Source organism: Monodon monoceros, unplaced genomic scaffold (genome assembly GCF_005190385.1).
Source record: "Monodon monoceros isolate NGI ecotype Baffin Bay Population unplaced genomic scaffold, NGI_Narwhal_1 Super_Scaffold_11, whole genome shotgun sequence".
Taxonomy (NCBI): Eukaryota; Metazoa; Chordata; class Mammalia; order Artiodactyla; family Monodontidae; genus Monodon; species Monodon monoceros.
The window spans coordinates 54,914,875-54,986,963 of record NW_021703767.1 but is presented as its reverse complement, the minus strand read 5'-3'; the positions used below and the strand labels follow the sequence as shown (position 1 = coordinate 54,986,963).

Below are 72,089 nucleotides of genomic sequence, written 5' to 3'. Positions count from 1 at the left end.
TCAGAGGTTACCCTAACAGAAGGCAAGTGAAGGAATTAAGTAGTTGAGGAAAGAGGGCGTGTGGTATGGATATGTAAGGCCAAAAGACCCACCAGAAGATCGAGCTCCGTAGGAGGGCACAAAGAGCACACCATTTACCAACACCATCAGGAATGCACTGGTTAGAGGGGCACCAGTACCACTATGAAATTCTGTGATGGCTTTCCTCTACAAGCCAGGGATGTTGATACTAGAGGCAGTTGCATAGCTAGGCTGGTTACCATCCATGGAGATGAAGGGGCTTTAAGTAATAGAGGACAGATGGCAGCACTTGTCTGTCAGGAGCCAGGAGGCTGTAATTATCATAATGACTGGCAAGGCCAGAGGGTAGCCCAGGCTGCTTGACCTGCAGGGAGTTGTAAAAATGGTTAACAGAGCATGGTGTCTCTAGAGGCAAAACATATGGGCAGCTAACAAGGGTGTTGCTTAATATTACAACCAAATAAAGAACAGAGGAGCAGGATGCTGAAAGTGGCTGACCAACAAAGTCACAATCGCTTACTCAGTTCCCAGACCAGATGTTCACATCTGTAACCCTCTGACTAAAGAAGGGGCTGGGGGTCCAGGAGGAAGGACTCTGTTACACCATGGCAAGCATGTACCATGACAATAGAGTGCCTGTACGTGTGATTCAAGTTGATACAATTGGCGGGTGGAGTAATCTCCACATTGTCTCTGGCCTCTGGAGTGAGAGCTGTCATAGTGGGGACAGTCATATGGAAACCTCTGAAACTGCCTCCCAAAATAATTTTAAAAAAGCATTATCATATCCCATGGAGGGGTGTGGCAAAGATGAGTATCAGCATTAAATAAATATCGGAAGGATGCAGGAATGGTGGGTTCTATCATATCTCAATTTAATTTGATAATCTGGCCCCTCCAAAAAGCCAGATAGTTCTTGGAGAATGACTGTAGACTGTCACAACGTCAACCAAGGTGTATCCTAGATTGTAGCTATCGTACCAGGCATGGTATGCTTGATAGAGCAAATTAATATGGCATCAGGTACACATACACAGCCATTAGTCTAGTGAATGTATTCTAATTAATCCCAGTCAGGAAAGAGAACCAGGAAGTTTGCATTTGCGTGGATGGACGACAATATTCATTTAAAATTTTCCCTCAGGGCTATGTTAACTCTCCTGTCCTCTGTCACAGTCCAAAGAGATCTAGACCTTCAGGACATGCCACAGAACATCACACCTATCCATTATATCCATGATATAATACTGATTGAGCAGGAACAACAGGTGGTAGGCTGGAGGCCACGGTAAAATGCATGCACTCTAGAGGGTGAGAGTTCAAATTTTCAGGTGCCAGTCCCTTCAGTGAAGTTTTAAGAATCCAGTGATCATAGGTATGCTGGGACATGCTCCAAAGTAGAAGACAAATCACTGTATCTTGAATTCCCTGCACAAAGAAGGAAGCAATACACGTGGAAGGTCTCTTCAGCTTCTGGAAGAAACCTAGGAATATTCATCCTGCCCATATACAGGGTGATACTGCCAGCTTTGACTGAGGTCCTTGGACTGCATGGCAGTGAGGAGCGAACACTTCCATACACAGTTTCTTCCCTTTATTCTTCACTTGGGTCTCTCTTGCGCCAAGATCTGACTGTTGACCCAGCCTTTGCCAGCTCCCTTCCCATTTTCCATCCCAGGTATATAGCTTAATAAATGAGATTGCATGTCTAATCACATTTTGGCCTCTGATTCTTGGAAGACTCAAACTAACACAAGTGCTTTAGAGAAAAGTCACCTAAAAAATAAGAAATCACTGCCATCTTTAAAAAGAGGCTCTAGAGGAAAGAAAAGGGAGGAACCAAATTTACTGAGTGAAGAGAGGATGGTCACATGGGGTAGGAAACAATGAAAGTATGTGTAGCCGTTCTCATCATTCCACCATCTCAGTTTCAACTGAAAAGAAACCAGAACCATCATCTGGTGTGAGGAAGAGTTAATCAGAGCACGACTTTGGTGGTGTTGACTACAAAGCCAGACAAAGGCAGAAGAGATATAGGATCCAATCAGCCATTGTTAAAACATCATTAAGACTGGTGGCTCAGTCAGACAAGAAGACTGTTAAAATAGATATTTCAACCATGTAGCTAAGGATTAGCGAAGGAAGTTAGTTACTACCGTGTAGAGAGTTGCAATCTCAAATCAGAGGGAAGTAATTTAACTAACTTTAATTTAGTAATTTAAGGGTTGAACTGGAACCTATTTGAAATAAACCTAGTATGAAAACTATGGGCTTAATATTTTCCTTATTGTGGTGACTCTAAAAAGGCTCAAAATATGTCTCATTTTAGGAAGAACCATCCTGGCCATATGCCGCCACTGGGTCTTGAGTTCTAGTCAGATCTCAAGTCTGTAGGGGATCAGAATATGACACACAAAAATATGCCACTTCAGCATAAGGATTATTTTGAGCTGAAGACAGTTGAGAAATAGCAGACGCCAAAAAAAAAAAAAATGTGCTCTGCCCTCCCCCACATTTGCCTGAAACAAACTTAGATTCGTAAATCACTGGAGACTCTTACCAGCCCAGAGACAGCGCTAAGAGGAATCTACATAACATGCTTTACCAAAACAACCCTTATCTTCCATTGGTTCCCCCATATATTTACCTTGGAAGCTTAAAACCCTTTTCCTTTGTCTTGTCTCTTCTCTACACATTTACTGTTCTTTGTTAAAATGCTACATAAGACCAAGTTCTAACCACCCGTATGAGTTACTCATCACTGAGTTTCTCTCCTGCATGTGAGCTCACTGCACGTTAATAAACTGTTTATTCTCCTCTCATTAATCTGTCTTTTCAGTCTAATTCACAGAGCCTCAGCCAAAGAGTCTAGAAGGGCAGAGGAAAAAGTTTTCAACTTTAGCTTATTGGACACTTTACCTTAGTCATGATTTATTAACCTGGTAACTGCAACTCATTTGAGATAATAAAACAATTCCCTTAGTAGAGGCAGATACCCTAGGAAATTAGTAAAATTTATGTTTCAAGGAGCATTGCCCCTTGTATTACCCCTTCGAAGACCCTGAGGCTCATTTTGAATTCAAAATTTTATATTTCTTTATATTAGGAAGGATCCCCACCCCCGAATTGCATAAGCTTCAAGCCCCACAAAGCCAGGATATGCCCCTAGAGGCTTCTATAGCAGGCTAAAAAATGCGGACATTGTCCCAAATGCAGGATCATGTACGGATGTCAGGCAGGACAGTGATGTGTCCATATTTGCATTTTAGAAAGATTACTTTGGGAACAACGTAGACAAAGTGTGAAAGAGGACTAGGTCTGCTGGGAAAACAGAAGGAAGCTGTCATTGTATTTCAAGCAAGAATAAAGACCTTTTTCCTTTTTATTTTGTGAAAGGACTTCATGTTCCTTTTGAAAGAGCAAGATCCTCTGGGGCATTTCTAATTTTACATATAAAAGCTCTGGCTTCCCATTTCAGAAGTATTATTCTTCCTCCAAGAAGCTGAGGAGATTCAAACCTTCTGCAGTATAACAATCTTTCCTTGCCTTCAGAAAGTAAAATATGGAGTTTCCATACTCAACAGTGTTAACCTACTATCATAAGTAAGTAACATAACAGCAACAGTTTGTTTTAAAATTACCTGTCAGTTTTAAAATTGAAAATATAACAGATTTTCAGAGACCTTTTTTAACCCAATAAGAGATTCAAATAGAGTATATGCTATATCCCTGGATGATAAACTTAATATTACAAAAAATATCCTAAGAGTACATATTTTCACATTGAATAAATTTTAGAGTTCATCTGGAAGAAGAAGAATATATCATAGTCAAGAAGACTGAGAGAATTAGAGGTGGGTTGTTCTACCTGAGGGAAAATCTTATTTTAAAGCCACAAAAACAAAAACAGTTTTTCTTCACAGGCATGAGAATAAGCAAGGAGAAGTCTGTTCAAAGTTTGAAGTCTGAAAATGGACCAAGTATAAATCTTTCACATTAATAGGGTAAGAATGGGCTGGTAGATGGCTAGCCATTTTTTTCACAGCTCTCTGGGAAACCAGCAACTCCTGCTCTATGTGGGAGCTGTGGGGAAGGTCTCCCCTCCCTCCTGAGGGCTTAGACAATCACACAGTCTATGTACCATAACAACTGTCTACTCTTTCCCAGAAGGTTACTGTGACCAATCCATACTCTGTCTTGGGGTACTGCAGAGAAGGAAGAAAAGCTTTATACAGAGTTTATGAGTATTCCTCTGAACTCGGTAGCTACAAGTTTTCGAAATGTATATTGGGTGTGCAGATCAAGCACAAAGACATACTGAAAATAAGCTGTTAGAAAGTCAAAAGCATTTTTAGTTTATGCTCTTGATTCAGGACTACATTGGGGTGAGTTCTTAGGAATGCACTTAAACACTTTCCAATTTGAATTCTTAGTGAATGGGACATAGGTGCATGTTCTTCTCCAGATTCTGGAAATACCTGACTCTAAATGGCAGACCCCTTGCTAAATTTCCTAGGTAAAGAGAGTCAGCTCATACACCCCTGCACCCTTAAGCAAAAGGCTAAAGGGCATTGTCCCCCATACTAGACACAAAGGAGAGGACCCATCACCTTTATTCTGAAGTTTGGCTCTCCAAGCAAGAGATCTACCTCAATCATATGAATTCTCTTACCAATTTCCCCTAAAACTTCGCAACCCTTCAGAGCATAGGAGAAAAATGGGACTCCAGAAAGTATCACAGGCCATGGGGGTACAGAGGAGGCACAACCAACTGTCTTGTGGAGGGGTACGAGAAAAGAATACACTCTACTCTTCTATATCCTAGGTTGCACTTGCCAATTTACACATGTATGCCGTGCTAGAGTATGAGCTATTTGAGCACAGAGAGGAGGCTCATAAGTCTTTGTATCACCATGCCCAAGCATAGTGCCTAACGCATTGTATGTACTCAAATATTTGCTGCGAAAAAAATTTTAGAAAATACTCTGTGGCTGTCAAAAGCAAAATACTGATCTCTGGACCTATTAGTCTGGGCTTTCTCCTTCACACCTCCAGAAAGAAAGAAAAAAATTCTCTCGTCAAAATCTCACTAGATGCAAAGGCAGAATGGATTACCTGTTCTATTCATGAAGCAAAATATGTAGGTATGGAGTAGAAAATCATCTCCACTAAATAGCTAGGAATAAAAATAAGGTGTTTGGATTTAATGTTTGATTACCATGTAATGCTTTGAGCAATGGGTTCCAAAACCTCAAGACAAGGTGCCAATAACCATTTGAAAAACAGGCCATCAGAGAGCCTGGTGTACTGTGTGTTGCAATGCAAAGTGTGGCATCTAGCAGATTTTGCTTTTATTAGGTTCTAGGGACCCCCATTAAGAAAGATTTTATGACATTCATTATTTACTCTCCGTCTTGAATTTAATTTTTCCTTGAGGGAAAAAATGCTGTCCCATAAATAAACTGAATCTTCTCAATCTAGACCTTAAAGAATAAACCTATTTCTATTTAACCTTTAAAACTCTGAAAAATCAGATCAATCTTTCTTGTTAGTACCCAATATGTGTCAAATTAAGTGTTACTAACGTATATGATGGAATAGAACTCTTTATCAAGAAACTAGAATGTTTCAATATTTGCAGAGTTACCTATTTTGCCATCTGACAGTATATACTACAGCTGATCAATCTTTAGCAGACTCTTTAAAAACAAAAGCTTAAGACCGTCTTCACTACTTCAGAACCACATAAGAAATTCAGAAGTGTTGCATTTTAATGTCAACTGTTGTAGTAAAAGTTGCCAGTGCCTGCCCAGATCCCTTTTCACCAGGCTGATATATGTATTCCCCAGTTGCTATGAATATTGGGGGCTCAGTGTTCACAGCTGCATCCTTTTCCAGAAAATTACCCTTGACAATAGAGGCCACCTCACCCAGAGGTGTCTGGGACAGCCCACAGCCAATGACCCAGGGAGACAAGGGTATAAAGACCAGCCATTTTGCCCCACAGTAGGGCATCTTATGGTGCCATTCATGTCCCAGAGAACATATCATGGTGCCCATTACTATGTTCTGTTGAATCTCCTTCCGAATATCTATCATTTTCTCACCATTCTAATTGTTTCTCATCCCAGTTCAGGAGCACCTCTCACCTGACTATTTGAATTGCCTTCTGAATCAATGTTCATCTTTCCATAGTCCCTTCTCTACAATATTGTCAGAACACTCTAAGATGCAAATTTAATCATCTTCCACTTCCCCTCCCACAACACACGTGCCTCTACTTGAAATCCTTCAATAACCATCCCCATCACCTACACAGAGGCATTAAATGGAACTCAGTTCACCCATGCACTTTGTTTCTCCTCCAAGAAAATGAGACCATGGAGCAAAGAAAAGCCTTGATATACATATAATACAATGCAACTTGATGGCATTTATCTACCTTGAGAGCCAAAGTTAGCTGAAACAGTTAACTATAATCTTGGAGGCGTTAGAAGACTTCCATTTAGTAGAGGAGAACTAAAAGACTAAGTAAATCCAGGGGAATGAGTTACAAAACCACTCACTTCCCTTTCTAAGTTAGGGAGTTTATTACAGCAAGTTAGGACTGAGTGTGTCCTACTGGTGTTTTGGGCAATAACCTCCTGGACCTCTGGCCCAGGAATCTCTTGGAACATTGGATGTGAAATTTCACAGGTTAAGGTTGGGATAATGATTAGTTCTTAAGTGGGTAACTAATGATGAAAGTCAAACCTACAGTAGTATAATTATGTTAAAGAATAATGTGTGCCTATAGATACTTAAGTATCTAACGTTTGAAAGTTTTGCCTGTTAGAGAAACAGACTGACTTGTGATTCCCATTTATAATACACAGTTGAGTAACTGATTTAGACTTTTGGTTTTACATTAAAATCTACCTTTACAACCAGTAATGGAATATTTCATAGAACTTATTTCCCTCCTCTCTCACTTTTTACTTTTAGAGTCAGGAGATTTTATAGTATCTGGAATAGTTTGTCAGATAATATTAAAACAATATAATAAACTTATGAATAGTTTAAAACCTCTATAGGAATTTAAGTTGTAAATCCCCTCATTAAACTCCACTGTAACAAATTTACTATATTTACAAATTGAATAAGATTTGAATATCAAAATAAAAGAATAAGGTTTCTCATTTTGAACTTCAATGCATTAATAAATTAAATACATTTAACAACTAAAGTAGCCCCTGAAATAGTATTTTCTGGGTTAGAAAGGTCACCCTCAAAGTCATTAGGATCTCACAGTGACATACAAATCCAAGCTCAGATCCTTGCAAAATCATAAAACATCACAAGATTGAGCTGAATTCCTGCATGACAAAAATGTCCCCTCCTTGAGATGGTTCATGAGTTTTCTAGGTCACCACAGTCCCTCCCCATACCACATACACGCATCGCTCAGTCACTCATTTACCTTTACATTCCTGGTTTTTACATAGGCATTAGCTACTTCAACCCATGTCTCTAGAGCAGTGGTTCTCAACCAGAGGGGATATTGTCACCCAGGGGCCAGCTGGCAATGTCTATTTTGGCTGTTACAAGTATGGGTGGGTGCTACTGGCATCTAGTGGGTAGAGGCCAGGGATGTTGTTAAAATCCTACAGTGCACAGCATAGCCCCCAACAACAAAGAATTATCTAGCCTAAAATGTCAATAGTGCTAAGGCCAAGAAATCCTGACCTAGAAGAATGCATCTAAAACCCTCCAACACAGCACAGAGGCCTTACAGTGATCTATCATCTTTGTGTATCCTGGAAATGGATTATTACATTAAATAGGTCACAAGTATCTCCTTTCTTCATGGTTTATGGAGTCCTCATTTGTATTTAATTTCTTAAATTTTGATGAGTTTCTCTTTTCTTTAAAATTTGTTCTTTATTTCCTTCAAGAAATCCTTCCTTACACTGAGATTAAAGATACTCTATTTTGCTTCCTTCTAACCATCCTACAAGTATTTCACATTTATGTCTTCAATCCATATGGAATTTATGTGCTGGAATTCAGAGATGTAATTTTGTTTCCATATGGATAACCCATAGCATCAACAGCATTTATTGAACAGTTCATCTTTCTCCACTAGTTGGTAACACCAACTTTGTCATATACTGAGTTTCCATGTAAACTCTCACCTGTTTCCAGGCTATTTTCTATTTATTCCTGTGATGCTATTATTTTAAGTTATACTTTTATTAGGGAAATTACTACCTGATATGATTCCTTTCTCTTGCTTCTTTAAATTTACTCTTACATGAATTTCAGTGTAGGCCCTCTTGGAATTATACTTGAAATTGTTTATGGATTAGGTAAAGATAACTGACTTTTCTCATTGATGAATATTGTATCCCTACTTGGATTTTCCATGACTTTAACAATTTCTCTGTAATCATAATGATAGACTTATTCCTGGGTGCTATATATGGTTTGTTTTTGAGGTTTTTGGTTTTTACATAATTTTTCTTTAGTTTGGATCTTATATACGGCTAACTTGCTGAACTGTCTTAGTAGCTTGTCTGTAGATTCTCTTGGATTTTTCACTTAATCATATTACCTGCAACAGTTTTTTCTTCTGCAATACTTACTAATTTTTTGTCTCATTGTACTGGCTCTGATCTCTAGCACAGTTTTGAAGAGTGGATGTCTTCACTTTGTTCTTGACTTTAAAAGGCTTTGCCTCTAATGCTTCACATTTAAACATTTTTTTCTTTCTAGATTTGTGGCCAATACTTTCTATCAGGTAAAGGAAATTTTATTCAGTTAGCGGTTTTCTAAGTTTTTAACATCCCAAATGCGTGGTACTAGACCATTTATAACACAAAGCAGCTTTGTTCTTTAAGTCTGCCCAGTCTTCCTGGATGACTTCTTATATTAGGAGATACAGCTGGAAAGCCTTCCTCCATCTTTGAACCTGCCTCCTTTTCACCCCTAGCCTTGCTCAGCATCTCCCAGGAAAACCTATTTAGCTTAAATCACTTTTGATTGGGATGCTCTTTAGTTTTCAGAGATTAACACATTCACAGAAATATCTTAAGGGCCTTAAAAACTACCTCCTATCATTTCACAGATAGTTTGCAAGAGATAAAAGAGTTAGAAGCCCAGCTATCAATTGTGGTCAACACATAGAGCCAGGGATAAATCTTTAAGATTCTTGAAAGTATACACATGCCTCAACATTCCAATCTCTTCAAGCTCTTATTTAACTCCTTAGTCAACCAGTGAGCAAGTCCTGCCAAAATACTAACACAACTGTACCCCAAACTCCTGGGTGGCTGAGGAAGCTGGAAGAGGATTTGAGTGTGTACTCTCACACACGTGAAGGAAACTACCTCCATCAGGCAAAAGACCTCTTGAAGTGTTAAACTGTTATGGGTAAACAAAACTTCAGCAAAAATGATCCCTAGGTCTTATAAAAATAAAATGACATTTCAGTGTTCTTTCCCATCTTTTCTTTCTGTGAGAAAATATGCAGTGTTGAACAGTTGGTTTTTCCTTTGTTTCTTTCCTTTTTTTCTGTGCCAGTTACTGGGGGACAGTTTATATTTTAATTTCATCTTTTCTTCTTCACACAGTTAAAGGGGAAAATAATTATTCATACTGGTTTCAAGCCAGGCTGCATCAGTATTGTACCTGGGAAGGAAATGGGTAGGTTCTGGGAAAGGTTTTTTCTCCCCCCAATCAAAATACATATGTTGTTGGAGGATTTCTCATCAGCCAAAAAACAATGTTTGACTATTTCATTCTGAGTGTTATATATAACTTTCTGAAAATGTCAGAATATCTTATGTAGGCAGCCTGATTTCGAGTGAACATCTCCTTGGTTATAATCAATTTGCCTGTAAAGCCTGACATTGTTCTGAGAGTCATCTAAAAAGCCACAGGTTACTTGTGGATTAATCAAGGACCTCAAAGCATATAACTGAGCTTATACTTTTTTTTTTCCAGTCCTAAAAAGCTATGCATCTCTCTTGTTCTCTGAAAGTTATACAGACATACCACAGTACCCTTTACCCACAGGTATGGTGGTTGCTGTTGGTATGTATGGGGGAGAAACACTGTTCTGCGGATCAAAGAAAAACAACAATTCGGCAGTGGTGCAGAATCAAATCCAAATTTCCCACTCGTTTTTATTAAAAGCAGCTGTTAATGACCTGCAGTAGGCAAACGATGTCATTTATCTAAAAAAATTTTCAGTGGTCTTCCCCTTTGGGTTATTTTCTACATAAATCAGTCACTTTACATATTCCTTTTCTTTGGTAAATAGAAAAAGGTATTTGCCTTTCTGGTTTTTCACTTTGATCCTTTATTGGTATCAAAAGCAAGTTAGGTCTAGACTGATATTAAAATGAGAAGTGTTCTTCTGCCCATTTTTCTAACAAAAAGATACTACAAATAAATTTTAAACTTCAGTTCTGTCAAAAAATGGGCCTCTTCTATGTTCTCTAGTAGCAGATACAGGAGATCAGAGACCAAAAATCACATAAATTACAAACATACATTCAACCTCTTGCCATACATTTTCTTCTCCCAGGAAACCTCCAGCATCCACCACTTACCTCATTTTTTATGTAGCTGGTAGGAAATCTGCTTGACACACACACTCTTTTTGACAACTGTAAAGCTGTGGTCAATTATGCCCTTTCTTGTATTTTCCAGGTCAACAGCTGCGCAGTACGGTAGTTAACACTGTCTTTAGCCACACTTAAGAGTTATAGCGCGGGGAAATTCCTTTCAAGATTATCTCCTTTATTTTGTTGACTTTTAACAAGGAACCCCCAAACTTTACACTACGTGTAATGGGCTTGCAACAGATTAAGCAGCAGGATGTGAGTTTAGAGTTCTTATTTCTGAGGTAGAACAAATCATTCCTCATGCCTCCTTTCTGCTTATCCTCAGCCTTTCTTCTTCCCCACCCCCTCTCAACCAACAACTTTTCCCAGCCCTGGAGCAACAGCGGAGAATTATATTTCAAATCTTACAATATATTGTTAAACACAGCATTCCCGAATGAGAGAAAGATTAATGAAAACTCTCGTTGGAAAGCTCCTCAGGTAAGGGGAAACCTATGATATCGACTATCTTTACAACTGTGAAAAACTTTCAGTTTTGAAAAGAAAAGTAAAAAAGATACCAGCAGGTTAGCGTAGCCTTCAATACTGCAGCATGTCTTCCTTTACCCTTTTTAACTGCTACCAGCTGACTCACACTCCGACTCAGGGGCCCTTGGCAACCAACGGCCCAAGCCCCCTAAAGACTGCTAAGGACCACCAAGAGAGCACAGCGGAAACGCCCGCAGACCCTCCCTCCTCGGTGTTTAAATTTCAGCGGGAGGAAGCGTGGCCTAACGTGAGTAGGAGAACGCCACGCCCCCACGGGGCGGGGCTGTCTCACAGCCACCGTCTCCCTAGAGGCGGGGAAGGGGCGGGGCCACACGTGACGTCATCCAGGGAGCCCTCCCTGGTTGGAGGGAATTTAGAAGAGACTAGGTGGGAAGGAGGCGGAGTCTAGTTTCCCTGGTGATGGGTTGCCCGGCGGTCGCCTGGTAACCGGCCGCGGAGGTCCTGACTGAGCCAGCGCAGGCCGCGGAGGTCTGTGGGCCGGAGGTGACGCTGGACTCTTTCTGTCTGTTCCGCGATGGCAGCGGCAGTGGTCACGCCGTCGGGTTTGGAGGATGGGGTTTCTCGGTCCCGCGGCGAAGGGGCAGGGGAGGTGGTCGTGGAACGGGGCCCCGGCGCGGCCTACCACATGTTCGTGGTGATGGAGGACCTGGTGGAGAAGCTGAAGTTGCTCCGCTATGAGGAGGATCTCCTCCGGAAAAACAACCTGAAGCCCCCGTCCAGGTGGGTGCCCTCGTTCCCCGAGCGCCTGGATACGGGCTGGGCTCTGGGGAGATGCCTTCCTCCGGCCTTCGGGGGAACGCCAAGCGCGAGTTAGCGAACACTTGCGTCTGTCTTCCTACGCAGGAAAGGGCACTTCACCCCAGACTCGGCGACGGAGGGCCGGACTACTCACGGAGCTTAGACTTCGTATTTTCGTAGGGAGAGTAAAGTTTTGGAACTACAGATAGGATTGGAAGACAGCTTGCCTAGAGCACACACGCAGCTCCATAAAACACAATTTTTTTTTTTCGGATTATAAACGTAATAAAACAACCTCATAGAAAACTCAGAAAACACAAGAAAATGTGTAAGAATAGTACTGCAGTCACTCATAATCTCATCCCGAAAGATGAATGCCATTATCAATTTAGATCTATCTCTAGTTTTTGTTTTCCTCTTTGAGAGCCTGTCCCTACAACTTGTAACTGTGGGTACCTAGACCTTGCTGAGCACTTTGTATGCAGTTAGTAAACTTGTTCACTAATTGCTATGGTTTAAAAGACTTCTGCCTTTGCAGTAACAGTATTCTCGGAAACTGAGAAGTGAAAAAGACAAATGAAATGACAATTATTGGAATTGTCTCTCTCTCATAGAACCCAAAGGCCTGCCCTGTTCTGGTGGGGAATAAGTCCATCATCCTGAAGCCACTGGCATTAGTTACTGAGAGTAGTGGACAGCCAGCACTTTCTCTTCCAGTCAGTGTAGCTTAGTGATAGCCTCATAAATAAGTTTTATAGCTTTCCTTCACATTAGTACTTACTTAATTTTTTGTGTTTATTTTAGATCAAGAATTTGTAGTACTTTCTCTTAAAGGCTAGAGCTAGTCTCAAATAATTTCCCTTGACAGTTTGGATCTCATTTCTTGTTCTCTTCCAATAACTCACATTAGAAGATATGTAGGCTTCATGTAAACTGCCCATATTGCTAAGCCAGTCCCATAATAGGAGAAAAGTTAGAGGAAGAATCATTGTTTCTTGATTCATGATAGAAATTGTAGGATTGGAAGTTTTTACTTAAATGAATAGGATAATATAAGCAACCAACATCTTCTATGTTAATAAAAATGTGGTTTTTTTATCCAAGTATATTTTCAAACTAAAAGAAAGGCCTTAAGGTTCTATTGACATAATCTGTATACTATTTCCTCAGCAGGTTAGCAGGGTACTTTGAGTCATGAATTTGCATGGAAATATCCTAGTTTAATGGTTCTCAAAGTGCAGTCAACAGACCAGCAGAATCAGTATCACCTGGGAACTTACTAGAAGTGCAGTCCCGCAGGCCCTTTCCCTGGTCTAGTGTATCAGAAATCCTAGGGGTGGGGCCGGGGCCCAGAAGTCTGTTTTAACAAGCCTTCCAGGTGATTCTGATGCCTGCTAAAGTTTGAGAGCCACTGTCCTAGGTCTACAGTATTTAACAGTATCCATTCCTCTGTCTTGGAGTTGTTATCAGCTGATACGGAAAAGATGGGTTGTTAGTAGTGGGTGACCATACATTGATACCTACCTGGAAGGACTTCATGGCCTTTTTTTCTTCCCAGCTTTCTGTTATCTTTCAGAACATTTACACTTACCCTGCAGGAAAAAGTTTTGGAAACAGGAAGGAGTAGACTGCTGATTCTTATGAAAAATAGTTATAATATCTGTAAATCCAAATGTAAACACAATAGTGATGGCTACACATAAAAGCAAAATAAGATCTTTGATCAAACTGACGAATGCTGTTGCTAGCAGGTTTTATTCCTGATATGTTTAGGCACAAATCATGTTGACCCTCATAGGGCTATTTTTAGTAGGCTGGGGATTTAACCTAAAGTCAACAAATGTTTGTTAGACTGGGGATGTGATAAAACGCAGTGGTTCTTACTCCTGGCTGCACCTTAGAACCACCTAGGAAGCTTTCGAAACATGCCCATACTGGAGCTTCACTCCCAGAAGTTCTGATTTAATCTGCGAGGGAAGAAGCAATGTTTAGTAAGGTAGCAATAGTTTGACAAGATCCTCAAGTGATTCAATATGCAGCCAAGGTGAGAACAACTGTTTAACCTAGAGGATAGGTTAGAATCAGTAAGCAAAGATAACAGTGACATTGTAAAAAATGTAAAAATGCATAGTGAATAATCATTAAGGTCTTTTTTTAACCTCTGAGCATCTCTTAATTCCAAATGACCATTTTCTGGAAGTACTCTCTTATTAATTATTCCTGACACATAAATGATTTTGGCCAAAGTTCTACATGCTCGGTTTTTTAACATGACCTGCACTTTCTGGATGTAAAGTCTTTGATCTAATATTTTGTGTCCAGTAGTAATTGCCCTTATCCTGTTGATTAAAAACTTTAATGTGAGTGTTGTGGTTTACTAGAAACTTCAAAGAGTGAATTATCAATGTGTTTTGTTGTTAAAGCCATTTGGAAAAAAAATCCTTTGGCAATTTTGGATTTAGCTCCTTTAGCTACTATGGACTTGTTTGAAATATTTCATATTCTACCCTCTCCCCTTCTTTTGAAACAGACACTATTTTGCACTGCCTACCAATCCTGGGGAACAGTTCTACATGTTTTTCACTCTTGCTGCTTGGTTGATTAATAAAGCAGGACGCCCCTTTGAGCAGCCTCAAGAATATGATGACCCTAATGCAACAATCTCTAACATATTATCTGAACTTCGATCATTCGTAAGTGTAAACAACTCTCTTCTTTCTGCATGTTCTCAAGTTAGGACATTTTTAATATTGGTAATACAGCCACATAAATGCTAGCCTTTTAGAAGAATTCTCTTTGAATAACTATATATATACACATGCATATATATGTGTATATATGTATATATATAATTATATCTAGATTTATTTTTCAGGTAAAATCGTCTCAGAATGGTTGATATTATAACATTAATGCCACTTCTAAACATGTTTACTGTGCACACATTATAGCCCAAAGTAATAATATTTTTCTTAATCTTGATATGTCTCTGAGATAAATTTATGGATACTTAGTTCTCCTTCTAAAAAATGACTAAAAACTAGGAAGCTGGAACACTGTATTTTGAAAGGGAACTTTGATTTAATAGACCATGATAGCAGTTGTACTTTTCTGACTTTTCCTGGGGACAAGCAGTAAGAATTTTTGGCACACATGTTATTGATTTTTGACAAGTGAATCACTTCATCCTTCGCATGGTTGTTTAATGATATGATACCAACCTAGTGGTTATACTGAATTTTCACCCTAACAAGATCGATGATTTTTTCTGCTGTCATGAGGTTATTGCCTTTTAATTTGATACTTTTGACAGTAAAACATATTCATTTTCCTTTAGTATTTCTGTACCAATGGATTAAAAAAAAAGACTAAAGAGATGGATTTCTAAGAAGCAATGTAATTAGTTATTTTAAATCATATTTGAAGAATAGAGAAGTGATACATTTATTCAGCAGTACTTTGCTTAAAATATTTTGACATTTGCAATATAAATAACAAGTTATACCCTGTTTATCTTTTGTATTTCAGGGGAGAACTGCAGATTTTCCTCCTTCAAAATTAAAATCGGGTTATGGAGCACATGTATGCTATGTTCTTGACTGTTTAGCCGAAGAAGCATTAAAATATACTGGTTTCACTTGGAAAAGGTAAAAATTACCCCACCTGGCAACAGTAATTTTATGTGCGGAGCTTTTTGTTCTAAGGGTTCAGAGCTATTTAGTTGAACTGATAGGAAGTATTTCTTCTTGACTGTTCTAAACTGAAAATGCCACACTTAATTAGAAAACTTAGTATAGACAAAATTGGAATATCTGGTATCTTCAAAACTAGTTTTGATATTGTGCCCCTTCCCAGTTGAGATATGTAATTATTAAGGATTTAACTGTAACTGTATATCCTGGTCAATTTAGGAAATTTTTTAAAAGTTTCTTTGCATATATTTATTTATACAACCAAAGATAGTATATACATGGGGGTAAATGATAGCTACAGATTTAAGGAAAAAAATGGAAATTAATATAGTATTTTAAGTGGGATTTTCTCCTTTGTTTATAGTGACTGGGCAAGAATAATACTGAAGAAGCCACCTGACACTCTGTTAGATATTGTTCATTGCTTCTCTCTCTGACCTGTGATTTGTTTATATTTCTATTGTTGTATCTATACCATGGTATTAAAGTCATTTGTTTACAAGTCTGGCTTTCTTGCTAGAAATTATGAAATCTTTGTATGTACTCTATGGCAGTTAACATAGCATTTGATATATCATAGATGCTCAATAAATGTTGACCACATGGATAAGGGAATAAAATATTAAGAAACTATCAATTTGTATAGGTTATAATTAGAAAATATATAAATTTGGTCCTTTGGAGATAGGGATTATTGATAGGTTAGAGACTGTGGAAGGCATTATTCAGGTAAAAACATGATCAAGCAGTGAATTTGGATTAGAACTACCTTCTTGGAAAGGTGTATATATTGTTTGTATATTTTAATGTATATTCAGTTACATTCTCTCAGGAAAGTAACCTACTCTCTATTAATGAATACTTTTAAAAACGTACTTGGCTTAGGTTATCATCAGGTTGAACCATATGAAATTACCGATATTCATCTATTTTTGAACTAAAAAAATGGTAATTTCATACGCTCCAACCCAAACAGTACCACTTAGTGCAGTGTGAAGAATGAGTACATAATCTACATTACTTCTTTATTAGATTCCATGAAATGTTATGAGATATCCTGCATTTGGCATTTTTTAAAAATTATTAAATCAATTGCCTAATGAATTTTAAATTCACCAGAAATTATTGGTATCTTAACCACTAAGATAACCAATTGGTATCTTTCCCCCCATGTATATATGGTTCCTATAAATTATACAAATCACAATGCGTGACCAAGAATAAGATATGCTAAGAAACAAAGTACCAAATTAAATAGATAATTTGGTACTTCCTTTGTTTCTTAGCATATCTTATTCTTGGCCACGGATTGTGATTTGTATAATTTATAGGGACCATATATACATGGGGGGAAAGCAGGGGGAAACATTGAAAATAGGGATTAGAGAATATATCAACTATGTGATATGTAAGTGACGTAGAAGTTACGTGTTTATAGATGCTTATTTTATATATCTAAATATGCTAAAACAAACCCTAGAAAATGTAGAAGTCCTAGGAAAGCATTGCCTTTAAGATATTATCTAGTTCTAACTAGTAAAAAAAAAAAAAAAGGAAATTATTCTTTAAGAAGATTGATTTGGTTTGTAGTACTTTACTTCCTTAATATTAAATGTCGATTTTTGTATTTTGTTAACCTGAGGTATGAATTTTTAAAATAACTTTCCAGAAATAAATGCAAATACTTTTTTTTTAAGATTTATTTATTTTTTTAATTTTATTTATTTTTGCTTCATTGGGTCTTAGTTGCGGCACACGGGATCTTCATTGAGGCATGCAGGATCTTTCTTTGTGGCATGCAGGCTTCTCTTTAGTTGTGGTGTGCGGGTTTTTTCTCTTCACTAGTTGTGGCGCACAGGTTCCAGGGTGTGTGGGCTCTGTAGTTGTGGCACACAGGGTCCAGAGCGCGTGAGCTCTGTAGTTTCCGGCCCACGGGCTCTAGTTAAGGCACGCGAGCTCAGCAGTGGTGGCACGCGGGCTTAGTTGCCCTGTGGCATTTAGGATCTTAGTTCCCGACCAGGAATAGAACCCCCATCCCCTGCATTGGAAGGCAGATTCTTTAGCACTGGACCACCAGGGAAGTCCCCAAATACTTTTGAGTATTTTCAGTATGGGAAATGTGTGTCATTAATCTTGATGGAGAAAAGAGTGCTCAATACTTAGTGTTAGGACCACTGTTTAGATTTTGGAAATAAGAACAAAGCTAGAGTCCTTCTTATTACCTCTATCAGAATAAATTTCAGGACTTGCCTGGTGGCACAGTGGTTAAGAATCTACCTGCCAGTGCAGGGGACACAGGTTTGAGCCCTGGTCCAGGAAGATCCCACATGCCACAGAACAACTAAGCCCGTGTGCCACAACTACTGAGCCTGCACTCTACAGCCCGCAAGCCACAACTACTGAAGCCCACACGCCTAGAGCCTGTGCTCTAGAAACCACTGCAAGAGAAACCACTGCAAGAGAAACCACTGCAATGAGAAGTCTGCGCACTGCAACAAAGAGTACCCCTGCTCACCACAACTAGAGAAAGCCTGCACGCAACAACGAAGGCCCAATGCAGCCTAAAATAAATGAATAAATAGATACATTAAAATTTTTTTTAATAAATTTCAGATTGATCAAAGACGTAAATGTGAAAAATGAAACTATAGGAGTGCTGAAACACCAAAGGGTTGTGGAATGTCTCATGTGATGGAAAAGCCTTATGTATATGATGTTAAAGCTAGGACCCATGCAAGAAAATGTTGCTAAGTCTATGTAATAAGAATTGTAACAGTCCTGAATAGCTAAGAGTATAAGAAATAAATAGGAAAAATATTCTTAACACAGTTAGGCAAAGCATTAATTTTCTTAATATACATACACAAGGGCAGGGGGCATAAATATGCATTTCACTGAAAAACACATAACCAATTGAAATATGAAGAGGTATTCAACCGCTCTCATGTGAAAGAAATGCAGTTAAAACAAGAGTGAGGTTTTTTCACTTAGATGATTGGAAAGGATTAAAGTTTGTTTACCATATTGGCAGATGTTTACCATATTGGCGAATGTATGGAAACAGAGTCCCTGTTGTGCGAGTGTAAATTAGGGTAACGTTTTGGAAGCTGGTTTTAGCAATATCGAGCAAAACAATAAAATGTACAAAGTTGTCGACCCAGCCCTTATACTTGTACAAATTTATTTTAAATGATATACATAAATGATAAATGTATAAGGATCATCTTTTCAGTATTGTCTAGTAAAGAAACTAGAAACAACGTCAATTTTCAGCCAGAGATTGCTAGTCATATGACTTATGGTTCAGTGGAATACAGTGCAGGTATGTTGGGGGCGGTGAGGGGAAGTTGTACACTTGACCTTTGAACGATGCAGAGCTTAAGGCTGTGGAAAATCCGTATATAACTTGCAGTAGGCCTTCCTTATAAGTCATCCCTCCAAATCCGCAGTTCTGCATCTGCAGATTCAATCTACCACAAAACGTGTAGCAGTGTAGTATTTACTATTGAAAAAAATCTCTGTGTAAATAGACCCACGCAATTCAAACCCATGTTGTTCAGGAGTCAACTGTATGTGTACTTAAGTGTGGTATATTAGTAAGTAAAGAAAGTAGGTTGGCTAACAGTATGCGTGGTATCATCCCATTTATGTACTTGATTCTTCAAATTTGGAGGTAAACATTTTTGCTTCTTTACATAGAAGGTTTCAGGAAGGATACGTGAAACATTTAACAGTGATTCTGGAAAAGGGGGCAGGTGAAAAAGGACCAGAACTGGTGTAGCGGGGGGATCCTTAATATTCACATTATGCCTTTTTGCTCTGCTGAAATGTTTTGTTTTTTACTCTCATCTCATGTTAAGCTTTATTATTTTAGACCAACATACCCAGTGGAAGAATTAGAAGAAGAAACTGTTGCAGAAGATGATGCAGAATTAACATTAAATAAAGTGGATGAAGAATTTGCGGTATGTGTGTTGCGGAACTTTTTGTTCATTTTCACCATTGGATTCATTTCCCTTAATCAGTATCAGTTGTTTAGACCTTTAGTTAAGTTAATACTCATGTTCTGTAATGATTGAGGTCTGAATTTTAGCAGAGGTTCTTCAAATGTAGACAGGAAGTAGTAGACCACTAGTTATATGGGTTAACATTTTATTAACAACCATTCATGATCTTAAATAGGCCATAAATAATAAAGAATTTAGAGGAGAGCAATAGAATTTAGGATTAATACATTCCGCTTCATAAGAACACCATTCATTTCTCAGGAACTCCTTTATGCTTCTAAAATTAGGATGAAGACCACCCTGCAGGAACTTAAAAAATACTTATACATACCAACATTATTTAAATTGTTTGGCAGCATCTGGGCCTATCCGCATACTTAACATTCTATCTATAGTGTGAAATTAAATGTTCACGTCTCTACAACAGACTAGACTAGGAAAATGGTGGAGAAAAAGAGCTTTTCCTCAGAACCAGATATGGATTGACCCTGGTGTTTTAGGAAGTGTACATATGATTTGAAATTAAAATGGCAGGGAAAAAAACTTTGTAGTGTATTTTACTGTCATAAACCAATTAAATTTTTCAGGTGATTTTTTTGAATCCACAGAAAGTATATTCTGTATTTCAGCTTAAAGTAATTTATTAAGGTACTATATGCTGCAAGGATATTAATCACTGCATTATTTTATAGTGAATGATGAAAATAACCATTAAATAAATTAGACTATATCAGATAGTAGAATATCATATAGCCATTAAAAATTGTTTACAAAGAAGGGCTTCCCTGGTGGCGCAGTGGTTGAGAGTCCACCTGCCGATGCAGGGGACACGGGTTCGTGCCCTGGTCCGGGAAGATCCCTCATGCCGTGGAGCGGCTAGGCCTGTGAGCCATGGCCGCTGAGCCTGCGCATCCGGAGTCTGTGCTCCACAACGGGAGAGGCCACAGCAGTGAGAGGCCCGCGTACCGAAAAAAAAAAAAAAAAAAAAGAAATGTTAGTGACATGAGGATGACAACTTATACTATATGCATAAACTCAACTATATAAAATATGCAGAAAAAAATATTAATATATTAACTTTAGTTATATATGGGTAGAGGGATTATGGATGATTATTTTCTCTTCTATACATCTTTATATCTTCAAAGTTTTTAACATGTATTTTATTAGCAGTAGAAATATTTTAAACCATATGTATTAAAAAGATGACTGCTATTTATAGAAGGAAAAAGACCACTATAAAACAAATCAATTTAAAAGGTATCTTTCTTAATGTAATAAATTTTTAAAGTTAAGGTAAAAATGTAGTCATTCACGTGTTCATTGAGCATCTGTTATGTAGCAGGCACTGGGCAAGAACCTGATGGTGCTGGATGTACAAAAACTCTGAGGCAGGAAGGAGCTTAGCATGACCAAGGAACTGAGAGAAAACCACAGTGGCCGTATCTCCTAAGTGAGCGGGAGGGTGGCTTAAGATTAACTGGGAAGGTAGACCAGGTCCAGATCATTTTGGGCGTTTTAAGTTTAGACTTTATACTTTGTGTAATAGATCTTTCCATTCAGGCTCAGAAAATTTTAAGTCCTCACATAGTCCCAGTTGTTCATCTCACTTATTTTACTTGGGTATCTTCCTCATCTTGCCTTCTTAGTTACTGTTTATTAGTTATTAGTTAATAGCTTATCTACAGATACCTGGTCCTAGTGCATCAATACTTAGCTTCAGGGCTTCCCTGGTGGCGCAATGGTTGAGAGTCCGCCTGCCGATGCAGGGGACACGGGTTTGTGCCCCGATCCGGGAAGATCCCACATGCCGCGGAGCGGCTGGGCCCGTGAGCCATGGCTGCTGAGCCTGCGCATCCGGACCCTGTGCTCCGCAACGGGAGAGGCCACAACAGTGAGAGGCCCGCGTACCGGAAAAAAAAAAAAAAAAAAAAAAATGTAGCTTCAAAGACCTATAACTCAAAACTGCTAGTCAGGGGGAAAAAAGGAAGAAAACCTACTAATCAGAAGGAAAACTCTATGAGGGCAGAAACCAATTTTGCACATTTTTTGTATCTCCAGTTTATTATGCAGTGCCTGGTGCATTAGTAAGTGTTCATTAAATATTTGACCAAAAATCACCTGTCAGCATATTGCTTGTAACTTTTAGAAATTATAGCTTTTTTTTTTTTTCTGAGAACCATTTAAAGTTCAAAGCAGCATTACTGTTTGTGTAAATTAGAGAAACAAACTAGAAAGCAGCCTCTTCACACATTTCTTGCCAACTGTGAAGTAGAGACCTTCTGCTGTCATAAGATCAAGCTGAAAGCCTTCCTCAGGGGGTTGCCTCTGAGGCTGTCATGTCTGTTGAATTTTTTTCTTTCCTTTCTTCCTTATTGTCATTATATTATCCTAAGGAACCCTCTCTTACCTCTCCCATTCCTCTTGCTAAGGAGAGCTGGATCAGTGCCAAAAAGCCTTTGGCTGGTGGGATAGTACTTCATTTTGTTGCCAGTTTGTGGGGTAGTTCAAGGATGGTAAAGATCATTTCTGACAGAGTAAAGTTAGTCTATAATCAACAAGGAACTCAAAACCTTCAGTTTTAGACTGGCCAAATAAAGATAGGACACATTGGAAAGAATGAAAGTGAGGAGGGAGAGGGGAGGAGGGAGAGAGAGAGGCTGAGAGGAAGGGAGGGAGGATTGGGATCATGACACAGAATATTTTCAAAGAATATTCTCACAGAATGTTCTTACAGTATATAATCATATCCTTAGTAATTGGCAATAAAAGAATTAAGAGGATACATATTAGGCAAAGAAATGCCAGGAAATTGTTGAGTGCCTTCTAAATTACTGAGATTAAAATCCTCTTAATTTATTTTAAAACTATTTTTGAGTCTGTTTATATTCAAATTCCTTTCGAATGCTTTCTTAATAATATTTAGTAACTTAAATCCTTTTTCTAGTACCTACTCTTAAAGCTTTTTGCCTATGAGTGTTCAGGCCACCACAATTCAACAAGTATTTATTGATCACCTATATTAATAGTACTGATTAGGTTATTATAAAAACATTATAAACTTGTCTCTTCTCCCATGGGTACTAAGTCACTGGCATTTCAATCATTTGCTCTGGTTAAGTAGACCATCACTAGTGCAAACACAGGATAGACTGAGCTGTTTCTCAAAGGTGTGGCTCTGCATGTATGCTTAAGATTTAACATGTAAACAGATCAGTTTTGTCTACACCTCTATGCCCCACTGCCCCATCCCCAAAAATATGAACGTTAGTTGAGTGTACGGAATCTGCATTTATATTGTTTCATGTTTTACTAAAATCTTTCCAGTTCCCCAGAGATTAGCAGAGTTCCCCTATCTTATTTTAGTGACCCTACTCCCAGAGATTCTACTTTCTGAGTAGCTCTGGGATGGAGCCTTACATTTTCACAAGCTCCCAGGTGATGCTGATGCTGATGCTGCCTGTCTAAGAACCACATTTTGAGAACCACTGTCTTACATACTTCTTTTTTTAAATTTCTTTTATTAATTTTTACTGGAGTATAGTTGCTTTACAATGTTGTGTTAGTTTCTTGCTGTACAGCAAAGTGAATCAGTCATACATATACATATATCCACTCTTCTTTAGATTTCCTTCCCATTTAGGTCACCACAGAGCACTGAGTAGAGTTCCCTGTGCTATACAGTAGGTTCTCATTAGTTATCCATTTTATATATAGCAGTGTATATATGTCAGTCCCAATCTCCCAATTCATCCCACCCCTCCTAACCCCCTTGGTAACCATACGTTTGTTCTCTACGTCTGTGACTCTATTTCTGCTTTGTAAATAAGTTCATCTCTACCATTTTTCTAGATTCCACATATAAGCGATATTATATGATATTTGTTTTTCTCTTTCTGACTCACTTCACTCTGTCTGCCACTCTCTAGGTCCATCCATGCCTCTACAAATGACCCAATTTTGTTCCTTTTTATGGCTGAGTAATGTTCCATTGTATATGTGTACCACATCTTCTTTATCCATTCCTCTGATGACTGACATTTAGGTTGCTTCCATGTCTTGGCTATTGTAAATAATGCTGCAATGAACACTGGGGTGTGTGCACCCTTTCGAATTAAGGTTTTCTCCAGATATATGCCTAGGAGTGGGATTCTGGGTCATACGGAAGCTCTAGTTTTAGCTTTTTAAGGAACCACCATACTGTTCTCCATAGTAGCTGTACCAATTTACATTCCAGCCAACAGTATAGGAGGGTTCCCTTCTCTCCACACTCTCTCCAGAATTTATTGTTTGTAGATTTTTTGATGATGTCCATTCTGACTGGTGTGAGGTAATACCTCACTGTAGTTTTGATTTGCACTTCTCTAATAATTAGTGATGTTGAGCATCTTTTCATGTGTTTGTTGGCCATCTGTATGTCTTCTTTGGAGAAACGTCTATTTAGGTCTTCTGCCCATTTTTTGATTGGGTTGTTTGTTTTTTTGATATTGAGCTACATGAGCTGTTTGTATATTTTGGAGATTAATCCCTTGTCAGTTGCTTCATTTGCAAATATTTTCTCCTATTCTGAGGGTTGTCTTTTCGTTTTGTTTATGGTTTCCTTTGCTGTGCAAAAGCTTGTAAGTTTCATTAGGTCCCATTTGTTTATTTTTGTTTTTATTTTCTTACTCTAGGAGGTAGGTCAAAAAAGATCTTGCTGTGATTTATGTCATAGAGTGTTCTGCCTATATTTTCCTCTTAGAGTTTTACAGTATCCAGCCTTACATTTAGGTCTGTAATCCATTTTGAGTTTATTTTTGTGTATGGTGTTAAGAAGTGTTCTAATTTCATTTTTTACATGTAGCTGTCCAGTTTTCCCAGCACCATTTATTGAAGAGACTGTCTTTTCTCCACTGTATATTCTTGCCTCCTTTGTCATAGATTAGGTGGCCATAGGTGTGTGGGTTTAATCTCTAGACTTTCTATCCTGTTCCATTGATCTATATTCCTGTTTTTTGTGCCAGTACCATACTGTCTTGATTACTGTAGCTTTGTAGTATTGTCTGAAGTCATGGAGCCTGATTCCTCCACCTCTATTTTTCTTTCTAAGATTGCTTTTGCTCTTCGGGGTGTTTTGTGTTTCCATACAAAGTGTAAAAATTTTTTTGTTCTAGTTCTGTGAAAAATGCCCTTGATAATTTGAAAGGGACTGCGTTGAATCTGTAGATTGCTTTGGGTAGTATAGTCATTTTCACAATACTGATTCTTCCAATCCAAAAACATGGTATATCTCTCCATATGTTTGTATCATCTTTGATTTCTTTCATCAGTGTTTTATAGTTTTATGAGTACAGGTCTTTTGCCTCCTTAGGTAGGTTTATTCCTAGGTATTCTATTCTTTTTGATGCAGTGGTAAATGAGATTGTTTGCTTAATCTCTCTTTCTGATCTTTCACCGTTAGTGTATAGGAATGCAAGAGATTTCTGTGTATTAATTTTGTATCCTGCAGCTTTACCCAATTCATTGATGAGCTCTAATAGTTTTATGGTAGCATCTTTAGGATTTTCTATGTATAGTATCATGTCATCTACAAACAGTGACAGTTTTACTTCTTCTTTTTCAATTTGGATTCCTTTTATTTCTTTTTCTTCTCTGATTGCCATGGCTAGGACTTTCAAAACTACATTGAATAATAGTGGCGAGAGTGGACATCCTTGTCTTATTCCTGATCTTAGAGGAAATGCTTTCAGTTTTTTTCACCATTGAGTATGATGTTCACTGTGGGTTTGTTGTATATGGCTTTTATTATGTTGAGGTAGGTTCCCTTTAAGCCCACTTTGTGGAGAGTTTTTATCATAAATGGGGTTGAACTTTGTCAAAAGCTTTTTCTGCATCTATTGAGATGATCATATGGTTTTTATTCTTCAATTTCTTAATGTGATGTATCATGTTGATTGATTTGTATATGTTGAAGAATCCTTGCATCCCTGGAATAAACACCACTTGATCAGGGTGTATGATCCTTTTAATGTGTTATTGGATTTGGTTTGCTAGTGTTTTGTTGGGGATTTTTGTGTCTATGTTCATCAGTGATATTGGCCTGTAGTTTTCTCTTTTTGTGGTATCTTTGTCTGGTTTTGGTATTAGGGTGATGGTGGTCAAATGAGCTTGGGAGTGTTCTTCCGTCTGTAATTTTTTGGAAGAGTTTCAGAAAGGTAGGTGTTAACTTTTCTCTAAATGTTTGATAGAATTCGCCTGTGAAGCCATCTGGTTCTGGACTTTTGTTTGTTGGAAGATTTTTAATCACAGTTTCAATTTCAGTACCTGTGATTGGTCTGTTCATATTTTTTCCTGGTTCAGTCTTGGAAGGTTTTAGCTTTCTAAGAATTTGTCAGTTTCTTCTGGGTTGTCCATTTTATTGGCGTATAGTTGCTTGTAGTCGTCTCTTATGATCCTTTGTATTTCTGTTGTTACTTCTCCTTTTTCATTTCTGATTTTGTTGATTTGAATCCTCTCCCTCTTTTCCTTGATGAGTCTGGCTAAAGGTTTACCAATTTTGTTTACCCTCTCAAAGAACCAGCTTTTAGTTTCATTGATCTTTGCTATTGTTTTCTTTGTCTCTATTTCATTTATTTCTGCTCTGATCTTTATGATTTCTTTCCTTCTACTAACTTTGGGTTTTGTTTTGTCTTCTTTCTCTAGTTGCTTTAGATGTAATGAGAGGTTATTTGAGATTTTTCTTATTTCTTAAGGTAGAATTGTATTGCTCTAAACTTTCCTCTTAGAATTGCTTTGGCTGCATCCCATAAGTTTTGGATTGTCGTGTTTTCATTGTCATTTGTCTCTAGGTATTTTTTGATTTCCACATTGATTTCTTCAGTGATCCATTGATTATTTAGTAACATATTTTTTAGCCTCCATATGTTTGTGTTTTATACAGTTTTTTTCCTGTAATTGGTTTCTAATCTCATAGTGTTGTGGTCAGAAAAGAAGCTTGATACTTCTAAGTGCTTAAAGATAAGGGTTATCTTTGAAATCTGCCACTGCAGCTTTTGTACAACTCTACATGTGTAAGTGTCCACCAAACAACACCCACTTATTTTTTTTGTTTTTCTGTACAAGACTTCAGGGCCAAGTTCCATTTGCTTTATTACCATGTCTTTAAGCTTTGGATATTCTTGTTAAATTTGTTTCACCCACTATGTCACTTGTCACCACAAAGACATTTGAAGAGAAAGGGGAACTAAAGTTTTGTTGTATATGCTTAGAGAGCCTGCTCAGACTCTGTATTTACTGTATATTGGAGAGGGAATTGATTCTCAAAGGGTCTCTCCTGACCCCATTCCCCATATCAGTTGGGCTAGGAATCAGGACCAGCTTGGAATCTACCTGAACTTTTCTTTTAGATAGTTAATATCTAAGATACAAGTTTAGTATCTTACATGTATATATTTTACATCCTTATATACATTTAATATTTAGTATCTTTAAACTTGAGCATATAAAAGATGAGATGTCAAAAATATATGTTAATGTGATTGGTCCCTGGAGTAGGTGAGAGTATTCTATATCTGTCAGCCTCTTATTTTTGTCCATTTTAGTCATGTTACTCAAAATTTCCATTAACTCCTTCCAGTGTCTCTTTATTTCAGATATGCCACTTGGGACTGTTTCTTGTTATGTTTTTATGTTTATTTATCCCCAGGTTCACAGCAGTGGCATCTTTCTCTCTTTTTTTCTTTTCTTCAGTGACTCTAAAAGAGGTCCTATTTTTAAATGGCATCATCAAAAAACAGATAACATTATGCCCTACTTTATGCACACTACTAGGCTTTTAAATACCCTTTCCTGTGTTAGTCTTTCTATAGAGCTTAGCATATTAAGTATGTGAAATCTGAAAATACCTTTTTTAATTACAACTTTTATAATTATTAACTTTTAAACTCTTTTATTTTTCTAAGGAAGAGGAGACAGACAATGAAGAAAACTTTATTGATCTCAGCGTTTTGAAGGCCCAGACCTATCGCTTGGTAAGTTACATGGGATACACACAGGACCAACAAGCAGTCAGTACACATATTCTGCTAGAAATTGAAACAAGTAGAAATCATTCTTGGCCATTGCTTTGTGTGTCATTTGAAAAGTAGCTCTCGAAGCTGTTTTTCTATATATACAATATTATAATTATAGCAAATATACAAATCAGAGGGGCAAGTGGGAAAGCCTTCTGTCCATACCATGGAATATCAACTCAGGGCTTCTCATGTAAACTGGAAATAATTGATTTGCCTTATGTTATTTTTTTATTATGGAAAAACATATATAATTCAAGTTATTTTCCATTATAATGGGCAGTATTGAATGGTCTTGATTATAGGAAACACTCAAATGGTAATTCTTTGAAATAAAATGGTTTATATTAAGACTGGTATATGGATAGGTAGTCATATGTTGCTTCAAGTCAGTTTTTGCTCTGTTTTAATTAGGAAATAAATCCAGTCTATAAAAGAGAACCCACTCAATGAGATATTTCAAAAGTACATTTGGGATTTTTCTGTTTTCCTATATGTATGTTATATTTCAATAAAGTGATACTTATTGCATGCTCAAAAAAGTACGTATGAAGCACAATCTTATTTGTTCTTTATTTAATTATTCTTATCTCAATTCTACCAACAAGTTTGGATCTAGTTTTGGGTTCCTGTCATGAAGACTTCCTTGGCCACCTCACCCCACGCTGATCTCTTCACTTATCATTCACTGCCTTAGTATTGTTAGTCAGCATTAGTCAGTATTATTAATGATATGTGTGTGTTTTCTGCCCAACTTGAGATGTAATATAACATAACGTTGTGGCTAATTTTACTGAGTGTGTGAGTTGACTTTGAGACTTTCAGTACTTAACCAGCTGTCTGACCTTTGGCAGGTTTCCAACCTTCTTGTGCCTTATCTTCCTCATCTGTAAAATGAGGATAAAAATATTAGCTTTTATGTAGAGTTTTTAAAGATTAAAAGAGTTACTGCATCTAAAGCATTTATAACGATGTCTGGCACATAGAAAGTACTTAAAAGGTGTTGGCAAAAACCAAAACCACACCTTCCCCCCACATTCCTTCTCTCAAACCTGACTTGTACAAGCTCCTTGCTAACACAGATAACTATCATTTTTTATATTCTCCATAGTATAACACAGAAGATTCTGAATAAATGCTTCTTAAATGAAAGAATGTATTTTTTGTTGCTCAATTGAAAATTATTTCAGAATAATGTGTTAACATTTAAATCCAAACAGATAAACTCCAGTTGTAACAATACATTTGCACATCACTTTGTAGTTTTCAAAGTACTTTAAAACACGTTTTTTAGTGACCTTGTAAGGCATTTGAGAAGATGTTATTTTCATTTTACAGATACAAAAAGTGAAATTTATCACCTTGGGACAGTTTGATCTTTTAAAAGGCTAATAAATTACAGTGGCTTAATTTGAACTCAGTTTCTCCAAACTCCCAATTCTATTGCTTTTTCTCCTTTACCTTAAAACAAGAGTTCAACAGGGTAGATTCCTATCTTAAGCAAGGACACTATGGTGCTTGGTGTTCCTGTATGTGTTGAAGATGTGATGACAGAGTTCTAAAGTATGAAGAAAAAAGCATAAGTAGAGATGCATACACCGTTATTCTTAGAAAGAAGCTGATATTTGTACTCTTCATTCTTATGTTGATGGTATAAATAGAGGCCGGTAAAGGCCACCTGTAATTCCCTCTGGGCTAAGTAGTTTGAGTATTAGGAAGGAGCAAAGTGATTTAACTTGCCTTTACCATTACTCTAAGTCCCTATTGGTCCTGATTTCAATTTTTCACTTCAATTAAGCTGTGTAAGGATGGGTTTTCCCCCTACCTATGACTTTATAATTATCTAGGTATTAGATCCTTTGGACAATGATTATATAACATATACCTTTTTGAACTAAGACTATGTATGGTTTCATTTTCACAAGAGGAACAAGTCTGAACACCAGGTGTTTGTGGATGGTCAGCCATGAAGTACTAATGAGGCAGAAAACCCTTTCATATTTTAAAAAATCTGGCAAGTTTATGATGTTGCCCACGAAAGCCACCTGCCTGAGACAGCTGTATCTGACTACAGCTTGCGATGGCTCAGGCTGCTCTTTCCCCAAGACAGAATTGCGCTATAGGTTAGTAACACAGATTTAAGATTTTGTGTTTCATGCAGCATGTGGGCTCACAATGCAGAAGAAATATTATTTTACTAAAGTTGATGTGATGAATTCTGCACTAGAGCAAGAATGATGGATACTATCTAGGAAATTGATGTACTAAATGTATACGTGACTGCCAGCCCAGCAATGTGCGGATTACAACAGTCCCCCTCTACCTGTGGTTTTGAAACAATAGATGTTTCTCCAGTCATTCTCTAATCCTCCCCATTTTATTGTTCTTCACAGACTTTGGCATTGTGTTCATCTGATTTGTTTATTGTCTATCTCAACCAGTAGGATGCAAACTCATCTAGAGCAGAAGCTTTTTTAACTGCTTTTGTACCTGTGCCTGGTGTGTAGAAAGTGCTCAGTACTGAATAATGTTGAATGAATACACACGTGAATGAATGCTATTTTATATTTATAGTTTTATGAGAAAGTATAGTTTAATCTTCATAGAGAAAAGAACTCAGCAATAATTGGGTCCTCTTCTATGTACTGTGTAGGATAATACAGGGAGAAATCTACTTATATTCCTTTCTTTCATTAAATAAAGCAAAGTCTAGGCCCTGAAAAGTGTGCCCTTAAGTATCATGGTGACTCGAAGCTGGGTGTACATGAGCATTTTCCTGAGATTTCTGGTAAATGGAGCACGAGAAAAGGTAAATGAAAGAGACATATGTTGCAGATTGTGTTCTCTGGAAGTGGACACTGAGACCGAGTTTGGGATGCAAGATGTTCATGGTGAAAGGCCGGGGTGAGAAGTGTTGCCTGCTGGGCTGGTCGCTGGAGGCGGTCTGCCCTGGGAAGGACGTGGCCCCAGGTAAGGTGGCTCTGCAGGTGGGACAGAGCCTGAGGGAGCTGACAGCTGGAAGCCGGCTGCTGGCCACCTTGCCCGCAACTGAGCGCAAGTCCTTCCTTGAAGGAAGACCCTAGAGGTCTAGCTTCCTGACTCCCACTGCATAATTGAAGCCTGTATCCGCTAATTTGAAGAATTTGTGAAGAGATGCTGTGTGCCCATTGACTAAACTTTAAGATGTCTGCCTAATCAGACTGTAACGCAGCAACAGTATTTCATGAGCACTGAAACCGGTGTTATAAGAAAATGGCTCTACCTATCAATCACGAATGCTTATAGTGATGGCACTGGTTTGTTGGGAAGCAGGTGTTTTTCAGAATAGTTATTTACTTTGAGGTTTAAAAATATTTTAAAGCCATTTTTGCTGTGATTTCTTCCTCCAATTCTGTTACCCCATTGTGGTTTTACCAATAATACAGGCATACCTCATCTTGTGGCGCTTCACTTTATTGTGCTTTGCAGATACTGCATTTTTTACAAATTGAAGGTTTGTGGCAACCCTGCATCAAGCAAGTCTACTGGTGCCATTTTTCCAACAGTATTTGCTCACTGTGTCTCTGTGTCACATTTTGATAATTCTCAAAATGTTTCAAATTGTTTTCAAATGTTTCAAAATGTTTTTCATTGTCATTATATTTTTACAGCAATTTGTGATCAGTGATCTTTAATGTTACTGCTGCAGCTTGCTAAGGGCTCATGATGGTTAACATTTTCAGTGATAAAATATTTTAAATTAAAGCACATACCTTATGTTTTTAGACATAATGCTATTGCACACTTAATAGACTACAGTGTATTGTAAATACATCTTTTATATGCACTGGGAAACCAAAAAATTTGCATGACTTGCTTCTTTATTGTGGTATTTACTTTATTGAGGTGGTCTGGAACCAAACCTGCAATATCTCTGAGGTATGCCTGTACTTTGCAAGATAATAACTTCTGCAATTAGTGAAGGATTGCTTTATTTTTCCAGAGTTTGATTTGCAGGTTAGTTATTGAAATTTTGAATTTTTTCTTAGAAAGAAAAAAATATGGATGGATATTAGTCTTTGAAGCTAGCCCACAAAGTTCTACACTCTTTCTGTCCCTCTGATTTCTGAATGTTCTTGAACTCTGAAATTGAGCGGAAGCGTCCCTGAGAGTGGCCGTGGTGGGAGGGACACTGGTGTGGAATTAAAGCTCTGACAGTTGGGCAGAGCCTGTGAGGGTTAGGGGTGCGGTAGAATGTTCAGAGATGTGAGGAGTGGGAGCAGGGAAGGAAGGCTCTGGTGGCAAGGTGTTCGGCAGGTGTTCTGGGTCATTTCTGTTTCAAACTTGAGTATGCTGATTGGAAAGTACCTGTGTGTTCATAGTAACTATGCTGTAATTATGAGTGGTCTCTGTAGCTCCCCTCCATTCTGAAGATCAGTAGAATCACAGCAGTAGTGTTCTGGCAGCATGATGCAGATGTGTCATTCTTCTCCCCCAGTGGAAAAAAAAAAAGATGGGAGGGAAGCTGTGTGCTCTCTGAATTCTATTTTTAAATGCCCATCACTTCATTTCAAAACATTTTTTTCAAACATGCCATAGACACCATTCTTCCTTGAGATGCTAAATTTGAGGTTTTAGAAACCAAATCCTGAGTTATACAGCATAAAACCAACTATCTCAAAAGGTTTAAACACAATTGGTTTCTAATTACTTAGCAAAAAATTCATTGTACCAAGAATGAGAGAATTTTTAGCTTAAAAAGCAGAAGCTGTAAGGAAGTAAAAATCTGGGCGTAGAATAAAAATCATCATTTCAGTTTTAGTTTAGGATGTCATTGTGGCAAGGCTGCAATATTGTGATCAAAAGGGGGAGAAGATGGATCTACTTCGATTAATATCTTAAATACTTTACATTTTCCTCATTTTACATATGATTTACACTTTACTCTTCAACAAAATGTCCTTTCTTAATACAGGAAAAAAATACCATTCTACAACACAGCGTGCCCCATAGGAGGCCCCTGGTTCTGATTCCTGTCGAGGAAAATGTTTTTTCTTCTCTTTTCCTGAAACATTTGGGTGTGAGTTCTCCTATCTGGGCTCTGACTGTGGGAAGTCTGTCGTTGGTGTTTCACAGAAGAAACAATTAAAACGCCACATGTTCGAATGTGATGGAACACATTGCTGAGTAAATGCTTTTATTTCTCTGGTAGCTAGCTCGTACCACCCCATCAGTTTTACATCTGGAGGTGAATAGGAAATGTAGGTTAGAGAAAAATGCTGTACTCCTCACTGCTCAGAGGAGGCTCAAACAGCAGTTCTTGCTGGGTGTAAAAGAGACTTTTACTTGATCTTTAGTGTAGCTTTTGAACGCACACTTGAAATAGGAAAGATCCTTATTTTCATTCGTGGTGTTATTGTGAGCCTAGAAAGAAGTAGGAAGCAAGGACTTTTCAAGGTCCCTTCTAGCTCTGAGTCCATACCTTCAAGGTCAATGCTACAGTGGAAAAGCAGCCTTAGATAAAATCCTGACCACATGTCACTAGCCATGTGGCCATACTGATTTATCCTCTCTGTAACTCAGCTTTCTTATCTGTAAGATGGGGACACAATTCAACCAAGGGTTATTTTAAGATTAATAGAACTTGTGCACCACACCTAGCATGGTGCTGGCCTAGAGTATGCATTTGATGCATTTCTTATTTTGTATAATTTTTTACCTCTCCTAGAGACTGGAATTAGTTACAAACATTCTTAGGTGCTGTAGGAGAATAGAAAAAGCCCCAGTCCCTCAATACAAATAAATTTCTAGATCACCATGAGTATTTTTGAATAAGAAGCTTACATAGCATATAAGTTATCAAGAAGGTTGCATTTTGTTGTAAATTAGGAAGCTCTGGTGATAGCATGGCTTTATTTTCATAATCTGTCACATGAATTATTATTGAAGTCCCACTGGACTCAATCTGTGGGGTCACGTAGGGTCTCCCCTGCGGAAATGACTAAGGGGAATTTAATGAAAAGTAATACAATGATTTTTTTTCCAGGAATCATTTGAAAGCCGTCCTTTTATAAACATGTAGGTTGTATTTCCTAAATCAACACTAACAGCCTATATTTATTATGTAATTCAGTATATTAGATGCATACCCAGAATGTGTGCTTTTTTTCAGTCCTCCTCTGCAAACGTACAACCTTTAAATATATCCACCCCCACCCATCCCCCCCAACAGTGTTAGTGCTTTGAATATCTGACTAATGATTCATTTTCATCCAGGACATCTAGTTAGTTACTAAGACCTCTGGATGCTGCCTTTGAAATCTCTCTCATCTTCATCTCCCCACCTCCCTTTTCCAAAATAGTTTTCATCTCGCTCCTCAGTCTTACTTACCAAAACGTGACTTTAGTCAGATCATTCTGAATTCAGTAACTTTTGATGGCTTTTTGTTGCCTTCAGGACAGTTTATACAGATTATAAAGCAATACATTTTTGGTCTGGCTTTCAAAACCCTTAGCAATTTGACCACTGTCCACATAGCCAACTTTATTTTCTTTCACTGGAATAACTTTTCCAGGTTAAGTTAAAGAGGACCTCTCGTAGGTTTTGAAACACCTCAGGAGTATATCTGCTCTCATCCTATCCTCTTTTCCTTTGTCTCTTACCCAAAATGCCTTCCCATCATCTCTCTACCTGACTCTTCGATGTTCAAGGTTCAGCTCAAATTCTGCCTTCTTAGTGATACCTTCCCTTCTCACCCAGCCCCATTTAATCCTATGATCCACAAATGTACAACCCACAAATCTTCATAAAACACAACTAGCATGTTCTTTTATGAGGATTTTTTATCATTTTATTCACTGTCCCTGGAGTAGCACAGTACCTGGTATATAGTAGGTACTAAATAAAGTTTGGTGGGCTAAGTTATTTTACCTTGTTTGTAACTTTACTTTGCCTCCCCTCTGGCTTAAAGGACAAAATTCACATTCCTCAGCCTGTCCTCTAAGGTCTTTCACAATATATTCAGTATTTTTTGCTCCCCAGTATTCACCTTTTTAAGCCCCTCGTCTCTCTTCTCGTGTGATTTTCACAAGCTGTGTTCATTCAATATTTCATATTTTGGCTTATGATGCTTTCCTGGCTATATAAACCCTTGGCTTGCCTTTTCTGCCTGTTTACATCCCAAACTTCCTTGTAAAGTTAAACTTAAATCTCACCATCGCCATTAAAACGCACTTCTCTCTCTTATTCAAACTCCTGAAGCATTTACCACCTGTACCAGCTAGTTTTTGGAAGTTAATCAAAAATATATTTTTACTTGTTTTTATTGAGAAAACTTTATTGTTTTTAAAAGGGAAGTATATTCATTGGTTTTTTTTTAATGAAAGCACAAAAGAGTACAAAGAAAAAATTAAAAATTTCTTCAAATCTCAGCTCCTGGATATAAACATTATATCCCTTTATGCATAATTGCCCTGAGGTCATGTAAGATGCTAACATTTAATGAATCTGGATGAAAGGTGTATGGGAATTCTTTGTGCTACTTGTGTAATTTTTTGTGTAAGTCTGAAAGAAATTATACTGACACAAAAATAGATTAATGAAGTAGTGCAGAGTTCATAAAATAATCCACATATACAGTTATATTAGTATATGAAGCAATGCAAATCAATCAGGAAAACTATTCAATTAAATGGTGATAGGATAACAGGCTATTCATTTGGAGAAAAAAGATGGACTCCTCCCTCATATCTTACACCCAAATAAACCTCACATGGATCAACAAATTAAAAAATGATGAGGCACAAGAATATGAGTGGCAAGTGTAATATTCATGGGTTGAAATAGGCATGATAAAGCATGGCAAGAAAACTAAAAACCATAAAGGAAAAATACTAATAAATCTGAATGCATAAAAATTAAAACCTTATATATGGAGGGGTGGGGAACACCATAAAGTTAAAAAACAAGTAATAAACTGGGCGGATATAGTTGTTACCTATATGACAAAGGATTGATAGGCGTACAGTAAGGTGTTTCAGAGCTTGTGCTCTAGGGTAACATTGCCTGGGCCCTGCCACTTACTAATGATGTGACATTGGGAAAATTACCTAACTGCTCTCTACCTCATTTTTCTCATTCGAAAAAAATAGGAATAAGTCTCCTTTGATTCATGGTGTTATTACTGGGCACTTAACCCATATGTAAAAGTATCTAGTACCAAGCGTGGCATATAATAATGATAATTATAGCTGCTAACATATATTGAGGGCTTACTATGTACCAAGTATTGTGAAAGCCTTTCAAATACATCATTTAATTTAATCACCATATCAACCCTTCCAATGAGGAGAGGGTACTATTATTATTCCCATTTTACAGATGGGAACCCTGAGACAGCTAGTAAGTGATGAAGGGGGGGTTTGACCAAAGACGGCATTCCTGATTCATCCACTTAACATTTACATCATGCTGTGGTGATTCTCAAGACAACTTAGTTCCCTTTTCCCTGAGTCCTGGGAATATTTACTCTTGACAGTTAATTGGATTTTCATGTTCCTCTCAGTAAGTATATGAATCGAGTTCTTCAGATGTATTTGAGCACTGATATATCCATGTGGTTACAATCTCAAAAGAAACCTTATAGAAATTTGTTCCATTAAAAAGTTAGACTTATTTCACACTCTACAACAGCAGTCCCCAGCCTTTTTGGCACTAGGGACCGGTTTCATGGAAGACAATTTTTCCACAGGCTGGGGGCGGGGGTGGGATGGCTTCGGGATGATTCAAGTGCATTACATTTATTGTGCACTTTATTTCTATTATTATCACATTGTAATATGTAATGAAATAATTATACAACTCACCATAATGCAGAATCAGTGGGAGCCCTGAGCTTGTTTTCCTGCAACTGGATGGTCCCATCTGGGGGTGATGGGAGACAGTGACACCCGAGGTGTGTTGCTTATGTCCAGTTTACTCCGTGATCTCGTTTTGGTTGCTGTCACTGCAGAAAACCCTGCTTCACAAAGATAGGGTGTTGGAAACGGAAGCAGGCTTTTCAGTGCTTTTGTGGCAATCTCAGGATACTCCGCCTTGACTTTAATCCAGAACGTATGGAGATTTGAAGTTGTCTCAAACAAACTTTTAAGGCCACCGTCATTTGCGATCTCAAGCAGTTGATCCTCTTCTAGCACGGACAAAGTCAATTGCCACTCACTGGTAGGATTTTGATATGAGTTTGCAAGCAATTGATTTATTATAGTCCCTGTGCAGTCAAACCTCTCTGCTAATGATAATCTGTATTTGCAGCCGCTCCCCAGTGCTAGCATCACAGCCTCAGCTCCACCTCAGATCATCAGGCATTAGATTCTCATAAGGAGTGCGCAACCTAGATCCCTCACATGCGCAGTTCACGGTAGGGTTCACGCTCGTATGAGAATCTAATGCTGCCGATGATCTGACAGGAGGCGGAGCTCAGGTGGTAATGCGAGCAATGAGGAGTGGCTGTAAATACAGATGAAGCTTCACTCACTCACCAGCCGCTCACCTCCTGCTGTTGTGCCTGGTTCCTAACAGGCCACAAATACAGGTGTGCAGCCCGGGGGTTGGGCACCCCTTCTCTTGGTATTGACCAAGTATAGTATTTGAGCACTGGTATATCTATGTGGTTGCCATCTCAAAGGAAAGAAGCCTTTTAGAAATTCATGCCATAAAAAGTTAGACTTATTTTGCATACTCTGCAACACCAAGTATAATGTCTACACTAGTTCCTCCAGACATACTTCCAGGGATACTTTCTTTTGGTTTTATTTTGAGAAAATAAAAAGTCAGAGATGGTTTTATCTTAGCACTTAGTGTACCAATGTAGCTAAAGTAGTTAAAGTTGTAGCAAAGGTAGTTTGATGTATTAAATAGAAATAATATTGGAGGTTAAATTGTCATTCAAAAATAATTTCATATTTCCTATTGGAAAATTAAATTTATTTTGTGTTAATTTGGGGAGCTTTCTTTTTACCTTTTTTGATTTGTTGGAGCATAATTTATTCAAGTCTTGGTTCACATTATAACTTAGAATAAAATTTCTTTTGATAGTCTTAAAATTGAACTTAAGAAAACCTTTTATGAACTTCATATATTTAAAGATAGAGGCTACCATCTATCTATTTCTTTTGATAGATTAGCCGGGGTTTAATTTGGTTATTCAGAACAAATCTGAAGATACTTTTTTTATGGTATTAAACATTTTTTTCTTCATAGTAATATAGTGTTAAATTATGTAAAACCTAATTTGGAAAGAAAATAATGAATCAAAATCACAATTTGTGCTTCTTTAATCATGAAGAAGAATTGGCTTGTAGGGACATGAAAGGTTTTAACTCTGCCTTAAGTATAGTTTGTTAAAATCATTGGATTTTGATGAACACTCTTGATTGAAATAACTTATCCCTCTATCTAGCTTTATTGATAGATTGTAAGGAAACAGGGACACTAGTTATCCTTAGGAGAAACCCTGTTTAATTCATAGTAAGACCGTATATACTATGTTAGCCTTTTGGCCACCTATCCTATCTTGAAAAAACAGCAGATGAGGAAAAATGCAAAAAAGGCCTCTGAGCAACCAAGATAAGTATAAACACTTCCATTTAAAAATATTCTATGAGGAGACCTAACCTCACTGCCCCCTGTCCCTGAGTGCCCACTTTTTTCCCCTGTATTCTGACTTTGCCTACGTTCTAACAAGCTTGGTTATTAGGTTTCTAAACCCACAGCAGCCTAGGAGGAGGAAGGGGTGCTACAGGCAAGCAGGGAGACAGCCGCAGGTGATCACTGGCATCTTGATAACAGGAAGCTACAGGAACAGTTTACAGGCAGAATGTGAGCAACTTTAGTTATCTGGGATCATTTAGTGTGGGATCAGTCATATCCAGATTCCTCCGCCCTGAGGGCATCATTGTATTACGGAATAGTACATACAATAGGAGACATCAAAAAGATGTAAGGGACTCCCTGGTGGTCCAGTGGTTAAGACTCCGTACTCCCAATGCAGGGGGCCTGGGTTTGATCCCCAGTCAGGGAACTAGATCCCGCATGCCGCAACTAAGAGCCCGCACACAGCAACGAAGATCCTGCATGCCGCAACTAAGACCCACTGCAGCCAAATAAACAAATAAATATTTTTTTTAAATTACAGCCAGTAGGGCTTCCCTGGTGGCGCAGTGGTTGGGAGTCCGCCTGCCAATGCAGGGGACGCGGGTTCGTGCCCCGGTCCGGGAGGATCCCACATGTCGCGGAGCAGCTGGGCCCGTGAGCCATGGCCGCTGGGCCTGCGCGTCTGGAGCCTGTGCTCCGCGGCGGGAGAGGCCGCAACAGTGAGAGGCCCGCGTACCACAAAAAAAAAAAAAAAAAAAATTACAGCCAGTAAATGTCAGCATTTACCAGTATCCAGAATCCAGTCTGACAGTGGTGTCTGATCTTCCTAAGAGGTAGGGATTTTGGCTTGGTAATTGTAGACGTAAGCACCTCCACTTATTCTCGTTTCATTACTAGTTCGGTGTTGGGATCTTCTAACTCTCCCTTCATCTCCCGTTTTTACCTGGAAGTCTGTGAATCCAGCTTCTGTCTAGGCCCTTATGATCTAGGTCCTCCCAGCAGGCTCCCATCTGAACTTGTGATCTCTCTGTAATGTCTGACATGGGGACTCCATTCCCAAAGAAATGTCTTCTCATTTCCTTGCCTGAGCCTTGAGCTTCACTCTTGGGTCTGCCCATGCAGGCATATATGTTCCCTTTACCAGACGAGGTCTCAGTCAGTGATCAAGGGATGTTTTGTAGGGTGGCCATAATTAGTCAAGTTTTAGAAATACTGCCTTACGCTATTCCCAGCTTTCTTCTTTATTCCCAATGGGGGGATGTCTTAACCAGAGCCAACTGCCTAATCTGGCTTGGACCCTTGGGATCAAAAAGATCCTGTAGTACCAGGCTTATGTTGTTATGGACCTAGCAGAGTTGAAATGAGCGGAGTTAACTCTTGCTGATATCAGGAAGTCATAGTCAACATTTCTCTGGCCAGTAACCTGATTAGTCCCTGTTCTCTTACCGGGTTTTCCAGTAATGTGTGTGCAGTACCCATTAGGAATAGTTTCTCCCCAAAGAGATAGTTTTAAGTTCTTTGTTTTAAGATGGCAACTCAACAGGTATACCAAAAACATGACCAGTGCTTCCACTGTATATCACCTGTAACAGTTTTCTGTATTAATAGGTCCGTCTCTCTCTGTTAATACATTACTCCCCCTACTGGTAGCCGTGGCCTACCTGTAGCCCCCAGAGTTAAGTAAAAGGTTTTGTACTTTGAAAATGTATCAGGTTTTGTAGTCATACTTAGCCTAGTTGACCAGAACAGCTTTGCAGCACTATGCACGCTATCCAATGCAAAGGGCTTTATATATCCTCACATGATCTCCCTTACTGAAATGCAGGGCCTTCTCTTATTACACCCCTATCTTCATAAGACCAACCACAACCAACTATGTATATTTATGTGTGTGTGTGTGTGTGTGTGTGTGTGTGTGTGTATAAATACATATACACACAGAGAACACAGTATTTATTCAGATGCTTAACTATCCCATTAATATTACCTGGGAAAAGGGGAGACTACTTTCTGGAACAGGATTCTGAGCAGGCTAGTAACATTGCATTTTTGGCGGGGGGGTTGTATTTCAGGTTCATTTTATTTTTTAAAAAAAATTATTTCATTTTATTTATTTTTGGCTGCGTTGGGTCTTCTTTGCTGCGCGAGGGCTTTCTCTAGTTGCAGCAAGGAGGGGCTGCTCTTCGTTGTGGTACGCGGGCTTCTCATTGCGGTGTCTTCTCACTGCGGAGCTCGGGCTCTAGGCATGTGGGCTTCAGTAGTTGTGGCATGCAGGCTCAGTAGTTGTGGCTCACAGGCTATAGAGCGCAGGCTCAGTAGTTGTGCCACATGGGCTTAGTTGCTCTAGGGCATGTGGGATCTTCCCGGACCAGGGCTCCAACCCGTGTCCCCTGCATTGGCAGGCGGATTCTTAACCACTGCGCCACCAGGGAAGTCCCTCAGGTTCATTTTAGAAACAAACTTCTCAGGACTAAGGTGATGGTGACATGGTTCAGATCAAATGTCTTGGTGGCAAGCTGGGGAAAATCATAGGAGAAGATCCCAGGCCTGTTGTCTGTCAGCTTGGCAATGATGTTTGAGCATTGACCTGGTTGTGAGGAAATAATGATATCGTCATCCTGTCCTTTATCTGGTCCAAAAGTAGAGTGCAAAGAGCTCCATACAGAGCTCTTGATATAAGGCTGTGCAAGGCAGATGGCCCTCACATCAAGTGTCTTGAGTGGTGGATGACCTGTGAAAGCAAGTTCCTTGACAAATTTTTTAGTGACCGTGGACAGTAATTAGCTTGGAAGGATGCTGTGGGAGAAGACACCACAAATATAAAGTATATTTGAATTGCCTCTCAATCAAAAGAAGAAATAGAAGTGACCAAATAAAAATATTTGGAGCCTATGAAATTAAATTTCACTGAAAAAGAAATAAAAATGATCATTTTACATATGAAGAGGCACCCAACCTCAATGATGGTACGGGGAAAATAAATTACAATGCCAGTATAATAGTTTTTATTTCCATTATATTGAAAACTGAACGTGCCTTTGTAGCATCTCTTGTCATCATCAGTGGAAACAAGCCCTTTGATGTACTCTTACAGGGAGTATACATGACTAACATCCCTTTTGAGGCAGTTTGTCTCCCCTTTTGCTTCTTCAGGATCTGGGCTTTAGGGGTTCTGTGGGGCTGATGTTTGTGATGACTTTTGGTATTTCCTGTGTTCTTGGGCCTCTGGTCAGTCTCCTTGGGCACTGATAATTTGATTTCCTGGCCCGCGGTCCCCAGGAAGGTCACGGCTTCCGCTGGAGGGGCCCTTCCAGACCTGGCGGCGCTGCAGCCGTGGGCGGGGGCGGGGTTGGGGGTCTCTCCACCCTCCCATTGGGCTCTGGGGCGGCTCAGCGGCAGTGGAGGGAAGAGATCCTGAGCCAGGAGTTCCAGCTCCGCATAAACGCGGGCTCCATTCTGGGCGGCAGGGTTGGGGGGTGGGGCCCCTCTGCCCTTAGTCATTCCGGGAGGGAGGTAGGGAGGCAGGGGCTCCCGGGGAGGGAGCAGTACGGAGCGCCAACCTTGCATGTTCCATCCTTGAACTGACCCTGGGTAGTATGCCTCAAGGTTACGTTAGGGGATGCCTTGGACTGTTATCTTCAGCTCTCCCTTTGGCAGTCTTAGGGTCAGTTCTCATCAGTTTCTTTTTCTTAGGACCAATTATTACCCCCACTAACTAGCCTCAGACTCTTCCTAATAGGCTGTAAACTCTTTGCAGGCAGGGATTAAATCCTTCTATCTCTCCATACCAAGCACAGTGCCTGGATTCTTACCTTGAATGTTGTAGGAGCTTAACACATGGTTTATTGGTAAATTAATTAATTATAAATGAGACTTCGGGATAACCTGTGTCTTATTGAGCTTCTAATTGTTTCTTCAGCAGCATTAACTGGAAAATGCAGTTTCCCAGGAGCCATGCTTTATCTTCGTTAATGTTGTTTCAGAGAGGAACTTTGTCATGATGATGTAAAATTTTGATTAAATGGAAACAGCAGTTTATTTCTCTTTAACTAATAGCTCCACATAAAATACCATTTGTTATTAGAGAAACAATCGGAAAGGAAAGGTTTTCTCAAAGTATTATAACCAAGGTGTGGTTAAAATGATTTATACTTCATATGTAGGGCTTGCTCAGTTAATGTATCCACTTATTAGGCATTAGGAAATTCTGAGTGAGGAACAAGGTTATGAAATAGATGTGCAAAGATGGAAGTAGAAAGAGACTGTATAGTTTGAATAAGTTAATGCTGTTCTACCAAGCCTAATGTTCTCTTTTTTTGCCCTTTCTTCATTTAGTAACTAGGCCATTTCCCCCAGTATATTAACTATAGCCTAGGAATGAGTGAAAATTTTTGAGCTGCTACATTAAATCCTTTCAGGACATTGGGAGTAGGAATTAGCAAAGTATTGCCTGAAGGAACCAAATAATAAGCTAAGAAGGGTAAATGTAACTTACTGAAGGGCCCAATATAAAACCAAATAGTATTACAGCTTATGCACAGGGCTGTCTTGATGTGGTGTTTGATCTCCATGTACTCTACTGTCCGATTCAAACAGAGCCAATACTAACCATTTGCCTTTGTGAAAATTAGAAAAATGTGCCCTTCCTTGAGTAAAAATTTTAAGTATGTTATGCACAGCTTGAACAAGCCGATGTTCAGGCCTGAAGAAGGTGGGAATGTGGACGGGTACCCTCTCTGGCTTTGTTTGGTGATTTTGGACTCCACCCTCCTGTAAGGAAGGGAAGAAGGGGGGATGGGATGGAGGGGATGATGGGGTTGGGGAAGAGTGGCTCAAGGATTTAATCAGTAGCACTAGTTTCAATTCACCCAAACAGTGGTTCTGTAAGTCAAACTTATTTTTAAATCAGTGACCAGAACACCTGCGTTCTATTAAGAATCATACAGAGCTGCTGCTTAAGAGGACGTGCCCCTTTTTGACTCAGTCTGGCTCTGTGCGATTGGGATGTGAGGCTCATAACCCTGGAAGGAGCAAGCCTGTGTATATATCACACACACGCTCCAAATGTCAGCGCTCACATCCCACTGGTAGTGTGTACATCCTCCCACCCCCACTGTCATCCTCATACCCGGTTTTTTATAGAAAATGAGCCAGTCAGAATTGGGCCTCCTAGAGCCAGGGATGGGTACTGGGATGTGCCAGTGAGTGTGCAAGTATATGAACATTAATGAATGTCAGTGTGGAGTTTCATGACTGAGAATTTTCCCTGTGGCTTTAGGTTTCCACTGGGAGACCCAGTATCTCTTCTCATGCCATCACATACATTCTTATATAACTTCACACGTCTGCTTTGTGAATACTGCCACCCGTCCCCAGCTATGATGCTATTGTGCTACCTTGGATTCAGTTTATATAGGTCTATAGCATTATATTAGGTGCTCAAAATAATACAATGTTTCTGTATTTAAATGAGCACTTTAATGCTTAAAATAGAATCTTGGACATTTTTCACTTGGAGTTTCCACATTTTACTTTTCTTAAATTAATGCTTGTATTTTTTATACTAACTGAATAAATTCAGACCACATATTATGAAATGTAAAAGCCTATATTAGTTACCCATTCTCTAATTGCGTGGTTAGAACTGTATAGCCCCCAGAATTTCTGAACAGAAAGCAATATATGCTCCTTTTAAGGCTCTGAGTCTGTTTAGAACTTGCTAATATGAGCTGGGAGGTAGGAGAGAGAGAGAGGTTTTTTCACATCAGCAGTGACCTAGAGACTCAGTCGGGAGTCAGTTCAAAGCCCCTGAAGACCTCAAGCTCCCCCCAAAATTAAATCCCGATATAAGGTTATTCTTGTACTTAGTGTTATACTGGACAAGAAATATCTTTTAGTGACATAAATTCACAATGAGAATGTAATTTCACCATGAGGTTGTTGATATAGTCTTTTATTTTTAAATGTTGTATTATGGGAAATTGCAAACATAACAGAATTAGAATGAGATAATGAACCCTTATGCAACAGTACCTTGTTTAACAGTTAACCTTTGGTTGATTGTGTTTCCTCTAAAGCCCCTCCCTCCTTTTCTCTTCGCCCCATGTTATTTTAAAGTAAATTTCAGACATTATGTAAATTCACCTGTAAATATTTCAACATTTATCTCTGATTTATAAAGCCTTTTTTTAACGTATCCATCATGCCATTGTCATATCTATAAAATTAATAATAATTCCTTAATATCATCTAATACTCTTCGTATTCAAATTTCCCTAATTGTCTCAAAAACATCTTTTTACAGATTGTTTAAGTTAGAATCCATGTAAGGTTTATACATTGTATTTGGCTGTTTGTATCTCTCAGGTTTCTTTTTTTCTATATTAATAATTTTTTATATTTTTCTTACTTTTTAAATAATTTTTCAAGGGAGCATAAAAGGAAAAATACTACCAAAATTAATGCATTAAACTTTATCTTTAAATCATTAATTTCTACGTTCTTTATGTTTTCAGATCCATACACACTTAATGCTAAAATGTGGAGGGCTGAGAAAATGGAAAAAAAAAATTTTCCTTTTCTGATTCAAAAACAGGACTGAATTGAGCTTATTACTCAACAGCAGAAAACAAATGCAAGAAAGTCGACCTCTACCCTATTTGAGTTCAAATAGGTCTGCATTAAATCACATTTTTAAGCTATATTATGGTTTGACCTAACCAAAATATCACCTTATAAATACAAAATTTGTAAACAATGTGCCCTTTACTTCTGGGATCTTATCTTTTTTGTCTTTCAGATTTTGGGTTTGTATTTCAGTACAGTGAATTCAAACTAAGGCAATGTTTTCTTACCAAACATGTGAGTGTTTGCATCTTTTCTACCATTACCAATTAACATACCTAAATGGCTTATTCATTTGACAGTATTCCCATTGAGTTCACTCTGATATCTCAAAAAAATTATTCTTTGTAAAAATAGTTAAATCACATATTTGCTTCTTTTATAAATACTAACTTTTCTATTCTACCAGGTTGGTGCATCATTTTCTTTCAACATGGATAAGAGGACAGAAAAAAATTTCTTCTGCCGCTGTAATTTTAATACTACCATGCTTGATATAAATTGTGCAGTGCTGCTAAAATGCCTCAAAATTTTACCATTTCTTTTTATAAACTCTCAATCCTGTGATATCTTTCCTTTCTTAGGATATGAACGAGTCTGCCAAACAAGAAGATATTTTGGAATCCACAACAGATGCTGCGGAATGGAGTCTAGAAGTGGAACGTGTACTACCACAACTGAAAGTCACGATCAGGACTGACAATAAGGTATAGAAGAGAGAACACATTTTGTTCAGATAGATTTTTATAAGGCCATTTCAGGGTCAAGGGTACTCCCAGTTACAAAAATGATTTAAGAAGGGATTCAGTTTCCAATGTTTTATTTTAATAGAGATTTAATAAATTGTTGTTGAATGAATAAATAATGTAATATGGCCCACGAAGCAAGGAGTGTATCTTTAAAATGATTTGGAACACATCATATTTCCCTAGGATTAAGGCGTATTTTCTCAATACATTTTGATATATTTTCTTGGCAATCATATTTTGTTTAGGTGAATAGTGAATGAAATTGGAATTCTGTGACTGTATACTAACTGAGTAGAGTTAAAAAATGGTTTAGAACTCTGCTGGTTGACAAAACAGAAGACATCCTGGAAGCCACCTTACATAATCTACTCAGTACACATGATTAAAAGTTTAATATTAAGAATATAATCAAGAAATCATATGCAATAAAGATTTGGGGATTAGGCCAGATGAACTGACCCATTTAATCAAGTTTCTGCTTACTTTTTACCTACAATTTATGAGTAAGAACTTCAGAACAAGCTAATAGGTGACTAGACAATACTACTCTTATTAGTATTATAATAATCTCTATAAAAGGGCTAGAGAGACATCTAGGTAAAAAAATTAAAGGATTTTTATCCTTGGAGGCTAGAGACAAGCCCCAGAATTATGGAACAAGGTTCTAGGGAAACTTGTCACTCTACAAATGTGGTTGTATGTCTGCTCCCCAAAGTAGCAGCTATACAAAGATTGCTGTTTTCAGTGCCTTGGAAGCTAATTCACACTTCGATTGCCTGGATTTGGGCATGTAGAACTGTATCCTAGAGAAGCTAAGAAGTAGCCTAGACTCCTAGGGCAGTCCTAAAATAAGATAAGGACAACAGAGGTCCTCCTGGACTGTGAACAGCTGTGGAACAAGCTTTATCTAGAGTAAGTGGGCAAATCCTACAGCCTGTTTACAATATATTTACCCAATCATTACGGAGGACAGCTATTATTTGAGTACATTGGGGGTAAATTCTCTGTTTATGTATCTCTTATATGTAAATACATATTAATAAGAATTTCTTTCCCGATTTGATCTCTGCTGGAAGTCATAATTTTCAAAAATGTAATTTTTTTGTGAAAATGTAATTTCTGATTCTTTAGTTTTGTCAGAACAAATTTTCTTCATACAATTAAACATCACTATTATTGTGACTGTAGTTAGAACAACATGTTAAAATAATTGTGTAGTTGGGAACTCTCAAGTACATCTTAGTCCCGTGAGGAAGCAAGTTTAATTTGTTTACTTTCAAGATAAGTAAACTCTTGAAATCAAACATCTCACTTAAAATCTAATAGGATCACACGAGTGTGTTTTTTTTTAAGAACTGTCATTGATCTCCACATAGTAGAAGTAACTGAATAAAGAAAGAGAGAATATAAATGTAACTGCTAACCTATACAGTTTTATAAACCAATACTGCAGTAGTCAAAATCCTGGATTCTTAAAGAATCAATGTTCTCCTGATTTGGGGAAGAATTAACTAATTCGGAGTTGGACTCTTAGTCTCATGCCATTCATTACCAGCCTTGATCTTATGAGGATATACTGTGTCATTAATTATACAGTCCGTGTTACAGGCAACATTCGAAAATGTCAGATAAAGTTTTTGGGGGGTTGGTATTTTTTCGAATATGTGAATGTCATTTTGAGTTTAGATTTTTGTGGTAAAAATACTGACATAAAGTCCTATTTGATTGCTTTTTCAGAATTCTTCTCTAGATAATTTGGTCCTTGTGTCCAGTGTTTCGTAAACCCTTCTTTCTCCTAAGTATTTCAGCTGTAGCAAATGGGAATTACAGCTTTAGGGTCAATTCTTTATTCAGCTTACTTAAGAAAAAATAAAATTATACATTGATTTGAGAAAATAAGGGGCTAATGAATAGAGAAATGTTTTTCATGTCTCAGAAATAAAGTAATCTGGTTATACATGTGGTTTCTCACGGACTCATTATCCTCCTTAATCAGGAAGTGTTGACACCAGAATCATGGTTGATCCCATTCTTCCTCAACTCCTAACTCTACCAAAACCAAACCCTCTCCTTTACTTTTGGACAAAACAATAACCTCTTACTCACCGCAGGCCATTTAGGACCTTTCAAGATTTCAACTTCATGTTTGAGGAGGAAGAAAAGGAATTAATTACTTTCAGATCAATGTGTTTTACTGATCACTGTTACATTAATTTTTAAGTAGCATAGAGATGTAGGAGATAAGTAATATAGGGTCAGCATTATTTAAAACAATGATAAATTTCTTTAAAATTACCTTGTGTTAGAAGTAAAAAAAGTCCCATATTTATTTGGCACCGGATCAAATGTTTTGCTTTTTTTTCCTCACAGGTTCATTTTAGTCCTTATATGCTTCCCGGCAGTGTATTATATTAAAAAAGTAAATCTTCTTTTCCGTTCTTTTTGCATATTATAGTCTGTATGCTTGATGACATCCTGTCATACACCAGTATTTTATTTTGTATATTCTTCATAATGTAATCAGGTTTTTATTGCTAGGCTAGCTTATCCTTGTTTCTGGCACTACTTGTTACTATTACCAGTTCTCAAAGAATGCAAATAAATTTTAATATTAGCTTAAACAAATTACAACTGGGAAAATAAGTATGTTGCCAAAACTACAAATAATACATTCCACAACTGAAGATAAAGGATTTTTGTCATATGCTGGCTTGAATGGACTGTATTAGCAGTTCCCTTTTTAAAGCTGGGTATAGAGAATGCTCCTGGTGATTACTTCTAGAGTAGCTATATACCTATCTCCGATCTGCCTCAATTTGGAATAATGTATCTGAAGACAGTCAGAAGTTTTGCCAAGAGAGTTGATAAATTCAGCCAAATCCTGGGTCGTTAACCAGGTCAGTAGCCAACCCTAGTTAAGGCCTCAGTTCTGACCAAGTGAGTAAGGCTCAGGCATCAATTCCTTAGAAGGGCAGTCTGAGGACACCTAAACTAGAGTGGATGTCGGTGCCACCTAATAAAATCGTCTACGAGTATAATACATCCTGGACTTTTTGTTCTTTCCTTTCTTTTTTTTTTACTCTTTATTTCTCTAACTCTTTCCTTTTCTGATGTTTTTTAATCTTTTTTTTTTTTATTGTTCTTTATTAGACCCCATAGTAGTGCCCACAAGTGTTATATAACTACGCTGGTGGAATTTAAAGCTAAGAGCAAACATCTGTGATTATACTCACTAGACTTAAATCTGTAACTGGTCAAGAATTATCCTAATCTCTGAGTCTTTTTAAAACACAATTTTGTTGTTAATTATAAAAATAATACAGAAGTAATATTTCAAGGGGAGAGGAGGCAGGTAGTGTACTGTGATTTAGAAGCTAGGGATCACACATTTAGTCCCACCATCAAATCCTGATTTATTGACCCAGAGTTTCAGAAACTTAGTAGAACTTTGGTAGCTATAAAGACCCAGAGAGGATGGAGCCTATCTCACATACCTTCCCTTGACACCCAAAATTCATATTTCTACCACTTACTAGCTGTGTGATCTAGGGCAAGCTACTATAGCTCTCTGTTCCTCCTTTCCTCATCTGTAAAATGGGACTAATTATATTCGTTACCTCATGGAGGAGTTGTAAAGAAACAAGAACAGTGTCTGACACATAGTTACTGCCTAATAAATGTTAATTATTTTTATGTTACAATATTGTTTTGTAATATTATTGTATTCTATGATAGCTGTCTTAGGTTTGTGTCTGTATCAGTATTCAGGAAGAATTTACAAAATTCCTGCCCTAATGCTTCCATCACTTAAGGGAATATTGATAACAATCAGCCTTATATTTTTACCTAGGGTGTAATTGGATTCATATAAGTATCACTTTGGTAAATCTTTCTAATTTTTTCCTTAGTAAAGGTATATATGATATGATGAAAATAATGGTAATAAATGATATTTACTAAGTGTTTGCATTGTGCCAAGTGCTGTTCTTAGCACTACATACATTGACTCATTTAATCCTTTCCACTGCCCTATGATATGCAGGTACCTTTTACTACAGATGAGGAAACTGAAACACAGAGAAGTTATTTGCCTCTGCCTAGTAAGTGACAGATATGATATTTGAACCTCCAACCCAGGCTCTTACCTATTCAATTACTGACAATATAGCATACTGGTGAAAAGCACAAATTCTAAACTCAGGACACTTGAGTACTCATCTTGAGTCTAACACTTATTAGCGGTTGGAACCTGTGGGTAGGTTACACAACCACTCTGTGCCTCAGTTTCCTCATCTGTAAAATGGAATTCATTATAAAGCTTACCTCAACAAAGTTATTAAAAGTATTAAATGAAAAAAAAAAAGGGGGGCTTCCCTGGTGGCGCAGTGGTTGAGAGTCCGCCTGCCGATGCAGGGGACACGGGTTTGTGCCCCAGTCCGGGAAGATCCCACATGCCTTGGAGCGGCGAGACCTGTGAGCCATGGCCGCTGAGCCTGCGCGTCCGGAGCCTGTGCTCCGCAATGGGAGAGGCCACAACAGTGGGAGGCCCGCGTACTGAAAAAAAAAAAAAAAAGTATTAAATGAATTAACATATCTAAAGCACTTAGAATGGTGCCAGAGGAATCACTTAATATATGTTGCCCACTATTTCTGTGTGCTTTTATGTATGGTGTTGAGATTTTACCTCTTTTTTAACATATCATTTCATCATGAGCATTTCCACATATCCTTAAAAATTACAAACCATACCTTTAGATAGCTGTCTGTAGTGCTAGAAGGTTACTGTCAATCTCCAGCTGAGTGCTTGGTAGGGAGATGGCTTGGCCAAGCTCAGCAGGTTGGGGTCAAACCAGGAGCTCTAGGATCTGGGTGGAGAAATGACAGGGCATGGTCCTGCAGGAGCTGATGCTTAGGATATGGGCAAGCCTAAGGACCAGAAGATCTGAGAACACAGACCAGTAGCAAGAAATGGATCGGCCAGTGGGTCATTTTAGAGAACAAGTGGTTGTTGAATTTGGAAATCAGCTGAAAGAGAAAACATGGAGAGCAAGAAGCAGAAATGAAGATTAAATAGAAAATGAAATTTAGAAATCTTGTATACTTACTCATTGCTGCAAGAATGTACAGTCAGACCAGCCTGTAGGTTGTAGCTGCTTTTACCTGCTTTTAACCATGTGAGGGGCTCTTCCTCAGGGTACTTTATGATAATTATTGAAGGGTAATATTTCCTACTTGATTGAAATATTTTAAATTCCATAATAGTAATTTTTTAAACTTTTAAGTGAATCAGTTGACAGTGGCTGAGTTGAATAATAAAATGGTTGAAGCTGAGCTGCGAAAGAATTCTGCATGTCCTCTATTTCTAGGGGAATAGAAAATGTGAATGCATATTCATATAGATTTCACTCTCTGTATTTTTGATTAATTTTGATTGCTAAATAAATACTTAATGCCGTTTCTTGAGGGAAATTATTCTATCTTTTTTAGTTTCTGTTTTACTATTAAAAACAGCAAGCTTTTATTTGGCTTTGTGGAAATAAACAGAAGCCGCCTAAATGAGAACAGGCAGAGGCTATTCAGAGCTTGCCATAGCAAGGGAGTCAGCCATCACTACTTGCGTCGGCAGAGAACTTAAGGCAGGCAGGAGAATTTGAAAGACTTGTAGTGGAAAAAAGGAAAGGCTTCAAGTATGTTCATATGTGACTAGAAATTTGGAGGTGGGCTCACTAGAAGCAGGGCCTCTCATGTGATTGGTTAGGGGAAGATATTTGGCTTTGTCTAATTGGTCCTACATTGGAAATGCGGGGCGGGGCGGGAGAGTGCGGTTTGAGCAAAAATTGGGGAAGCTGACAGTTACAAAGTCCTTGCTACAGAGGTCAGTTGCTACAGAGGTTATATTTGGCTTCCTGGACTAGGTGCCACAGATTGTGGGTCAGGATTCTAAATATTTTGGGTAATGATCTAGCTGTTATCTGTTGTCCATTTGTATGTTCAGTTTCTCAACTTCATTCATTGAACCGAGGGAAAGTGTCTTCTTAAAATGGTCATCTTATTAATCTTTATCAGGAGAATGATATTTTCAAGTCAGGGGTTTTTACAAAGAAACTAAGTAATCATTAATAATATTTATTTCTGTTCCCCAGAATTAAAGAAGAGCAGCAAGCGTGAAATCAGTTTTCAACTAAACCTTACACAGGCCCTTTTTTTTCAATTATGCAGTATTTATTCCTAAAAGATTGTATATTGTAATGATTTAATATTAGGTATTTAATGCAATGAACAAATGTTCTATCATGCTTTAACGCCCTGTGGATATTGTAATTAGAATTTTGATTAATGACTTAAATAGACTTTTTTCCAAATTATAATTAAATGTTTCCTGCTTTGTTGTTTTAAAAGATAGTTGGCTAGGTACCCCCTTCATTCCACCAAAATGTCTTTAGTAATTATGTAAATCTTCAGGTTCATTACAAGGAATTTAGATAAAGAGATTATTTTTTATTTAAGGCTTAGGAAGTACTACAGCATGTGTTTCTAATTATTTCAAGCCTTTGCTTCACTGAACTGCTTTTTTACATCCTTACCTGTTCTTCAGTGTCCAACTTTCTGAAGGTTGCAGTTGTAAAAAGAACCTTAAACTTAAAATTTCAACTCTAAGCAATTGGATTTCGTTTTAATGTAAATAAACCATACAAGTGTTGCCTTGGGTAATTCACAGCAGGAAACCTTTTGGGAAGAGTCTTTCTGCTAAGGATGGAATCATGACAATAGTCTTGAGCCCTTGGGCTCTCTAGTCACTGTGAGAGCTAAAACCTAAGAGGGAATAGAGAGGCCTTCATTAATCAGCAGGTGGATTCCATTTAAATGAACCTGGGAGGACCACAGAATTGCCATATTAGATCTAAGTCTCTTGAAATTGGAAGCCACATCGTGCAGAAATGGACAATGGTAGCTTCCTCTTTTCACTCTTGTAGACAAATCTATATCTGGAAGCAATGGAGGGTATTTTTTTTCATTCCGAAGCAGTGGAAGGTCAACTTGCTTTGACCTTCTGCCATCACTGTGTTTGGATGCAGAGTAATAAAATTTAGCTTTCTAAGTATTTCTGACCTGTAGGGATTTATAAATTATTATAGTTTTGGAGTAAAGAGCATTTCTCAAGACTTGTACTCTGGTTGCCGGATAGGCTATATTGATAGGTTTCTTGCAGTCATGAGCAAAAAAGTATAATATATTCTGTGGGCTAGGATACAGGAATACCTTTTACATATATGTTCCTCATAAAATGGGATTCTGCCTGTTATTTAAATAACGGAGAAACCACGTTTATAATTCTTACAGATGTTCTGGTAGACAGACCTTTTGTTGAAACATAGTCACACAATTTCTAAAACATAAGGAACCAAATTTTTAAAAATCGGCTTTTACAATTACCAGTAACACATGTAAATACAGGTGGCAATAAGTTGGTCTTCACGAGACTCCATGCGGGAGTAATAGCTCCAGTTACTGTCACAAATGTTTGTAATTGTATCCATTGCTGCCAGACAGTAAATGCTTTTTAATATAGTAAGGCCATAAATGTACATGCTGCTGTTGTTTAAACAAAATGCAATTTTCAGCAAATTTATCCTTGAAACACCTGCTGTAATCAGAAAGAGGTGAATGCTATCAAAATAAACTGCCTAAATTAACTAGACACACATACATTTTTAGAGCAGCCGGTGTGATTACTCAACTGCCACGTCGTCTCAGAGAATGAGGGGAAGTATTCACTGATGGACTTTTACAGGCAAGCTTTCTTTAAGGGAGACTACACAAAACAGAATACCGTTTTGGATTTTTGTGTTATTTTTAAAATATGGTGTGATTTGGTGGACTTTAAGTTGTATTCTCAAGGTCAACATTTTTTTTTTTTCCTTTGTAGCATGTAGGTCATGGACAGGGTTGTGGGAAAGAATACTATGCTTAAATTATACATTTGAAAATACTGCATAGGGGTGTAGAAAAACCCAGCCATCCTTAAGCAACTGGAAATGATTTTCAGCTGCTTCTGTCCCAGCCTTGTTGAACATTCAGGGTATTCTGTGTTTAAAGTTAGTTGATGATGCCTTCCTTCCTACTTACCCTGAGCATGATAAATGTTTCAGCTGGATCCAGAAAGGTTTCATTTATCACAAGTTGAAACAGGAGAACAAGTGTTTTTGCTTTAGAGATTACCATCATCTCTAACTAAAGAGCATCAACAGTGGTAGATTTTTAAGGAAATAACCAATAAAGACTGCGTGTTATGTAAATGCTAAGGAGGAAAGTTACTAATGCCTCACAGTAGATATACCTCAAATAGACATTTGTGATTGAGAGCATTGAGTTAATATACATTGATTATAATTGAAATTTCTAGCCTAAATACATCATTATTACAAAGTATAATTTCATGTTTCCTTTTACTTAATATAAAATATGAATTGAAGCAGAAACCATGTATCGTATGGACCTCCCTATAAAGTGCACTTTTTAATTGCCTTGACTCATTTTTCCAATCAACAGTATTAGAGCGGTTCTCACTATCAGAGTGTTTTATTACAAATTTCTTAATATTTGGACAAATTGTTACCCCCATAGTCTTTTTCCCATTATATGTGATTGTTTCTTTAGGCCAAGGCAGTGACTTAATGTTTCTTAGTTCTTCAGATATGGAGATGACTCCATTTTTTTCAGTTTTTGTTTTTTGAGTATCAGTATGAGATCAAAGTTTTGATTAGTAGATTCTCAAAGTTGAGAGGGACTGGCGAGGTCATCTCTTCCAGCTCTCCACCATGGTTCCTCAGCATCCTGTGAAACAGTGACATTCTGAGTCAGCCTAAGGGTGTTCCTGCATTCTCAGAAGGCCCCCAATCTCTGCCTTGCCAAATCTCTTCTCAAGGCTTGCAATGCCTTCTAAAGTCTGGAAAACCTCGCTCGGAAGATTTGTGTGGCCCATAGAAAAGGGGTGTGGATAGAATAAGCATGAATAATAAGTCTGAGTGAACATGTGAAAATGCTTAGTAGCAGACGGTAGTAAAGATAATTTCTGAGCACACATTAGAAATGTAATCATTTTACTAACAAGGTATTTTATGGAGAGATTATGGATCTCCAGTTTCAGTTCAATTACAGGCAGGTGTGAGAATCCCAGTGATTGTTATGATAGCCTTTGCTTACCCTCTATGCACACGTATTATTTTTCCCTACAAGAGCAATATCTAGAAAGCAAGAACTTTCCCGAGGAAACACATATTTCCAGCTTGACTGCCACACCCCCTGCAACAAACACCCACATACAGAGTACAGCACACGTACATACTGAACTCTTCCTAGGTCATATGTCTAGTTCTTTGAACACTTATGAAGAAAAATCATGCTCTCACACCACAAAGGTGTATACCACAGAAGACTTTAAGCTGCTGACAATTAAAGAAAAATGTCACATTTAAAAATTTAGGAAAGCCACACTCTGCAACTATCCTGCAACCTGATGGGCATTTTTCATTAAGAAAGTAATCTCATGAAAAAGTTACTTAATTTAATGGACAGTCTCTCTCTCTCTCACACGTACACACACACAAATACACACATAAATGTGAGCAGTGATGAAGCTGAAAATCTAACAATTAGAACAGGAAGAAGAGATGGCAAAACTGCTTGTGCAAAGTGGCAAAAAGAGGGAATACAAATAATGTTCTGTCATTAGAGAAGGGAGTGTTCTGGGTAGAGGAGGGAAATACGCTGCTCATATCCTTGCAAAGAGAATGATAAATTATTGACCTATCCCAAAAATATTTGCTACAGTGAACTTAGACATATGCAACTCCTTCTATCAAGCTGTCTTCTCTGCCTCTTTCATTTAACCTGATTTCTTGCCATCAGATTTCCAGAGAATTTTATCATTCACTGTGGATGGAGTATTAAACGTGTCACAGGAACATCAGTATTCCACAGTGAAATCTTGAGACTGATCACTTTGGGACTGCAGCTCACCCTTGGCCCTACCTCTCTACCACTGCAGCTACAGTTATCATTTTAATAACTAAGTCTGTCTCCCTGTGGTTAAAACAGAGATGAATTGTCCAGATCCCCTTCCAAACAAGGACTTGCCGCCCAGCCACAGAGAGTGCGGTCAGCAGACAACCTTCAGCTGTCTGCTCCTTCAGTGCAGAGCTGCCTAACTCAAGGCTGTGCCCTTCCAGGGGAGCCCACATCTGGCTTATGTGAGTTGTTTATAGTTTGTGACTTAAATAATGCTGATTTGAAAAGTCTTGAAGTGTCTTTTGGGAAACGTAAGTACACCTTTCTCCTGCAGTTTCTGTGAGAGTGAAATTGCTAGGTCATAGTGTCTGCATATTCGAAAGTGGTTATACAAATTTATACTCCTAGCAGTATCTGAAAGTTCCAGTTGCTCCCCGTCTTCATCAACATTTAGTATTGGTTCAGTCGTTTTTATTTTAGTCATCCTGGTAGGTTTGTTGTGATGTCTCACTGTCATTTTAATATGCATTTTCCTGATGACTGATGAAATTGCGCCCCTTTTCATATGTTTATCTGGCAATTGGGTATTCTCTTTTGTCTTTTGCTATTGGCTTATCTGCTTTTTCTTTTGATTTATAGAGGTTCTTTATATACGCTGGATATGAGTCCCTTGTCAGATATACGTATTGCAAATATCTACTCTTTAGCTTCCTTTTCACTCTTATTGGTGTATTATGATAAAGGCGGCTTAATTTTAATATACTCAAAATGATCTCTTTTGCGGGGAGTGGAGTATGGCTAACATTTATGTTTTAATCTTTGTTTAAATAATCTTCGTTTACTCTTTGTTTAAGTCTATGTTTAAGAATCTTTGCTTCCCCCGGTGTTATGAACATATTCTCCTGTTTTCCTTTTGATGCTGTATTGTTTCACCTTTTGCAGTGAGATCTACAGTCCATCTAGCATTTATTCTTCTGGACAGTACGAGGGTGTGAGGTAGAACTCAAGATTTATTTGATTTTCGTATGTATATGCAGTTGACCCAGTTTATTGAAAAGGTTATCCTTTTACCAGTGCTCTGCTTTGTCATAAAAAGAGAACATGCTTGTGAGGGTCTGTATCAGGACATTCTGTTCTATTACATTGGGCTATTTGTTTCAGTGGTATCTTTTAGATTTTCTTTTCTGTTTATTTGTTGCTGTTATATAAAAATACATTTCTCTGTGTGTGTATATTTGTATACATCTTCAGCACACTTGCTAAATTCACTTATTCTAACCGTAAGCCTGTAGATTCTTTTGCATTTTCTGTGTATACAATTATATCATCTGCAAATAACATCAATCTCATTTCTTTCTTTACAAGCTTACCCCTTTTATTTCCTTTATCTTGCTTGAAATACCTAGTCTGTGTTGGATATAAGTGGCATTAGCAGGGGGAAAGCTTTCAGTATTTCAGTTTTACCATTCAGGATGATGTTAGCTTTATGACTTTCACAAATATCATAAGGTAGATTAAGGAACTTTCCTTTGGTTCCCAGTTTGCTGAGTTATTGTTATGAATGGATGTTAAATTTTTTCAAGTGATTGTTTTTTTTTTTTCCTTCATCTATTGAGATGACCATTTGACTTATCTCCTCTTTTTTTCTCTCTTGTTATGGTGGATTATAATGGTTGATTTTTTTTTTTTACTCTCTCCATTTTATTGCTAAACAATCAATATATTTGTTAACAAGCAGTTGACTTTTATGCAATAACATGTATTGTTTGTATGTCAGGCCATAAATGTTACCATTTACAATATAGCAAGGCAAAACCAAAACACAAATAAATGGATTTTTGTTAGAACAAAATATATTAAATATATTCAATAAAAAAGCAAAGTGTTTCCACAAAAAGAACTTTTACTCCCAAATGAGAAAGAAAATTGAAGCATGAAAAAAGCTGAGGAAGGAGAAGGAGGTAGGCTTAAAGCAGACACAGTTTGTCACTGGCTGTGAAAGTTTATGGTGCTGGTTTTTGTATGAACATATGTCTTCAGTTGTCTTCATGTACTTGGCAGCAATTCCAACAAGTGGAAATGCTAGATTGTATGGTAACTTTATCAACTTTTTGAGGAAATACCAAGTGTTTTCCAAAGGGGCTGTACCATTTTACATTCCTACCAGCAAAGAATTTAGGATTCCAATTTCTCCACATCTTTGTTAAAACTTGTTAATTTCCTTTTCCTTTTTTAAAAAAAATCACCTTCCTAGTGGATATAAAGTGGTATTTCATTGTGGTTTTAAAACTCTTCCCTGTTGACTAACGATGCTGAGTATCTTTTCAAGTACTTGTTAACTATTTGTGTATCTTCCTTGGAAAAAATGTCTGTTTGAGTCTTTTGCTCATTTTTTAAATTGGGTTATTTGTCTTTCGTCTTGCGTTATAAGAATTGTTTATATATAATTGGTACTATCCCATTATCAATTATATGATTTGTAAACATTGCTTCCCCTTCTATGGGTTACCTTTTCACTTTTTTGATGGTTCCCTTTGAGCCAAAGTTTTTAATTCCAGTGAAGTTCAACTTATCCGTGTTTTCTTTTGTTGCTTGTGCTTTTGATGTCATAATTAAGAAGTCCTTGTCTAATCCAAACTCATGAAGACTTACGCACATTTTTCCTCCCAAGGGTTTTCTAGTTTCAGCTCTTATATTTAGGTCTTTTATTCATTTTGCGTTAATTTTTACATTTTGTGTGAAGTACAGGTCCAGATTCATTGTTCTGAATATGGATATCCAGTTGCCTCATGACTATTTGTTGGAAAGACTATTCTTTTCCCATTGAATGGTCTTGGCCTCCTCGTTGAAAATCAGTTGACCACAGATACGTGGGTTTATAACAGTATTACTCATAATAGCCAAAAGGCGGAAATAACACCAATGTCCATCAGTTGATGAATGAATAAAGTAAACATTGTATATCCATACAATGCAATATTATACAGACATGAAATAATATTCAGCTTTAAAAATAAAGGAAATCCTGACTTTTGTGACAACATGGATGAAGCTAGAAGACATTACGCTAAGTGAAATAAACCAGACGCAGAAAGACAAACATTGTATGATCTCTGTTATAAGAGGAATCTGAAATAGTCAAATTCATAGAAGCGTGTAGTAGAATGGTGGTTGCCAGGGGCTGGGGATAAGGGGAAATGGAGAGAGATGATCAAAGGATACAAAGTTTCCATTATGCAAGATGAATACATTCTGGAGATCTAATGTAAAGCAGTATGAATATGGCTTACAATACTGTATATAATGGTTGATTTTTGAGTATTAAACTAACCTTGCATTTTGGAATAAATGCAACTTAATCATGTTATATTACCTTTTTGTATATTACTGGATTCTATTTCCTGGTATTTTGTTGAGGATTTTTATATCTGTTTACAAAAATATTAATCTTTAATTTTCTTGTTTTTTAGGTGACTTTGTCAGGTTTTAGTGTAACGCTATGCAGTTCTTATAAAACAAGTTGGCAATTGCTCTCCCTTTTTTTCCTGTTCTCTGGTAGAATTCATACAAGGTTGCTGTTATTTCTTTCTTAAATGTTTGAGAAAATTCACTGATAAAGCCATGTAGGTGTGGCTATTTCTTTGTGAGAAAGTTTTTAATTATATATATATGTTTATCCTAAAATGTTTTAAATATATTTTTTCATTATACAGTTGATATATAAATACATTCTTATAAAGATTCAAATATTAAAGATAAAACTAAAGTCTCCTTTAACCATTGCCCCATTAAAATTTTTAGTTATGCTTTACTGCATTTCATCAGGGGAATGACATGATATGATATAGTGGTCTTTGCAGGTTTAGGCTCTACCACTGTGTGGGCTTGGGAAGCCTACTTTAAAGTAGCTGCATCTCAATACCCTCATAAAGTTTTTAAGAGAATCGTATGTGATGACATACGAACAGTGCTGAGCATAGTGCCTGACACTTATGAAGCCTTCCTTGAATGTTAACATGGAAGTTGTTGTTATTAGACTTAAAAAGATCTCAAAATGGATGTGAAGTACATAGGATTTCCTCCCCAGGGCGATCTTGAAAATCCCTAGAGAAAGTGAATTCAGAGCTGAAACAAAGGCCTAGTAAGAAAAAAATGGGTTAGGCACCTTTAATGGAGGGAGCCCATAAAAGAAAGCCCTTGTAAATATTTTTATATTCATTAAAATAAAACTGCAAAAGCAGAACAATGAATTAAGATTTCATCACTAATTATTCATAACAGAATTGAGGGAGGAACAGTAAGAATAGAGGAGAAAAGTGGGGTATATGGCAGAAGTTGCATTTTGTGATGGACAGCAATTCAAGGCACGTCAGAGCCTTGGGGCCCTGCGCCTGCCCTTGGGAGAGAGGCAGGGCCCCTGCTGCCAGAGTCAGCTGTGCTCTGGCATGGACTTTTCCTGAGCCTAGGAGAAAACCATCTCAGTACACATGAAGGTGCCTTCCTCAGCTTTTCTGTATCAAGAGTCCTTTGGCACTCTGCCTCTCTACACGTAAAGAAGCTCAAACTTGGGTGAAAAAAAACCTGAGAGTTTGACATTTCACAAGTTGTAAATTAGTGTAACTTATACACAGATAGAAGTTCCATTTGCCATGCTTAGCTCATGTTTCAGTCTGTCTTTCCCCTGCAGTTTCAGAGAGGTACTTTAAGCACTGAGCTGGAGATCCAAGCAAAGAAACAAAATGTCTTTGTGTCCGCAAAGGAAACTGTTCAGGTGCTGTTCTGTTGAAGGAAAACCCAGAGATCCGTATGGTCTTCCAGTCACCTTAACTTCTGCAACAAGATCTCATACGTTGTGATTTTACGGTATACTGTGAATCACCATCTGCAGAGATGTCATCACAATTCTCCAGTTTCTGAAAAAGGGAGATATATAATTTGGTGCTAAAGAATTTGGAGCCAGGAGGGGAGTTATAGTTCAACAATACCTTTGCCATCTACCTCACAGGTGACAGAGAGAATTACACATGAGAGTTTGTATGAAAGAATTTTTAAAAATAGAAAGTCTAAAGAAATGATATTCTATATCGTTACTAGTCTTCTCATTTCCATAGAGAGGAAATGTGCTAGATTAGGTGAAAAACTCAACTTCAACAGAGATCAGAAATGATGCTTAATAGACACACACGTAGAGCACTTTGGGATAGGTGACTAGTAACCTCCAGTGGCCCATGTGGTCTCACTTGATATATAACAAAAAGAATTCTTGGTTTACCTTAGATACTCTTTGGTAGTTCATTTTATCATAAAGAAAAGCAGCATATAATATGTGGAAAAAGCACTGGCATGGAGTGCTTTCCACTTTCCAGACATAAAACTTTGGAAAGGTCATTTAACCTATCTGATTCTTTTTTGTCCCTATAAATTATGTATATATAGTCAGTTTTTTGGTATCACAAACCACCCCCAAATCACAGTGGTTTACAATAAGAATAGCATACATTTATTCTCACTCAAGATACACATCTGCCGAAGTGTGGCACAGCTGTAGCTCTATTCCAGCTATGTTCCATGTTTCATATTCTCAGACCTAAAGGATAAACCGCTCTGTGGGGCATGCCTATTATCATGGCTGAAAGAAAGGGCAAGAGAGCTGGTGGATGCCTCTTACAGCTTCTACACAGTCCTGGCATAGGCCATGTCCATCATCATTCTACTGGAAAGAGAAGCACATGGCCAAGGCCGGCATCACTGGAGCAGTGAAGTGCAGTCCTCCCACAACCAGCCAGCAAGTCACATAACCCTCTTACAGGGAAGGATAGTGGTGAAAAGGAAGGGATGAGAATATGTACGTAGTGCTCCAAACCTTTGTGAGTCTCAAGTAAGGAAAGATGTTTAAAAGTGCACTGTAACCCAATGGATTCTCTCTTACTTAAGAATAGCTATTATTGATTAACAGTTCCTTTTAGTGTTACTTATTTGGAGGATCAAATCCTTACATATCATTAAAACCTATATTCTCCATTCTTACCACAAACGTTTGTAAAGCTTTTAACCATCTCAGTTGCAGTTTTTTAAAAGCTGTGTATTCATGTCTTTAAACTGTTACAAGTACAGTCATTTATATTCTCTGTTATAACTATATTAAACCCCTTTAGGAAACGTCTTGGGCACCCAGAAAGTTTTTGACATTTTTTTCCCCTGATGATTAAAAGTGATGATTAAAAATTTTCTCTTATAGGAAATTTGGAAAATGTTGTTAGGATGAGGAAGAAATTAAAAACACCAGTATTCAAATCCCTGTGTTAATACACACATACAGATATACACAAATATTAATTTTTACTAAATTGGACAGCTAATGAATATACTCTTTGGCAGTGTTTTTCCACATTACTGTATGTTGTTAACATGCATTTTTTCTGACTATGAAATATTTTTGGGAACATTTCAATATACAATATTAATGTATTTAATATGCAATCATATAGAATTATAAAATCCAGTAATAAAGCGATCACTTATGAAACCACTACCCAACTTGAGAACTAGACCATTACAACATCCTGGAAGTTACCTATGTGCTGCTTTGCGGCTGCCCCTTCCCACCTATAGGTAACAACTGTCTCCTGGTTTGTGTACTGTCATTAGCTGCTGCTGCCTCTTCTTCTTCGTGTGTGTGTGTGTGTGTGTGTGTGTGTTTTCACATGTGTATCTCCAAATAGTGTGTATCCTTGAGTTTTACTTTGAGCTTTATAAAAACGGTATCATACCGCATTATTTTTAGGGATGAAATGAACATTACAAAATTAGTTGAAATTGTCCTCTACTGTTAGATAGAGAGTCTTCTGCTGTTTTACACAGAACTTGTACATTGATCTTTGTGTGTATCCCCAATTATTTCCTTGGAAATAATTTCTAGAGGTGAAATTGCTGGGTTAAAGGGTAAGAACACTTTTAAAGCTTATATAAAAATAGCTGTACATCAGGAAGTGTGTCCACTTAGAAGATTTTAATGAAACAAACATTCAGATTTGCCTGATGGATAATTATAAATCATTACTAGCTTTCCACTTTGAAAGGCAATAAGAATACACAGTGTTCCAGTGGCTTATCAAATTAAAAAGTCCAAAACCAAATTCCTCAATAATTCAGGCTCCCTGAAATCTACTCTGTTCTTGTCACACTGTGATATTACTATCCTCTCAGTTCCTCAGACTAGAAACCTTACAAACATCTTCTCTCTACTGGCCCACCTCCACTTCAGCCACCCCTCACTTCCCCTCAGTCAGTAATCAAGTGCTGCTAGTCTGTGTCTGCAGTGTCCCTCGAATCCATCCCTTCCCTTCCATTCTTACAAGCGCTGCTCTAATTAACCCCTGCTAATCTGTCAGGCGGACCGTGACACAACCTCCTAACTGGTCTGCTACCTGTCTTCAGTCTCTTGCCTTTCTAATCAGTCCTTCACTCTGTTACTTTCCCAAAACACAGACTTGTCTTTAAAACTGAAACCAAAAGTCGTTGATAGCTCTCCATTATCTACAGGATAAAATCCACACTCCTTAATTAAAGCCCTTGATCTAATTCAACCTACCTCTCCAGCTTTGTTTCCTTGTGATTCACCTTCCACACCCCACCCCAAGAACTTTTTGTGTTATATTCTAGCCAGCCTGGGCTGCCTGTTCCCTATAAACTTTCCTGTTTTTCTTTGTTCTTGTTACTCCCTCAGCCTAAAATACCCTTACTCTCCCCCTCCTTTCCAGTGTGTTGAAATGCTACTCATGCTTCAAGGTGCCACTGAAATGCCAGCTCCTCCGTGGAGCTTACCATCAACGTAAGTTATCATAGTTATACTTCTTAGATGAGTCAGGCATGTTTTCTTCTCTCAAAGTACTTTGAATATCAAAACATGAAAAAAATACATTTTTTACATTTGCTGGATAGAAAATAATGCTGCGTAGAAAAAGCAGAACACAAACTATTTTAAACACATCAATTACAATAAATTTTAAAACTATATATATAATGTATGTATATATATATATATGTGTGTATGTTTATACATTTATATATGTATATATACACACATATACATATATATCTATTGACAGAGACAGAGACCAATAGGAATACTTGAGTTTGGTGTTTATTAAGCTTCTAAAATTCTTTCTGGAATCAGGCAGGATGAGCACTTCTTTAAAAAATCAATATAATGATACTTGTTAGGTTTATTATCTTTCATAAAGATGCTTGCTTGGACTTAAGCAGTTTCCATTTTGAAGCTTAACCATATTAGGTCTCGTTGCAGGAGGCCAGCCAGTTGCTTCTCCTTCCTGTTCCAGTGTTGACTGGCTGAGCTGGAGGGGCCTGTTTTCTGGCCGCATCTGTCTAGCCGTAGTCACAGGTGGTGAACAGTCCCCTCAACTGCAAAATGAAGGCATTGCTCTAGATGACTGTTAGAAGGATGAGTAGGTGATCTTCAAGGTCCTTTCCACGCTCTGTATTCTGAGATACTTTCCGCTCATGAGACAGAAAAATGCTTAAGGACAAAGGAAAGTGCTGTTTGTTCTCTGCTGTAGCACTTTCACTGGTGTCAAGCAGCCAATTCCTCCTTTTATTAACTCTGAACTGCCAAAAGGTACTGCATGGGAATTAGTGCATTTGGCTTCTGATCCAGGTGTACCACCACCTCCGTGGCCTTGGGTGTGCCCCTTTCTGTCGCTGGGCCTATGTTTGCCTATCTCTGCAATGATGAAGGTCAGGCTAGATATTCTTTGAGGTTCTTTGCAGCTGTAATGTAATTGTATAATTGGTATGTGTGAAGTACCCAAGGATGTTTTTACCCTATGGTCACTGGCCCACGTTGCAAAGTTAAGAAGTCAGTAGAATGGGATTATTCACAAAATCGTTTTTCCTTCACAAAATAGTGTAGATAGCAAAGTGGAGCATCAGGGCATGCAAGCAGATGTGTGTGATTGAGGGATATCCTGGCTCCATCACTTACTGCAACTCACCTTAATATTTTTTCTCTTCTGATGAGTATTTCTCAAGTCTTAAAATTGTTACCTTTAGTAATGTAAACCAAAACATTTTGAGGATCTTTTGTAGGAAATTAAAATGTTAGATTAGAGAGTTCAAATATGCACACAGGGCTTCCCTGGTGGCGCAGTGGTTGAGAGTCCGCCTGCCGTTGCAGGGGACACGGGTTTGTGCCCCAGTCCGGGAGGATCCCGCATGCCGCGGAGCGGCTGGGCCCGTGAGCCATGGCCACTGAGCCTGCGCGTCCGGAGCCTGTGCTCCTCAATGGGAGAGGCCACAACAGTGAGAGAACCGCGTACCGCAAAAAAAAATACATATATATGCACACAAATTCAGATCGTTCTAGAAGTAGTACAATACATCTCAAATATATGAACTCTAACTATCATTACAGACTTCCTTTCTTAAAGAGATTCCAAAGTCCAAAGAAGCGTCCCACTTTAATTTCAAGGGACAAGCTAATATTTGATATGTTACTTGATTCCAGAGTTGCTTCTGGCAAACATAATTGTTACTGTTTAAACAGGTATTTCTTTTCTAGCAATTAGAATTTTTTTCATTTTGATGGGTAGTCATAACTATTAACCACCAGCAGTGCGGGGATAATTTACATTCAAATTGTGAGACATCACTCTGTGAACACATAAAATAATTTAGATTTATTTAGAACCTTTTATCCTAAAGTGCTCTACACACATTTCTTTACAATCTGATTGCAAGCTATATATAGGACTCTCCTACCCGAAATAGGGCAGCAACCAAAGTAATTAAAATAAAGGATACAACTTCAAAAAAGTAGTGGAAAGTAGGAAATGTAATATGTTTTACTTGTTCCTGTATGCTCTTATGCCTATAGGATTGGAGAATCCATGTTGACCAAATGCACCAGCACAAAAGTGGAATTGAATCTGCTCTAAAGGAGACCAAGGTATGTGAATTACTTCAGATGAGTACATGAGTACATTTACTCATCTGTGTAATACCTATTAAGAGAGAACATGAAAGGAAAAAAGACCCAATCCTTGCCCTTGAGGAGTTTCCTGATTGAATGTACCATATTATGTTTCAACAGCCCTAACACTTAAACCAACTAAAGAAAGGTAACTGTATAAAAGCAATATGATATATACCTAGTATATTATTACATACTCTAGATATATAGGTAGGCATATTAGAATCATTTCATCATTCTTTCCCCACTGAATCTCAGGGGATAACAGCAGCAGGCCAGCAACGCCTAGAACCTACAGCTTCCCAGATCTGCTGCCCTGCCAGAAATAGGGACTTTTGGAGAATACCACAAAGAAGCAAAGCTGGAGTAAGAAGTTATGGGTCCCAGACTAGAGCTATAAGTTTAATGATCTACTTCCAACTGGAATATTCCAGTCATCTTTGAATTGTGCTATAAGAAAATTGTGTTATTCCCTTACCTACTTTGATTGTGGACTTTATATAATAAAGCACATTCCACTCACATATATTTTAGATTTGCGTAAGGACAAATAAATTGACTAACACTAACAGGTGCTTTTTTATTTTAACATTCTGCAAAGTGTGACTAAAATAATTTTCATTACAGACTTTTTTGTTGCTGAAAATTTCAAACTACTTTCTCATTGGTGGTTGAGAATTTGTGAGATGAATTGAGGGAGATTTAACCCATTTAAAACTACTTTTGAAGAATATATTTGTGAATTCTCTGTCTACTAAAATTTCTAGGGACTTTTGGACAAACTTCACAGTGAAATTAGCAGGACTCTGGAGAAGATTGGCAGCCGAGAAAAGTACATCAACAATCAGCTTGAGCACTTGGTTCAGGAATATCGTGCAGCTCAAGCCCAGCTGAGTGAGGTAACTGAGGAATGATATCCAGGGTTCATTCCAATTAATGATCCTAATCCCTAAACTTGACACAGCACTTTTTTTTTTTTTTTAAGTTTTTGGCCTCACCCCACTGCATGTGGGATCTGATTTCCCAGACCAGGGATTGAACCCGTGCCTCCTGCACTGGAAGGCAGAATCTTAATCACTGGACCGCCAGGGAAGTCCTGACACAGGACCTTTCATTTGAGAATCATGAAATACTTTTCACAAACAGCAGCACATTGATTCTCTGCCCACTTTAGGAAGCAAATACAACTTGTCATATCCATTTTACATGTGATAGAAATTATCTCCTAGAAGTCTTTAAATGTATTTCTTCATTTGATTTAAGTAAAAGAAGTCATATTGCTGAGAAACGTGGCTTAGAACAAGAGCAGAGTATCAGGACACCTGGTTTTGTTTCTAAGTCTGCTGTTAATTTACTGTCTGAGTAGGAGGAAGTGGAATAGTATACATTTACATGTGTCAGGGAGAAAAGACATCCTTGCCATTGTGGCTTACAACCACATAATAAGGAATATGAAAGAAGACACGTTCGAAGGCAAGCAGTTTAATTAAATGAGCAAATTTTTTAATCTTTTCAAAGTTTTAGAAATTCTACCAAAATAAAATAAAACCTTCAGCCTTTGAAAGCAGCAGTGCTTTGTTGCAACAGTAGGGATCTAAAGGCTTTCCTTTGGGATTTATGCCCCCTCTTTCCTGATGTTGAGGAAGACTACTAACGTCTTCCTCAACAACTGCGAATGTCAGTTGAACGCATATTTTTTTCTTTCAGCAGACAAGGTTAGAAGGAGAAAAAAATGGAACTAAACTTGAGATACTTCCATACTTTCAGAAGTTCTCAAAGACCAAGCAGAAAGTAACCTTCACTGTTTTATTATTTGTTTAATTAGTTATTCACACGTATACACGTCTATTTGCAAATGTTTTTACTTTTAAAATGCTATAAAAAGTCTCTGATTAAAGCCACCCTGTATCTCTCAAACACTGATATTAAATAATTGATTAAGTTCGTTCCCAAGGACATATTCCATATTGTCATACTGTTTGTTAATCCTTATTAATTACTGACTCTGATGCTGTATTATGATTGATTTTTTAGAACATGTTTTCTCTGCATAGCACGCAGATTAGATCGACCAAGAGCCGTTGTCTAAACTGTTTAGGAGTGGCTGAGGACAGTTTTTATTGTGAACCATGCCCCTGTGAGTTACACAATTATTATATGAAGGTTAAGGTAGTTCATCGTTGTATAGTGCTTTTGTTAAATACATGGTGCCTATGAGGGACATAAAATAGCTACCGTTAAAATGTCACTTTTCGCAATAGTATTCACAAACAAGGAGGGGCGTTGTCATAAAATGATATGCAAAAATTACAAACACAACGAGGTCATATTTAAGTCATGGGCTTCTGTTTTGAACTTGCCATTAAACAAAATGTTTTCTCCCTCAGGCAAGGGAGCGTTACCAGCAGGGAAACGGTGGAGTAACTGAAAGGACCAGACTCCTGTCTGAGGTACATACTGTGTGCTCCTGCCAGATTCTCACCTGTCAGCGGGGTACCGTGGTTCAGAGCCATGGATGGTTTAATCTGCTACTGCCGTGGGTTGTTTACTCTAGTAATTGCCTCCTGTGGCTCTTAAATCCTTTCCTTCAAGAGAAAATCCCTAAATTGTCTTATCAGTGAATCAATTACCTATTTATATACTACTTGTTTCCACAAAAATGCCTGAAGTTGTTTTACTAAATGTAACATAACACATGCTCATAATATTAGCACATTTATAATCTTCCTTAACCTTTTTTAAAACATAATAATTGTAATTAATACATAGAAGAGTAGGTAAAGCATTGACTTAAATGTCTTATAATAAATTTTAATGTTAGTCTTTAAAATATAAGATTTGTTTTTAGTGATCGTTGTTGGTAACTTGTGTGTGATCCTGCGTATTTCTCTGTCCACAAATTGGGAATGGCTTGTAACCCTTTCCCTTCTAAAAACTTATGGAATATTTACATATAGTGTATTTATTTTCATCATCTTGCAGGAGATGTAAGACCTAACATATAACATACTACATGAATTATATTAGTAATACATATATATTATATATTAGGTCTTACCCATGTATATTTATATATGTATATTAATAATATATACTCCCATTTTTCACTGAAGAGCTGAGAGGAAAAAAAACCTTACAACAAGGTCAGCAGCCAATATGGGAGTAAAGTCCAAGATTATCTTTGGATACAATCAAGTATAATTGTCACAAACTTTTCTGTATAATAGAATTAAGCTTCTTTTATGGAGATTATTTGAAGAGTAAATAGTTATTTTAAAATACTAAAAATATAACTTTAGAAATATTTAGACTGTAACCCCGTGGTGCTTCTAGGCAGATAAAACATTATACAGAAGTAAAGTGCTCACTTATGTTAGGTAAATTAACACTTGAAGGGAGTCCAGGGAACCATTTAGTTCTTTTGGAGTATGTAGTTATCCCCAGTTGTAACATTTCAGGTGCCTGAAAAAAGTTTATTTGCTTTTACTTGGATGAGCACTTTATTCCCAAGGAAGTTTTTACTCACCAGCATGATAAAAATAAAGCCTACTAAGTTACGATTATGGTTTCATTCTAGATCATATCAAAATTTTTCAATTTTTAAAAGATATTTTCTACCTACATTTATGCTAGTTTGGAATTTATAGAGGCTATAGGAGTATAATTTTGAGCATGATATAGAGTACAGATTAGAGCCAGTATAACAGCCCAGTGTGCCTCTTGGAGTTCATGGTTTGGATAAAGTAAAGCAGTTAGAATATTTTTATATATATCCATATGGTATAAACGTTATTTTTAGTGTCCTATAGAGGAAAAGGTGGCATATACTCTTATAAAACTGTAATATTAAAGATACGTAGTAAACTTCTAGAAATTTAAAATCTTTTTAGGATGTTTGTGCTGTTTTAGTTAATAACTGATCATTAGAGACTGGCATGGTAGATGCTATGAGATAACTGCAAAGCTTGAGTGCTTGATGCCTAAAAAAACAACTTGATCGTTTTTATTCTATCATGTTACAACCTGAGACGGTCAATAAAAGAATAATTTGGTGAAGTTTAACAATAGGAGCACTCTCAGAAGATAAAAAGCTTTTCATGTTTGCATACTTCATTATTCAAATTATGCCCAGAATACTGCTAATATCTTTGTACCCCTTTATGTATGTATTATATCTGAATTAATGTTTTAATACATCATACAAAAATCTTGAAAGTTTATTAAAACACAGTGCTCATGAAAACTTTTGTTTTCAATGAAAGGTTACAGAAGAGCTAGAAAAGGTAAAACAAGAAATGGAAGAAAAAGGCAGCAGTATGACTGATGGTGGTAAGTACACACTCATTTTAAGAAGCAAATGAGCAAAAGAAGAATATATCTTTAAGAAATCTATTTTTAAAGAGGTATTAATAAACAGGAAGACTGCTTTTTAAAATGAATTTGTTTGAAGGGGAGGTACGTGGTGCAAAAATGAGATCTGATAATCAGTATACTGTTTTCCTTATAAATGAACTGAGAAGAGTCATAATTTTTTTACTATCATTTAGGATTTTTAAAAAAATTCAAACTGTATTAATTCAGAAATAGAGTAGGAGACAGTTAAATATGCACTTTGTTATGCCAGTTTAAAAAAATAATATTTTGTTCTGTTTTCATCAAATGAGCTGCATTATTCCATTTCATGTACAAAAAAAGCACTAAGTGTACGCCCAAACGGCACAAAGGTGGTGATGTGATGACCTTTTTTTTCCCCTCTTCCCTGGTAGACCTGACTGGGCAAGGGTCAAATAGAGAAGAATTAATAATCCTGCAGTAATCATCCTCTGTTGTGAGCTAGTTACTTTGACATGGCCCAGTGGTGATTGCCTAAGGCCCTTCGTTGCTCTAGAAAGATTTTCTAGAGTTCTAACAGAATATACTGAGTGATCTTTCAGAAGGTGATGTATAGGGGGTTTGCAGTATGTTTGAATGAGCCATTAGCTATGTCTTAAAGGTAGTTCTTCCTTCTCTTTTTCTTCCATTGTATCCCCTTTTCCTTTAGATAAATATACTAGCCCCTTAAAAAATATTGAAGACATTCTTGGGCTTCCCTGGTAGCGCAGTGGTTGAGAGTCCGCCTGCCGATGCAGGGGATATGGGTTCGTGCCCCGGTCCGGGAAGATCCCACATGCCACGGAGCGGCTAGGTCTGTGAGCCATGGACGCTGAGCCTGTGCGTCCGGAGCCTGTTGCTCCGTAACGGGAGAGGCCATAACAGTGAGAGGCCCGCGTACCGCAAAAAAAAAATTGAAGACATTCTTAAAAACACCTTTAGCAACTCTTCCTCTAGAAAAGAAAGGAAGTTCAGCCTCAGTACCTCAAATGCTGCATCATTTCCCAGCCTAGAAATCTCAGGTGTTTAAAATGCCACAGCAAAACTGTGTGAATGTCAGTAAATTGTTGGCTGTGTTTTTAACCCCACTTTTGGCTTAACACAAAGTGAGGAAAATGTCATACCATTCTGTAATACACTGATACTCCAAATGAACATTTTTATTCCATGTTATTTTCATTCTGCAGCTCCTTTGGTGAAGATTAAACAGAGCTTAACGAAGCTGAAGCAAGAAACTATTCAGATGGACATTAGAATCGGTGTTGTGGAACACACATTACTCCAGTCAAAATTGAAGGAGAAGTCCAATATGACCAGGGACATGCATGCCACAATCATTCCAGAACCTGCAATAGGCTCTTATTAAAACATATCATTTTTCAGGCTTCTGATTAGTTTTTTTATATCAAATCATATTTCATGTTGCATAGACTTCAAAACACAGTTATTCCTTTAAAAGTATGCTGAACGGGTATTTTTTACATATATACACACATATTGTATGTGTGTATACATACAATGATGATTATGGATGGTCAAACCCTTTGAATTGAATATAATATTTAATAAAGTAATGAAAAATTCTCACTTTCAAAGAAGCTTTCACTAATCATTACATATGTTAAAGCCCCCACCTGGTGGCTCACTGTCCTTATGGTTCCGTGCACTTGAGGAAGAGGTACATGATGCAAAATGTGTAGGACCCGTGCTTTCTGCAGGTGCTGCCGCTGCTATCAGCACATGGACCTTTGACATAAGCCTGGCCCCTTCCACTGGATCCACACACAAGTACTTCTGCACCCAGAGGCAGCCAGTGATGGCTGGGGATTCTTTCCAAGAACCCAAACTACCCTTGCCTCAGCTTTATGGTTACCTAAAATTACATTTTTTTAAAAAGAAAGCATCAGAAAACTCTTCAGTATCTTTATTAACATTTGAAGTTTATTATTTATCACGAGCATTTCATGACTAAACTGATTTTTTATGTTCTATGATCTAAGGCCACCTAATAAAAAATAAACATTTCAGTCGTGTTTGGCTTTGCTCCTATA

The 72,089-nt window shown here is 37.7% G+C and overlaps 1 protein-coding gene across 1 annotated transcript; it reads left to right on the top strand.

Annotated features, from left to right (window-relative positions):
* The first annotated feature begins 11,587 nt into the window (after positions 1 to 11,587).
* IFT57 (intraflagellar transport 57) lies at positions 11,588 to 71,633 on the top strand. The gene is made up of 11 exons (XM_029215390.1): positions 11,588 to 11,900; positions 14,449 to 14,611; positions 15,447 to 15,565; positions 19,485 to 19,575; positions 27,558 to 27,626; positions 45,507 to 45,629; positions 65,572 to 65,643; positions 66,435 to 66,566; positions 68,055 to 68,117; positions 69,930 to 69,996; positions 71,226 to 71,633. Exons 1-11 carry the CDS (start codon positions 11,695 to 11,697, stop codon positions 71,402 to 71,404), a joined length of 1,284 nt encoding a protein of 427 aa, XP_029071223.1. The 5' UTR covers positions 11,588 to 11,694; the 3' UTR covers positions 71,405 to 71,633.
* The last annotated feature ends 456 nt before the right edge of the window (positions 71,634 to 72,089 follow it).

Coding starts and splice junctions, on each gene's coding strand:
- IFT57 (XM_029215390.1), top strand. CDS start 11,695: ATGGCAGCGGCAGTGGTCACGCCGTCGGGTTTGGAGGATGGGGTTTCT. Junction 14,612..15,446: donor TATCTGAACTTCGATCATTC/GTAAGTGTAAAC, acceptor TTTGTATTTCAG/GGGAGAACTGCAGATTTTCC. Junction 66,567..68,054: donor CTCAAGCCCAGCTGAGTGAG/GTAACTGAGGAA, acceptor TTTCTCCCTCAG/GCAAGGGAGCGTTACCAGCA.